Here is a 72089-nt window from a genome sequence, read left to right on the forward strand (position 1 = left end):
CTGGAAGAGTTTGAAACAGGACACAGTAGCTGATTCTACGACAGAGGCCGAGTATATTGCTGCATCAGAGGCAGCAAAGGAGGCAGTGTGGATTCGCAAGTTCATCACTGAACTTGGGGTGGTTCCTAGCATTGCTGACCCTATTGAGCTCTATTGTGACAACAATGGAGCTATAGCACAGGCGAAGGAACCTCGCTCACACCAGCGGACCAAACACATACTACGGCGCTTCCATCTCATTCGAGAAATCATCGAGAGAGGAGATGTGAAGATTTGCAGAGTACCTACAGAGGCTAACATCGCAGATCCCTTGACTAAGGCTTTGGCACAGAGGAAGCATGATGGTCACACTAGGTCATTTGAGCTTAGAGCCTATACTGATTGGTACTAGTGCTAGTGGGAGATTGTTAGCTAGAGCCCTAGAGCCAATTATTTGATGATTGTATTTTGGACTTGTTGTATCATATTCTATATAAATAAAGGCATTTAGTTTTTGGTTATTATACTTACTTGTATTGGTGCCAAATAAACTAAGTATAATAACGTCCTTGAGTAGAAGGTTCTTACCTATATCAATCGATTGGTTGAATCGATAGTGAGATGATATAGAGAACACTACTCTAAATCATTCCTAGTCGAGTATTAACATTCAGGGACAATGTTAATGCAATAAGACTAGCATGTAGGTCAACTCGATGACTTGATCTCACAAGTCATGGATATAGAGATATCAAGTTGACACATGGGTATACATTAGAGAATGTATACTGAATGACCCGCCATGAAAAAGTATCATGGATCGTTATATGAGTGTCATATACTTTCTCATGTGGCTATTAGTATGACTACTAGTCCTTAGACCTGAAGTCACCATGGTTCCCTACATATGAAGTTATGTACTTTGGTTTCGTCAAACATCACCCGTAACTGGGTGGACTATAAAGGCGATTACTGGGTATGTAACGAATTATGCAGAGGGATGTGAGTGATGTAGATGGGATCTATCCCTCCTATATGACGGGAGAGACATCGGTATTCTTGATAGAGTGAGACCACGAAGTGCATGACCATGCCCAAATGAGTCAATATAGGATATTGAGCTCATTTGATTTAGTGAGTCTACTTGGAGTTCAAGATTTAGATTGGTCAGAGGATGACACGGTCTATGCCTCACATTGATCAATCTAGATGTCTAGGATAGAAGGACACTTGTCATATATTGTGAGGAGTCACAATTAGTAGTCACAAGGTGATGTTGGATCTCAACATTTCTTGTAACTTGGGTAGCAATGATGTATTGCTAGATGTCACTCATTGCTTATGTTTTTAAAGGAGTTTAGAAACATTGCCAACGTTACAAGAACCTATTGGGTCACACACAAAGAACAAGTGGATGGAGATTAGGTTCATATGATGAACCAATTAGATTCGGATTGATTTAAATTAGACTTATTGAGTTAGACTCAATTAGATTCAATTGTTGAATAAGTTTAATTTAAATTTGATTCATTAAGTCAATTTATATTAATGAATTGAGATTCATTAGATTGAAATTGGCTTGAATCAAAGAATGAATTCAACTCAACATGGAAGAGATTTGGTTAATTTTGACTTGACCAAAATGGGAAGTTGAAACATCAAGTTTGACTTGATGAATTGTCACTTTATAGAGGATGACTCATCCTACATGGCAGCCACATCATCTCCACCTCATGAGGTGTGCCACCTCATGGAGGTTACACCTCCCATTCCATTTAATGTGGTCGGCCACATTAAATGGGGAGGTTACATGTGTGTGGTCGGCCACACTAATGGTGTAGGAGGTTTCATTTTGTGTCATTAAAGTGGTGTTGAATGCTTCTCCTTCCTCCTAGCTCTCTTCCTCCTTTCTCTTGCTGTTGTCGTGAGCTTTCATGGAAGGAGAAGGTGTATGAGTTGTGTTCCAAGAAAAGGGTGAAGTGAAGGTCACAAAGGAGGGTACCTAGAGGATTATATGAGATCCCTTTTCTTTCTCTCCTTTCTCTCCTTTTTAAATCCTACCCGAGAGCCCTAGAAAGTGCTAGCACACTTGGGTGCTCTCTTCTCCATCCTTGTGTGTTAGAGAACACACCTTGTTCGTGTGGATATCACTAGAGAGTTGTCTACGTTGACAACTTCGAGATCCGGCGTACCGTTGGACGAGCGGGATTTGCGAGGGCACGCTTTGAAGGTAAAATATTTTTCCTTTGAAGATCTACTGTAGATCGTAGTTTAAAACTCGTACTCGTGTTTTCGGAAAGTTTTCTTCGCACGAGATCAAATGGCTAGGGTGATTCGGGGTTTCCGCGATGCGAAAACGTGGTTTTCGCGGCCCGAAAAACCCAACATCGAGACCGTAGCATTAACAGAGAATTGCAGCGCTCTACTTATGGCAAATACTCTACCAAAACTTCAGGATCCAAGAAGTTTCTCCATACCATGCAAAATTGGTTCTGAACTCATACCGAGAGCTTTCTGCGACTTGAGGGGCCAACGTTAGCCTACTTCCGTACTCTTTATGTAAGAAGCTGGACCTCCAGAACATTAAACTGACTACTATGACACTCAAATTAGCTGACCATTCATGTAGATACCCAATGGGAATAGTGGGAGACGTGCCATTAGAAGTGAGTGGATGTATCATTCCCACATATTTCATTATCTTGGATATGGAGGAAGATCCCAAGATACCGATCATCCTTGGAAGACCATTCCTTACCACAGCTGGAGCCATCATTGATGTAAAAAGTCACAGGTTATCCTTGGAGATCGGCAAAGAAAAGATCGAATTTGATTTATCTAATTCCTCCATCTGCAATGCTTCTTCTCAGGGAAATTCTAGCAAGATCAACATGCACAAAGTCGAGGAGTACAGTTTCCATGAGAGTTCCACTCCAGCGAGCAATAAGAAATATATTTTTCCTGCACAAGCGAAACTAAAGGCACAAACTGGAGCATTAATCCTAGGAGGAGAGCCGTGCTTCCACAGGTTTAGTCCACATTAACTGAAACGGGGTCAAGCTAAAGACCTAAAACAAGCGCTTCTTGGGAGGCAACCCAAGGGTTTTTTCATTCTAGTTCGTTATTCTAGTTTTAGTAAGTTTAGTTGAGTATTTTCATTATTTCTTTATTTTTGGGTATTTGTTTTCAGGATGTGTAGAGCCTCCACGAGCTGGTCGTGAGCATTTCATGGGCGTGGAGGCGTCAGAGGAATCGAAAGAGCGAAAGGCGAGTCACCGTGAGCCTAAAGGAGTCGGTCGTGTGATTCCATATGGTCGTGCGAAACCAACAAAAGAATGAAGGCCACGGGCATGCAACTTTGCACGGTCGTGTGGCCTATGCAGAGAGAAGAAGGACATAAGCTGTGCCAATCGGCACGACCGTACGAGACTGCCAGAGGAGAAGGTGACTCAGGCTGTGCCAATTGGCATGGCCATGTGACATGACCAGAGAAGAGGGAGGATTGGGCTGTGCCAATTGGCACGGCCGTGCGACCTTGACCGAGGGGAGAAAAGAGGAGGTCGTGTCATTCGGCACGGTCGTGCACAGCCCCACCTAACCCGGCCATGTCTATAAGACACGGTCGTGCCCCTGCCCGTGTGCGCCACCCACTTCTCCACAAAACCCTATTTCCATCTCCTTCTCTCCCAAAAGCCTTCTCCTCCCTACTACACCTCATCAAACCCTAATTTCCCACCTCTAGAGCTCATTTTTGCTTAGATCTACATCTAGATCTAACACTTCATCAAGCCGCAAATCCAAAAAGAGAGAAGAAACTTCCCTATTTTTTCCTTCCTTCTCCTCCTCTTCCATCCTCAAGACCCATCTCCACAAGAAATTCCTTAAAACCTTACACCATGTTGCAGATCTTGAAGAGACTTCGTCGAGGAAGTGGTGGATCTGGTGAAGGAAATGCACCGGGAGGCGACAAAGACAAAGGGAAGGCTTCTTCTTCAAAAGGAAAAGGAAAAAGGGTGATACGCAACGAAGGTAACGAAAACGAGTTCAATATTATTTTTAGAAATCATGAAAGAAAAGCTAGATATGATATCCTTGTCGCTAGGAAAATTACATGCACTAAATATATGGATCTCATTACTATGGACATGCTAGGAATTGTTGGGTTCTTCGGGCCGCGAAAACCGCTTTTCCGCGTCGCGGAAACCCCGAAGGACCCAAAGTCGTAGATCCGTGCAAAGATTCGTATACAAAATTTGAAAAACTATTTCTTGTACGAGTTCACGAACTGATCTACTACTTAGATCTACGAGGAAAAATGTTTACCCTTATAGCGTGCCTTTCGCAATCCCGCAAGGTCCAAAATCGTCGGAACTCAAGATTGTCAACGTAGACAATCCTCTCTCGGTATCCACACGAACAAGGAGGGTTCTCTAACTCTCAAGGATGGAAGAGAGAGCACCACAAGTGTGCTAGCACTCTCTAGATGCTCTCGGATGGGATTGGAAAGAAGAGAAAACAAGAGAAAACAAGAAGAATCTCACCACTCCTCTAGTAGTCTTCTCCTTTGTGACATTCACACTCTCTTATTGTCTTGGACTTAACTCACACCTTCTCCTCACCATGATAGCCACGACCACAGCAACTCAAGAGGAGAGGGGAACCCAAGGAAGAAGAAGGAATAATGACACCACATCAATCCCCAAAACAAAAACCTCCACACCATCTAATGTGTGGCCGGCCACACCATAAAGCCCCTCATTAATGTGGCCGGCCACATTAAAACCAATTGGATGTGTAACCTCCAATGAGGTGGCATACCATTATGAGGTGGTGATGTGACTAATGATGTGGCTAGGTTGGTCATGCCAAGTAGGATGAGTCAACCTTCATGATGATGTGGCAAGACATCAAGTCAAACTTGATGTTTCAACTTCCATTTGGTCAAGTCAAACTTGACCAATTCTCTTCCTTGTTGAGTTAAATCCAACCTTTGATTCAAGTCAATTTTAATTTAATGAATCTAATTCATTAATATAAATTGACCCAATGAATCAAATTTAAATTAGACTCATTCAATATTTGAATCTAATTGAGTCTAACTCAATAAGTCTAATTTTGAATCCAATCTTTGGTGCATCATATGAACCTAATCCAATTGGTTCATCATATGAACCTAATCTCCATCCACATGTTCTTTGTGTGTGACCCAATAGGTTCTTGTAACGTTGGCAATGTTTCTAAACTCTTTTAGAAACATAAGCAATGAGCGGCATCTAGCAATACATCATTGCTACCCAAGTTACAAGAAATATTAAGATCCAACATCACCTTGTGACTACTAATTGTGACTCCTCACAATATGTGACATTGTCCTTCTATCCTAGACATCTAGATTGATCAATATGAGGCATAGACCGTGTCATCCTCTAATCAATCTAAATCTTGAACTCCAAGTAGACTCACTCGATCAAATGAGCTCAACATCTAATGTTGACTCATTTGGGCATGGCCATGCACTTAGTGGTCTCACTCTATCAAGAATAGCGATGTCGCTCCCGTCATATGGGAGGGATAGATCCCATCTACATCACTCACATCCCTCTGCATAATTCGTTATATACCCAGTAATCGCCTTTATAGTCCACCCAGTTACGGGTGACGTTTGACGAAACTAAAGTACATAACTCCTTATGTAGGGATCCATGGTGACTTCAGGTCTAAGGACTAATAGTCATACTAATAGCCACATGAGAAAGTATATGACACTCATATAACGATCCATGATACTTTCTCATGACGGGTCATTCAGTATACATTCTCCAATATATACCCATGTGTCAACTTGATATCTCCATATCCATGACTTGTGAGATCAAGTCATCGAGTTGACCTACATGCTAGTCTTATTGCATTAACATCGTCCCTGAATGTTAATACTCGACTAGGAATGATTAAGAGTAGTGTTCCCTATATCATCTCACTATCGATTCAACCAATCGATTGATATAGGTAAGAACGATCTACTCAAGGACGTTACTATACTTAGTTTATTTGGCACTAAAACAAATAAGCATAATAACCAAACTATTGCCTTTATTAATATAAGAATATGATATACATGAGTCCATACAATCATCAAATGATTGGCTCTAGGGCTCTAACTAACAATCTCCCACTAGCACTAGTGCCAATCAGTATAGCCTCTAAGGCCTAAAGACCTAGTGTGACCGTCATGCTTCCTCTGTGCCAAAGCCTTGGTCAAGGGTTCTGCAATGTTAGCCTCTGTAGGTACTCTGCAAATCTTCACTTCTCCTCTATCGATAATCTCTCGAATGAGATGGAAACGTTGTAGAGCTGTGAACTCACTTATAGCACTACCATTCGGGCAAAACACGAACCTCATTGCGATTTTAATCATCACGGTGAGTGCGGAAGCTAGCATCAAGTAACCCTTCTAGCTCATCATCGCCTCCATATATCAAGAAATATTCTTTAGTCCTTCTCAAGTACATAAGAATATTCTTGACCGCTATCCAGTGACTTTCACCTGGATCTGACTGGTATCTGCTCGTCATGCTCATAGCATACGAGACATCAGGTCGAGTACATAACATGGCATACATGATAGATCCTATGGCTGTGGAACTACAAAAACCCTCAGGTTGTGTCATGTACACATCCTCGAGTATGTTTCCATTCAGAAACGCGGTTTTTGATATCCATCCGCCATATCTCGGAATCTGGTCTCATCACAGCTTCCTGATAGGTGTTAGGCTCATCCTCTATGAGCACAACGTCATCATGGTCAGACACGAGAAATGAATATCTCTCAGGCTGAAGACGTACCCTATCAGACCTGCGAAGAGGTATGTCTACTTGAACTGGTTGTTGTTCCTCAACTCCTTGTGGAACAATATCATCCACAACACTTTGTGGTTCCAGTTCAACTTCCATCGAGGCTCCAGTGCTATCGTTCGCATCTTGAACTTCTTCAAGATCAAAGGTACTCCCACTAGTCTTTCTAGAAACAAAGTCCCTTTCTAGAAAGACCCCAGTCTTTGCCACAACTACCTTGTGCTGACTGGGAATGTAGAAGTAATATCCCTTAGTTTCCTTGGGATATCCAATGAAATAGCACTTGTCGGATTTGGGTCCTAACTTGTCTGAGACTTGACGTCGTACGTAAGCCTCACAACCCCAAATCCTCATGAAAGACACCTGGGCATCTCTCCCAGTCCATATCCTATATGGTGTCTTCATCACGGCCTTGGATGGAACTCGGTTGAGAATGAAAGCTGCCGTGTCTAGAGCATAACCCCAGAGGTATGTCGGAAGATCTGTGTGACTCATCATAGACCGTACCATATCTAATAGGGTACGATTCCTCCTTTCGGATACACCATTCCACTGTGGTGTTCCAGGAGGAGTGAGTTGGGATAGGATCCCACACTCAACTAGATAGTCACGAAACTCATGGCTTAAGTATTCACCACCTCGATCTGATCGAAGTATTTTAATACTCTTGCCAACCTGGTTTCTTCATTCTTGAATTCTTTGAACTTTTCAAAGGATTCAGATTTATGTGTCATCAGGTACACATAATTGTATCTACTGAAGTCATCAGTAAATGTGATGAAGTATCTATAACCACCTCTAGCAGCGACATTGAAAGGGCCACATACATCACTATGTATGAGTCCTAACAAATCAGTTGCTCTCTCACTAGGCCCACTAAAGGGGGTCTTGGTCATCTTGCCTCGTAGGCATGACTCGCATATCTCATATGATTCTAAATCAAATGAGTCCATCATACCATAAGCGCTTGTCATGACCTAAGCGACAGTGCCAGAGGTATGTTTGGTTCATGTCTTTTGACTTGAACCTCTTGGTATTAATGTTATAGATAGGGCTCTCAAGGTCTAGAATATAGAGTCCATTTATTAGTGGTGCACTACAATAGAACATATCTTTCAAATAAACAGAACAACATTTGTCTTTTATTATAAAAGAGTATCCTTTCTTGTCTAAACAAGAAACTGAAACTATGTTCTTAGTAAGAGCAGGCACATAACAACAATCGACTAACTCTAGTACAAGCTCAGAGGGCAGAGATAGAAAGTAAATCCCTACAGCAACAGCAGCAACCCGTGCTCCATTGCCTTCTCGTAGGTCCACCTCGCCCTTTGTCAATGCCCTGCTATTTCTCAGCGCCTGCACATCAATACAAATGTGAGAAGCACATCCAGTATCTAATACCCAAGATGTAGAAATAGATAGATTGACTTCTATAACATATATACCTGAAGTGGAAGTGTCACTTTGCTTCTTCTTAAGATTCTCCAAGTATACCTTGCAGTTCCTCTTCCAGTGCTCGGTTTGACCGCAGTGGAAGCAGGTAGCATCCTTGGCGACCCCTCCTCCAGGCTTCAGTGCCTTGCCTTTGCCCTTGGTTTGGGACTTTCCCTTACCTTTGGGCTTGCCCTTGCCCTTGTGCATCGAATGGGCTTAACCTTCTTAAGGTTGAGCTCAGCAGTTCTTAACATGCTAAGCAGCTCGGGCAGTGGCTTGTCAATTTCGTTCATGTTGTATTTTAGAACAAATTGACTATAGCTATCTGGCAAGGATTGCAAGATTAGGTCAGTGGCCAGCTCTTGGCCAAGCGGGAACCCCAACCTCTGTAGGTTTTCTATGTACCCAATCATTTTGAGTACATATGGGCCTACGGGAGCCCCATCTGACATCTTGCACTGAAATAGTGCCCTTGCGATCTCAAATCTCTCATGCCTCGCTTGTCCTTGATACAGTTGATGAAGATGTTCAACCATATCGTAAGCGCCCATCAACTCATGTTGCTTCTGAAGCTCAGAGTTCATGGTCGCGAGCATTAGACAGGACACACCTAATGCGTCATCTTGATGCTTCTTGTAAGTATCTGTGTCTACTCGCGTGGCATTGGCAGGAGGAGCCTCCGGAATGGGCTGCTCCAGAACGTACAGTTTATGTTCTTGGGTAAGAACTATTCTCAAGTTCTTGTACCAGTCCAGGAAATTTACTCCGTTGAGCTTGTCCTTCTCAAGGACAGAACACAGGGAGAAAGCGTTCGTATTCGACGTTATGGTTATCTACAACAGAAAAATGCAGAAAATAAATAAACATCATATTCTAGTAATCATTTAATTAGGCCTTTTAATTAAATGATGCTCCCACTGAATTCTATAATTAATGTGGGACAAGATCCACATCATACTAACCCTTGAGTTAGCTTTGGCTAATACGCCCAAGGCTATCGGTAGGTAACGATTACCAATTACATCTTTATGCAACTCTTGTTTATAGAATCAATATCTGCATTTATATTAAAACTCGAGTTAGCTTTGGCTGTCGAGAGTTAATATAGATGTGATTTTGACCTATCTTTTCAACCGTTGGAATAATGCCTATAGTTGACTCGATCCAACGAGTAACTAGGAATACTCAATCTAATTGAGTTTGTATTCACCCATGCGTTGATAAGCGGGACCAAGATTGTCCCTCCGTACCCTACCAAGATAATATGTATTGCTCGTTTGGCAGATTCAACAATACATGTGATCGAGGTAGTGATAGATATCATGACACGGTTAGGCATTTAGAGTTGGTTTGATCTAGATCTAATCTAATCGAGAAGGATGCATCTTGTGCATGACTTAGATCTAATCTAATCGCAAGGGTGCATCATGTGCACGACTTAGATCTAATCTAATCGTTAAGGCACTAATTAATTAATTAACTATTAAACATGCATCAGATACATAATAATTAATTAATTAATCTATTTGTGATTTAGTCATGGCCCTACTACGATCTTCTCAAGCCAATGAGAAGATCGAATGGTCAACCTAGGGTCAACAGCTTCTCCAAGCTCCTCCCTTTGACCACCTTGTGTTGCTCGTGCCCGCCTCGGAACTCCGTCTCGTGTGGACCCTCCACCGCTCCAATTTGTACATTACAATTTGAAACTCGAGTTACATTCGAGTCTAAATCTAATTTACAACAAGAACAAAAGACGAGGCACGACGCGCAGGTCGCGAATAATAAAATAAATACAACACGCGAAAACACATCACGGCACGCAGGCCGTATTATGAATTATAACACAACCAATCATATTGGGTTTTGGGCCATGACTATCACAAAATTAATATATAATTCAAAATTATATATTTTCTTATTTTCTGTAATTTTAAAAATAATTTTTTACAATTTTACAAGTAAAATTTCCCGGCGGTCCCGGTTAGCGGTTTCGGGCGCACTACCCGCGATCTAACCATCGCGAGGGTTCCTTTGCGATCCAACAGCGCCTAAACCCGCTGTCCCAAAACGATTTGGGTCGAGACATTGCCGTTTCGGAAAAATCTTCCCGGCGGGTTCGTTTTTAGCGATTTCGGGTGCGATCGCGGAGCAAATCCCCTTGCGGGGTTAGGGGCAGCGCCCCTACCCACGATCTAACCATCGTGAGTTGCTCCGTTGCGATCTAAAGGCACCCGAGTCCGCTGTCCCAAAAGATTTTGGGTCGAAACGAAGCCGTTTGGGAAAATTCTTCCCGATAGCCGAAGCCTACAAGTGCCGAGACACTTGTGCTTCGCCTATAAGGAAAAATTACCCATAAAAACATAAAAATTGAATTTTTACAGAAAATCACAGAAGCTTTTTGTTTTCCAAAAACCAAAAACTAACTCGTACAAGTCTTTGCACGTGGCTCTGATACCATTGTGTCGCGGAAACCCCGAAGGACCCAAAGCCGTAGATCCGTGCAAAGATTCGTATACAAAATTCAAAAAACTATTTCTTGTACGAGTTCACGAACTGATCTACTACTTAGATCTACGAGGAAAAATGTTTACCCTTGTAGCGTGCCTTTCGCAATCCCGCAAGGTCCAAAATCGTCGGAACTCAAGATTGTCAACGTAGACAATCCTCTCTCGGTATCCACATGAACAAGGAGGATTCTCTAACTCTCAAGGATGGAAGAGAGAGCACCACAAGTGTGCTAGCACTCTCTAGATGCTCTCGGATGGGATTGGAAAGAAGAGAAAAGAAGAGAAAACAAGAAGAATCTCACCACTCCTCTAGTAGTCTTCTCCTTTGTGACCTTCACACTCTCTTATTGTCTTGGACTTAACTCACACCTTCTCCTCACCATGATAGCCACGACCACAGCAACTCAAGAGGAGAGGGGAACCCAAGGAAGAAGAAGGAATAATGACACCACATCAATCCCCAAAACAAAAACCTCCACACCATCTAATGTGTGGCCGGCCACACCATAAAGCCCCTCATTAATGTGGCCGGCCACATTAAAACCAATTGGATGTGTAACCTCCAATGAGGTGGCATACCATTATGAGGTGGTGATATGGCTAATGATGTGGCTAGGTTGGTCATGCCAAGTAGGATGAGTCAACCTTCATGATGATGTGGCAAGACATCAAGTCAAACTTGATGTTTCAACTTCCATTTGGTCAAGTCAAACTTGACCAATTCTCTTCCTTGTTGAGTTAAATCCAATCTTTGATTCAAGTCAATTTTAATTTAATGAATCTAATTCATTAATATAAATTGACCCAATGAATCAAATTTAAATTAGACTCATTCAACATTTGAATCTAATTGAGTCTAACTCAATAAGTCTAATTTTGAATCCAATCTTTGGTGCATCATATGAACCTAATCCAATTGGTTCATCATATGAACCTAATCTCCATCCACATGTTCTTTGTGTGTGACCCAATAGGTTCTTGTAACGTTGGCAATGTTTCTAAACTCTTTTAGAAACATAAGCAATGAGCGGCATCTAGCAATACATCATTGCTACCCAAGTTACAAGAAATGTTAAGATCCAACATCACCTTGTGACTACTAATTGTGACTCCTCACAATATGTGACATTGCCCTTCTATCCTAGACATCTAGATTGATCAATATGAGGCATAGACCGTGTCATCCTCTAATCAATCTAAATCTTGAACTCCAAGTAGACGCACTCGATCAAATGAGCTCAACATCTAATGTTGACTCATTTGGGCATGGCCATGCACTTAGTGGTCTCACTCTATCAAGAATAGCGATGTCGCTCCCGTCATATGGGAGGGATAGATCCCATCTACATCACTCACATCCCTCTGCATAATTCGTTATAACCCAGTAATCGCCTTTATAGTCCATCCAGTTACGGGTGACGTTTGACGAAACCAAAGTACATAACTCCTTATGTAGGGATCCATGGTGACTTCAGGTCTAAGGACTAATAGTCATACTAATAGCCACATGAGAAAGTATATGACACTCATATAACGATCCATGATACTTTCTCATGGCGGGTCATTCAGTATACATTCTCCAATATATACCCATGTGTCAACTTGATATCTCCATATCCATGACTTGTGAGATCAAGTCATCGAGTTGACCTACATGCTAGTCTTATTGCATTAACATCGTCCCTGAATGTTAATACTCGACTAGGAATGATTAAGAGTAGTGTTCCCTATATCATCTCACTATCGATTCAACCAACCGATTGATATAGGTAAGAACGATCTACTCAAGGACGTTACTATACTTAGTTTATTTGGCACTAAAACAAATAAGCATAATAACCAAACTATTGCCTTTATTAATATAAGAATATGATATACATGAGTCCAAACAATCATCAAATGATTGGCTCTAGGGCTCTAACTAACAGGAATTAGGGATGATGTAGATTCCAACATGACAGTGGAAACTTCCATCGTACGATCTTCTGTCCGGTCTGGTCGCCGACCATGCTGTCTATCGACGGCGCATGTCTCGAGAAGGATATCGCCAGCTGTCTATTTTGTCCTCTTCTCTCTCATCTGTTACTAGGACGAGCGGGTGAGCCGCTCGGTCGCATACTCGGACGGGCATGCAGCCTTAGTCGTTTGGTAGTTCGGCCGAGCGGACTTGTCGGTCGGCGCATCGCCTCTTTTATACGAAATCCTCTAAGCATCGGAAACCCGACCTGTGATCGAGTTGTCTTCGCGCCAGCTTGGGCGCTATTAAGGCCGATCGGCGAGGTGACCTCCCCGCTCGGCCAAAACATGGGTCTGCCCATCTTGACTTTGACTTCCACGTGTCATTGACCACTGTACGGTTGGGCCCCCTCCTTCACCACCGGATCAATCACCATATATGTTGACTAGTGTAATGTGTGGATTCATGAATGTTTTGATCATGTTAAATTTGATAGACCTAGATAATTTATTTTTATTATCTTCGAGGTATTGCTAGGGAAGGTGTTAGGGAGATGATTTTTATTTTGTTTCTTAATTTTGTTTGCTTGCTTAGAACGTGCAAGAATAAGTGGGGGGAATTGATAACTATCATTTTGTCACGATATTTTACTCATATATGCATACTTTTTTTTATCTTCTTATGTATTAATTTCATGCTTATATCACATTTAATAACTTGCATTTATTTTTTGACTTAATTACAAATTATATTGTATTTGTGGTATTTGATGCTAAAATTCAAATGTATTCTTTGTAGGCATCAAAGAATAGAATCATGGATCTGATTTAGATAGGACCAAATTGAGCTCAAATCTGGATTTAAATGAGAAGATCAAGCTCTAGAACAATCTGGACCATCCATCCAAGATCTAAAGATATTTGAGTCATTCATTACACGCAAAAGTAGATCAGGACTCTTGATGAAGATTAATGTCTTTGGACCGGATTTAGAGTAACTTCCACCATTGGATCAGATCTAGAGAATGGAACATATTCAAAAGAAATGAGAAGCTACAGTGCCATCGATCACAATTTTGATAAAGGGAAGAGGCGTGTACAGAATAGAGGATTGTGCCTCCATCATCGGCCTCTAGAGCTCCATCCTTCTCATTAACCGAGGTCAAGAGGTTGTCCTACTTCGTCCATCTTCATTTCCGCATCCATTGAAGCTCTGGCCACCAACTTCACCATATGATCCACCGATGCCTCTAATCGCCAATCATCCACAATGCAAACCACCTTTAGGAATTAAGGGATTTTCCTTCTTCCTTTGATTCCATCAGTGATCCTCAGCCTTGATCTCCTCCGATCAGCCCAACTGAGTTTCCATCCGTCGTTATTCTTCCTCATACCAGATCCGATCCGGCACAAGCTTTGGGATGCCCTAGCTTGGATTGTAAGCATGAATTAGATCCGTAGATTCCTCCATTGTTGAACCATGATTTCATTTTCTCTAGATCTAGCTATTGGAAGATTGACAGGTTCATTTCCTTATGTTTAGAATTGAATTCCTATTGTTTTATGATTGTTGATCAATGATTTTAGTGGTTTCAATTCTTCTTTCATGTTGGATTTCTTTAATGTAGTAGAGTAGACAAGTCGTGGTTGTTCACTTAACAATTGCATGAATTGGGTTGTAATCGTAGAATAATTTCAATGATTTTCTAGTTGATGCATGTGAGTTAGCTTAGTATTTCTTTTATCGTTGTTAATTGCATACCTTTATGTTGTTTATTATTTCATTCATGTTCATAGTCTATAAAATTTTCAATTCTATCGATTGCGACTGTTTTTCTGTCCTTAAATTTAGCAATTAAAACCTAAACTCCATGTTCAAATAATTCAATCCTAAAATTAGAATTAACTATCTACATTTCTTGTGAAACACGATCCAAACCATTCCCTTTATTATTTTAGTACAGTAGGAATTTCAATACTTTATTATTTGATATTCATTTCACAACAAAATTAGATTTATCAAGCACCAAGCACCAAAAAAAGCAATGCAGTTTCTCAAGTTGATACATAATCCACCAATGTGCATATGCACATCTGTTGATGAGAAACATGAGAAACCAGCATCCATATCAGGAATACAAATCTCACTTGTTCAGACAATTATTTGTGATGGAAATGTAAGGTTTTATTAATCTCAAAAATAAATCCCCCTTTTTTGCAATAATACTTTTATTCTGGATAGATTCTTGGAAATTAATGTATATTTCGGTCATTCAGTGCAACAAAAAACAAGAACTGACTCGGAATATCAAGGCTAGAAAAGCTCTCAAATTCTACAATCGGGGCAGCTAGCAACCTTACAATTACTGGTTTGTGGAAAAAGACCTACCGTGTTAGGATCTCAGGATCCTCAACAATCTTTGCAAATGTTTGTAGGAAAGCTGCCAAATCAGCACCATAGATAATCCGATGATCAGCAGTTACATTTACCTGAAAAGTGAAAAGGAGATGAGCCTTTCTTTTAAATAATATAAGTTCATTCTGAAGAAACTAACCTAGAATTAACGACAATAACAAGATCATTGGTGCATGTTCAAAGATTAAAACTAAAATAATGATTTAGCAGTTTCATATTATCAGTGACCATCATTTTTTCCTTAAAAGTTGCTCTTTGCACAAGGTCAAGAATAAATTTTTATTTTAATTTGAAGCCTACCAATAACTAGACTCCAAATTGGAACAAAATTTTATAATTGAACTCTGGCAAATCCAACTTATAGAAAATTCGCTATGATTAAAATAGGTAAACAAGGTGCTTATCACATAAGTGCCCCTTTCGATTTTGAACCATAGTGATCATCACTCCAGTTGTGCACTACAATGAGCAACGTTCCCAACACAATAAAGCATGCATCGGCCACTTGCTCCTACCACTTGTGGTGAAGCGGAAGAGGTTAAAGAGAAAAAAGGAAAATAGACGAAGGAACCGATTATTAGGGCATTTCAATCTACTCTTCATTTCCTTCCAATTTTGAGAATATTAGTTTCAAATGAAGATGGGAATTTGATGTTCCCACCCCTCACCCTATCATCTCATCGTAAGCAATATTCCTGATGGGGTGAATGATTTGGTGAGAAGGTTCCTTCTAATCTCTGCAAATTTCTTTCTTCATAAACTTTATCTTTAAATAAATAGGATTCTTTTTAAGTCATCTCCGCTGCTTTCTCTTCTATTTTTCTGTCTCCCCATCATTCTCTCCAAGTAATCTCTCTTTCCTCCATCTTCCCTATCTTTCTATCCTAGTACATCAAGCCTAAGAGCCATTCTAGGTGTTCTTTTGCTGAAGTGATTATTGCCCGAGATGGAGTGACAGTTTGTGAAATTACCACCTAATGCTATGGTGGAAAACAAATAAGAATGTACAAGCCAATATTAATATATTACTTAGAAGCCTTTGCAGAAATAAATGATTGTTATCCAATAACCACAAAAAAATAAACAAAATACAGTAGAGTTTACATGAGCTCGGAAATTGTCAAAGCATGTAGGATCGTGATGGTGCTTAAATCAAATTGGGATTACACCTCATCTATGATGTAGAAACAACAGCATGACAAACTATTGTTCTCTCAGCCATAGTTTATGGAATCCACTTATTCCGATCTAGAAAACAAATTCATCCAAGTGACAGCAGTAGCAGTTTTACCAAGAAATTGAACCTGTACGAAAGGAGGTAGGGAGACTGAATGGCAAAAATGTGTAGATTGGAGGCACAGTCCAGCAGAAGCCCGAAGCAGATTAGGAAATACTTGCTTGTGACAAAGGAGAAGACATGATACACATGTATGAGTAGGCTTCTAACTAGAGCATCGGAGCTTGGTTATACAAGGAGCAATTCTAGGTGGTAAAGGTCATAAGACTTGAGAGGTTTATGATGAGTTAATTATATATACCAGCAATAAGAATAGTAGTGAACATACCCTACAAGGGGAAATAGGAGTAACAAGCCAATTAATTTACCTTTCTTTCCTAGCAATTACAAAGAAAGCCCAAGTCAAAGTCCTTGCATTAGTTATATAAAAAATTGAATATTACTAGTAGATGATTATTCATTAACCATTTAATTTGTAATTTGATACTACTAGTAGATAATGGCGTGATATGATGATTGTATATCAGAATTTGTTTATAGTTAAATATCAATAATTAAGTTATAGATTTTGATATTGTCAATAATTTATAGTCATATTATAATTGAGTTCTATGCAAAACTATTGTTAATGCAATAGATACCTAAGAGGCTTGCTTAAGGGGAAGATTGTTGAGTCACCTGTAGTTGAGTCTGGATTAATTTTTCATGTGCTTGGCAAAAGTATATGCAGAATATTTAACTTAAACATTTGGCAAATATTCAAATGCAAAAATGACAGGACGCAAACTGTAGTTGTGTGAAAATGTAAGTGGTCATTCGTAGATGAAGTCCTGAAGGTGAGTTCTTGGCTGAAAAAAAAAATCCTAGAAGAGTGAGCTCACGGAAGAATAAGGCATAGAATAGTAAACTTCGGGAGGATGAAAGTTCATGTGGATTTTAAGAGACAAGAAATCCCGGAGCACTGAATTTTTGGCAGACGAAAGTCCAACTGAATCTTGGCAAACAAGAAGTCCTAATAGAGTAGAGGAGTGAACTCCTGACAGATGGAAGTCCAAATGGATTTTAGCAAATGAGAAGTTCAGGAGGTGGAGCTCCTAGCAGGTCATCTATGTGTCTAAAGAGCTGCTAGCTCAAGTGACTTGGATCGAGTAGGACATTAAGGTAGTACAATTATTGAAATCCCAGAGTGGTTCGATGTGATTATGAGTTGTGATGTTTGGACAATGGATTTAAATTAGGCTTTACAGTATGGTTTGACTTGTGTCTAAGTTAGCAAGAACTTGAGTATAGGTACATAGAGTAGTCAATGGCTCAAGGTCTAAATTAGATTGGAAAAAGGTGGCACAAGACACCTGAGAGACCATAGGACAAGGAGCATTGAAGGTGATTCTGCCAGGAAGCAGTAGAGGCAAGCAATGTGATGGATGGCATGGGAAGGGAACAATGAGTTCAGTGCATTCAAGGAACAAAGAGCTTGGCGTAAGTGTACGTGGGCAAAACAAGAAGGATGACATGAAAAAAGAGTTGGAGGGTTGTGAGATGAAGGTTGAGTGAACATATAATCAGACATGAGTAGAACTCAACCTAGACGGACTCAATCATTAGATGGGTTGAAGTCAAATTACTAGTCAACTGAGTAGTTAACTATGGGTCAATCGACTAAGACAGTAGACTGAAACACTTACTATAAAGATTTGTAATGGATTAATGCATGAGTTATCCAATGAATTGCATAAAAAGGTCTCGAGCCATGAAAAACAATCAAGGCAGTCGACTCATGGTTGATGTCCACAACTAATGACATGAAGCAATTGTCGCAGGATTCAGTTGCATGCCAATAGAAATGGTGGTGTCAGACAATTGATGGACAAGCAGTCGACTCATGGTTGATGTCCACAACTAATGACATGAAGCAATTGTCGCAGGATTCAGTTGCATGCCAATAGAAATGGTGGTGTCAGACAATTGATGATGGACAAGCAGTTGACTAATGAGTTTCAGATAAAGAAATCATTACAAATATTGATTGCGAGCGGGAAAAACAGTCGTATCAATTGACTAATGGGTGCCATGTTAGGAATGTTGTGCGAGGAAAACACTTTGTAGAGATCTTTATAAGGGTTCAAAACATAGAAAGATCTTCCGTCTACAAAATACAAAAAGCCCCAAATTTATTCTTTATCAATGAGCCTTCGTGTTTTATCCTAACTCTTGTAAACCTCCTGTATTACATCCAAAGCTGATATTGTAAGGGGTTTTCCACCTTTGATATTTTACCAAAGAGGGGAAAAGTAGTGATTTCTAAGAGTGACTCTTTGCAAGCATCATAGGTTGTGAACGTAGCAACTCTTGGGAATCATGAACCACGTTAAATAATGTTTGTGTGGTATGTTTTTATTTTTATGTTATTTCCACTGCTAATGTTTTTGTATGCTTGCTAACATCATAGCAAGAGAGAGACTTTTAATTTGCAAACACACTATTCACTCTCTCACCCTCGACGATCCAAGACACTCACAAAGGACCAATAAATGATATCAGAGAAAGGATTGCCCAAAAGGACTAAGCACCAGCTGAGAAACTAAATTTGAGGAAGAAAGGAATCCAAATATAAATGGTCGGATCAAGCACTCACCCACTAAAATTCAAGACAAAATTTTCATAATGTAAGTGCCATACAGAGGTGTTTTTAGAATAAATTTTGAATTAATGCTAACCATGAAATATGATTTTCAGATATCTAAGGATGAAGATAGGGATGATATAGAAGATCATCGCGTTCTCCCCTAAACGAGATCAATCAGATAGGATTTTATAAATCCACCAAAGATTTGTGGTAGAGATTGGTGGGAGTTGCACGAAGGATTCTTAGAGTCAAAATTAGCAAAACGGGACCTACTTAAAAATCAAATCAATAACCTAAACTTTAAAATGGAAAATGGGTTGCCAAACTGTTAAAAGGTTAAAAGAGTTAATTAATAATTTGTTAAATATTAGTGAATCCATACCTAACAAAGATATGTTAGGGAGCACAATCAATGCATTCCCAAGATCACAAGAATGGATCTTTATGGTAAACTCGTGTTTTATATGTCAAAGGATATCAAGGTAAGTACACTAAATGAATTTTTTAGTGTTGTAGAATTACACAAGTCTAGACTTGCAGGTTTGAAAAACAAAGAAGGGAGCCATAGGGAAGACAACCTATCAACAAAATTGATAGTACAGAAGAAGGATGATTCAAACTAATAATTAGACACCTCTTCCATGGATAGCAATCAAAAAGCTTATTAAGTAATGGTAATGGTAATGTGGTAAGGAAAATAAAAAGAATTTTTAAAAATAATAATTTTGATAGGAAAAAAGCAAAGAAGTTGTTGAGAAGAAAACAGAAGGGAAGATGAGTGGTAGGTGCTTTCACTGCAATGAAGAAGGCTACACAAAGGACCATTGCACTAAACAGAAAAAGGAAGCGGGGAAAGATAAACTAAAACCAAAATTCAAGTGCAAAATTTAGAGGTGACTTGGGACAAAACTTTGTTATCGTCAAGAAGAATTAGGAGAACACCATAAGGCAGGAATTGCCTTCATAGTAATCCATGATGGAGTAATTGGTTAGATCTGAACATCATCCGACGAAAGCCAAGGGGGCATGGCAGAACTACACCTTACAATTCCAACAGCACAGTAAGTGAAGTACGTCTACCATTAGATAAATTATACAATGCTATTAAAATGTTATCAAAATCCTTATGTAAAATTAGAAGTATTTAGACTTAAAAAATTTGTACATATAGTTGGAAAAAAATTAGAAAATTTATAATCAAAATCCAATCTGTAAATTTGGAGGCTAAGATTATAAACTTAAGGAAACAAGTACAAACTCTAGAACTGACCTTAGTTAAATTTTCTAATGGTTCAAATATTATGAATTTATTGATAAAAATCAAAGAACAAGACTTAAAAGAGAAGAGAAAGTTTAGGATAGGAAAGAATGAACTAAAAACTGAGAAACACTAGGGGTGAAACAAATGTTAGAAAAGTGTGGAAAAGTTTGATTCCTAAAAGATAACTAGTAAATTATGTTGAAACTAACCTGGTTTAGATGCTAAAATTCAAAAATATATTTAAAATTTTTAGAAACACCCCAGGATGGTCAACCATAGGAAATAAAATTTAGAATTTATGTATGGTTGATTCAACTTCATGTTACATGCCAGATAGTTACATTTTTGAAAATTGATTTGCTTAGAAAATATTTTTCTGTGAAAGTATAACATGCAAATTATCCATGTGAAATTTTAAAATTTTATGAATTTTCTAGAAAATTTAATCCATTTTTTAACATCAAAATTGAAATTATAAGTCGACTAGCATAATAGCAGTCAACTACCACCAAGTAGCAATTGACTAAACCCTAGTTAACCATAATTAGTTTTGATCCACTATCTTGAAGTTGTCAAATGGGGGGAAGTAGGTTAATTTAGGGACTGAAATTTCCAAAGATGAGTGAATGTAAGGGTTTTTGACTAAGCAAGTGTTTAAATGTAGGAGAGAGTTCAAATGTAAGTGTTGGTGCAATATCCCTCAGGTCAAGGTTGACCTGGGTAACCAAGCTGAGTCTTGGTTTGGGTTTAGATGTTTGACAATAAGATATTGATTGAAAAAGAGTCAAGTAGGTCAAGGTTGACTGGATACTTGACTGGGAAGTCCTAACTGGGATGTTAGGCAAAATGAAAGTCCTGGTGAGTGAAGCCAGGTGAAAGTCCTAGTGAGTGAAGCTAGGCAGATGGAAAACCCTAGTGAGTGAAGCTAGGTGAAAACCCTAGTGAGTGAAGCTAGGTGAAAGCCCTGGTGAGTGAAGCCAGGTGAAAGTCCTAGTGAGTGAAGCTAGGCAGATGGAAAAACCCCGGTGGTGAAGCTAGGTGAAAGCCACGGTGAGTGAAGCCAGGCGAGGAAAATCAGATGGATCGAGGATGATCGGACATCCGGTGGGAAGTCAGTAGGTCAAGGATTGTTGGATACTTGGCAGGAAGGAAGTCGATGGGTCGAGGTTGACCCGGACATCGGTGGAAGTCAGTGGGTCGATGGGTGGCCGGATACTTGCACGACGAGTAAAAGTCAGTGGGTCGAAAGTTGGGGACGGTGGGAGTCTGGCGGTCGAGGGGTGACCGGATCACGGCATGATGTACCAACAGTCGAGGTTGACCGGATGTTGGTTAGGAGGTTGGAACTTGGTTTTGGGCAAAACCAAGTCTTGGATCGATCCGTGGATCGATGATCGATCGGTGGATCGATCTAGATTCTTCCCAGCGGACGCTTCGGATCGATCCGTGAATCGATCAGAGGTCCCGATCGATCGGCCGATCGATCGGGACGATGCTAGCCAAGAGCTGGATCGATCCGTGGATCGATCGGAGCGCATGACGGGGACTCTCCGGATCGATCCGTGGATCGATCGAAGCCTCGATCGGGAACATTCGAATCGATCGGGATCCGCGTCGGGTTTAAAGCGAACGTAGCGTGGTCTTGGTATCTCTTCGAGCTCTTCTCGATTCATTCCGGCTCCTCGCGACTCTGCACGTGATCGCGGTTCTTGAAGGTTCTTGGAGGCTTTCCAAGTCAAGAGGCGGATCGTGCAAGAGGAAGAAGTTAGGGTTAGGGTTCTTACGGCGTATCTTGTAAGCTTTTGCTTAACTTGTATTTCCCTTTCTTCTTCTTGTATTGAGAGTATTGTAGGGCTTCTCCGCCTTTGGTAGTTACCATAAAGGAGTGTTATTCATAGTGGAGGGTGTGTGCGTTGGTGTGGATCCTTGGATTAGTCACCTCTTGTGAGGTGGATACCAAGTAAAATCCTAGTGTTAGCGTGTTTGTGTTTGTTTACGTATTTTCCGCTGCGTAAGAAACAAGCGAGCAACGAGCCGACGAGCTATTCACTCTAGCTACTTTTGGTCCTATAGTGGTATCAGAGGCCGCTCTTGGCGGAATCATCGGGAAGGGTCAAGCATATCGAGAAAAGCTGAGGGTGAAGAAGTTGGGCAAATTCTTGAGTTCAAGACTTTATCAAGCTCGACTTGAGATCTGATTCCAAGATGGGCTTGGATTTGATGGTGGCTCCACACATACACTTACGAGTTTCGATTCTTGGAAATCAAGAATCGAAAATTCTTATGATGGAGATAGAGCGATGGTTTGCTCTAATGGAAGAGGCTCCAAGCGATTGAAAGGCAAAGTTTTAAAGAAAAGCAATGGAGCCGGGAGGCGAGTCCAAAGGTGCGAGGCAATGAGTGATGAGCTTTTGGTCAATTTATGACACCATCCTTCGCAAAATTGGAGTTTGAAGATCTGAAGGAGCTATGGAGCAATGGCGAAGCTTACGAAGAGATCCTCTCGAGATCTGAAGAATCCAGAGAGGGCGACTCTTTGGAGCAAGACGAGGAGGACTCGGGGTTGAGAGATGCCGACCTCAGAAGAGAAATCGAAGCTTCGTCCTCAGGGAATGCACTAACAAGGGAGCAGGAGGCGTACTCCTTGTTCGAGATGATGAAGCCTCCACCTCTGGGATTGAGGGGGAGCATCCTTGGTGACGCCGGATCAAGAAGAAGCTACATCCGGGTCAAGTGAAGAAGAAGATGGTGTCACCTCGAAATTCAAGAAATAGCGAATGGAGGAGCAAGTGTCATCCCTACGAGAAGGTATAAATGTTTCGATTAAAATAAAAATCGTATAATATGTTTTGAGTGTAGGAAAGTGGGCACTGAGCAAGTGTCCCGATTTGGCGAAGAAGGGTCAGTGGCAAGGAGAAGCCCAGGAGACCACGAAGAAGGCGAGGCATTGTGTGCTTCGTGTCAGCAACATTGCAGTCATGCCCCGAGGGAAGAAGATGGTCGAGGCTCAAGGAGGCACTAGTCAAGGGGGGGCCTCCAAGGTAAAAAGGAAGGTAACTTTCGTTGAGCCTATCTCCTTGCAAAATGGTAAAAGCATGCTAGGTCAAATTTTTATCATTTTAATGCGATTTACCGTAAGAATAGGAGCGTGGGGCTTTAAGGAAAGTGTGGCTCTACAAAACTACTATCCTTAAGGCTGGGATGTAAAACCTGGCAAGAACAGGATAATGAATCTGAGCGAAGAATAAAATGCACGTGGATCGAATGAAAACCAAAACTAAGGACTTAGTGATGAAAATCAAGTCTTGAGATTAAGGCTTGATAAATGGAAAAGACCCTAAAAGGATGGAAAATATCCTATTAGAGCAAAATGAGCATAACCTAGGTTTAGAAGTCCAAAGTCATGAATGGCCATGGGGTTTGGGGCCCTCTATCGTAGAGTTCCATATGGTTATGGAACAAACCCCAGGTCTAGTGGTCGAGCCAAGAATACTAGGAAGTCATCCCTAAGAGTATTTTTGCAATAAATGTGACTAAGACTTCTAAAAAGTCACAAACAAGGTCACAAGGAGGTTATCCCTAGAGTTGACCTAGAAAATGTGACCAAGGCTTCAGAGGCCCAACAAGGTCACTAGGAAGGTATCTAGGAGCATCCAAGGAGCACCAATAGGTGTTGGGTTCCTAGGAGCGTCTTCTCTACCCCATAGATGGGTTAGAGAGTGTCAACTCCGATTAGAAGGGTAGTTAACCCAACTTTGAGGAAATTGACACTCAAGGAGCATTTTCAAGGTTTTAGTTAACCTTTGAAAATGAAATGGAATTATTGATTACTCCTTGAAAGAGTAAATGTGCCAAATTGGAGAAGTATTGATTTTATCTTAAATGGCACATATTGGAAAATTAATAAGAACTATCAAGTTGGGTTTGTGGTATGTTCTTAGGCAATTTAAGGCAATCCGGGCCTTAAATTTAAAAGTGCTACTCTTGAGGAAAAATGGAATATGCCAACATTTGAGGACATGTTTATTTTAATTGGCATAAATTAATCAAGGGGATAAGAAATGCAAACTTAGGCTGTGGCATTCTCTTGAAGCACTTTAGGGCAATCTAGGGTTTAAGTTTTAGGATTAGCTAAGATTAATGATACTTAGATAGGTAATCTAGGTATATTTTATTTATGCTAAACCATGCCATGATTGTTTGCTCATAATATGCCATGACATCATATTTTATCTTATTTGGATTTTGCATTCATGACTTATCATGAAAAATACAAAAATACCATGTCATGCCATACATACATCATGTAGTTATAGAAATCTTTCTTTTGAAAGCTATTACATAATCATGCATTAAGTTTAATTCCTTGTGAGTAAGGACAAATGGCATTTAACGACACTTATTGACAAGTGACATCCTGGGTGGATGTCTAATATCTCTAAAATGCCTAGATAGATATGCATGATCCCTAGAATAGGGCAAAACCAAATTTTACATCTCACAAAGACCTCTAAGGTGACTTGTATGTGTTTTAGTGCATATTATATACAAGTGAGATGTTAGGATGATGAACAAAGCTCAAGATGTTGATTTAGTGCATTCCTTTGAGTTTTAAAATTCATCAAAACACATAGTTATGTGTTTTCCCATCATTGGGAAAGCTAATGTACAATGTGCATTATGCCCGAGGAACGTGATGGGATATTGGTTTTGAAAATGTTTTAAAATGTTTTTGGAAAACCTTGGTGAAGGCTATCTTTGATAGTAATCATCATTGAATAGTTAGACACAAACTTGAAGAAAAACACTAAAGTTTTGCAAGTTTTCAAGTTTGTGTCGATCTTTGAAAATATGATGTATTTTCATAGAAAGCTATGATTAAGTATGCCCTAAATAATGTCTACACGAAATTTCATATTTTTGGATTTTGTAGAATTTTCTAGGGGTTTTTGAACTGAAATGGAATTTCAGCAACTATCGAGCTCCATCGAGATCATCGAGGAGTTCTGAATCGATCCGTGGATCGATTGAGAGCTCCAATCGAGGCTAGTTTGGATCGATCGACCGATCGATCCAGGAGTCTGAATCGATCCGTGGATCGATTGAAAGGTTCAATCGATTGGAACCCAACTCCGATCGATCCAAGTTGCTGATTTTGGTTGGGAAGGCCTGATTTCAGCATCTTTGAACCTCTTTGAGTCTAGGTAACCATTCCAAACCCTTAAATACATTTGTATACATATAAAGGGTGTTTTCATGTTGAAAACAAGGATGGATTGGTTAACGAAGACTAAGTGAAGTTTCGGTTGAGGTTGTTTCAAATTTTGAATATTTGAACCTCAAAACTTCTAAATTTGGGTTTCCTAAAGGTTTAGGGATTCCAAGTCATTGTTGGAGCAATGACAGAAGTTACCACCATGTCTTTAGGGGGAGGGACTCTTTAAAGACATGAAAATTATTTTTCATGAACCTTGGAAGGTGGTTAACCTTCTGTTGTAAACTTGCTCAATGTTGAGCATTTAAACTTGAAATGGGAAAAATGGGGAGTGGATATCCTCATTATTTCAAGTGGACACTCAAGTGGTTGAAAATGCTCAAGGTTGGGTATTTGTCAACATTGAGGGAGAGGTTAAGGATAAATAAAGGGTATGGGACCTTCATTGTCGTGTTGATCACAACGAGTGATGTTGTGAACAACGATGAGCAACTCTTCAGGGGGAGAGTCTTCAACAAATGGATTTGTTGAAGTGTGTCCAGAATTGGAGCATAGGTTGATGTGTGTCCAACGATGGGTTGATGTGTGCCAATAGGGGGAGAATGTATGGTTAAGCTTAGTCCTTCATTACCTATGGGAAGCTCATAGGGGGAGAATGAAAGGACTCATGAAAGGGAGTAAGTTAGGCTTTCATTACCTAGAGGGAGTTTGCCCTCTTAGGGGGAGAATGAAGAGCTTAATTTATGCTTTCATTACCTAGTGGCATGAAGAAGGAGGCTATGGGATTAACTTAACTACGTATGGGATTGTAAGTGTTGTGGTATTGTCGAACATCGAGGGAGATTGTTGGTGCATCCCTCGGTCGAGTTGACCGGTAACCGTGAGTCTTGGTTTGGGTTTAGATGTTTGACGATAAGATATCGATTGAAGAAGAGTCAGTAGGTCGAGGTTGTTGGATACTGGTGGGAAGTCTAGCGGGATGTTAGGCAAATGAAAGTCCGGTGAGTGAAGCCGGGTGAAAGTCCTATGAGTGAAGCTAGGCGGATGGAAAACCCTGAGTGAAGCTGGGTGAAACCTAGTGGTGAAGCTGTGAAAGCCACAGTAAGTGAAGCCGGTGAAAGTCCAGTGGTGAAGCTAGGCGGATGGAAAACCCTAGTGAGTGAAGGGTGAGTGAAGCCAGGCGAGGGAAAATCCGGATGGATCGAGGATGATCGGACGTCCTGGGAAGTCCAGTAGGTCGAAGGATTGTTGGATGCTTGCGAGGAAGGAAGTCGGATGGGTCGAGGTTGACGGACATCGGTGGAAGTCAATAGGTCGATGGGTGGCCGGATGCTTGCACGAGTAAAAGTCAGTGGGTCAAAGAGATTGACCGGACACGGTGGGGAGTCTGGCGGTCGAGGGTGACCCGGCGTGATGTACCAACAGTCGAGGTCGGATGTTGGTTGGAGGTTGGAACTTGGTTTTGGGCAAACCTCTTTGGATCGATCCGTGGATCGATCCGGTGGATCGATCGGTGGATCGATCTAGAGGTCCCAATCGAGCTTCCGGATCGATCCGTGGATCGATCGATCGATCGGCCGATCGATCGGGACGATCTGCTTCGCGCGATAAGCGCTGGGATCGATGCTGCGTTCGCGCGATAAGCGCCGGATCGATCCGTGGATCGATCGAGCCTCGATTCGGAACATTCGAATCGATCGGGATCAGACCGTTGGCGTCGAAGCGAGCGTGGTCTTCGGTATCTCTTCACGAGCTCTTCTCAGATTCATTCCAGCTCCTCCACGGCTCTCTACAAGCACGTGATCGCCAGTTCTTGAAGGTTCTTTGAGGCTTTCCAAGGATCTATTGCAAGAGGAAGAAGTTAGGGTTAGGGTTCTTACGGCATATCTTGTAAGCTTTTGCTTAACTTGTATTTCCCTTTCTTCTTCTTGTATTGAGAGTATTGTAGGGCTTCTCCGCCTTTGGTAGTTACCATAAAGGAGTGTTATTCATAGTGGAGGGTGTGTGCGTTGGTGTGGATCCTTGGATTAGTCACCTCTTGTGAGGTGGATACCAAGTAAAATCCTAGTGTTAGCGTGTTTGTGTTTGTTTCTGTATTTTCCGCTGCACATCTTGAAGAAACAAGCAACACCGAGCAACGAGCACGCGACGAGCTATTCACCCCCCCTCTAGCTACTTTTGGTCCTAACAGTAAGGTCGCTGAGGACTAGATCTAGATTAGGCTTTGTATTATCTTTTTGTAGTTACTGCACATTTATTTGCATTTTATATATATTCAATTTTTTACTAACTTAAACGGTTTCCAAACATCAATAAGAGGGAGGAAGATTATTGGAACTTAAGTATCACCATCGATTTTGATGCTTGAGCAAAGGATTTAAATTAGACCGTGTTATAGTTTGACTTGTGTGTCTAAGTGTCATGCTTGGTGGGATGAGGAGCTTGCTTGATATAAGCGTATGCAGGTGAAACAAGAAGGATGACACGAGAAGAAAATCGGAGAGCTAAGTGCATCCAAGGGATGAGAAACTTAACACAAAATTATTAAACATGGCGGAAGTCAAGTGTTGTGAGATGAAGGCAAAGTGAACATGGATTCGAGCAAGGGTAGAACTCAATATAGGCAAACTCAAACATTAGATGGATTGGAGTCAAATTACCAATTGATTGTGTAGTTGTGGCGACTGAGATAACCAACTGAAAAACTTAATGTTAAGTGTGAAATTTTTAAGTGGTGCAGTCAACTGATAGCTTATAAGAACTTGACGGGTGATCCAATCGATTGAAAGTTTATAATCAATTGACTAATTCAAGAGTAATCCGATGAATTGCATGAAAAGGTTTCAAGCCATGAGAAATAGTCAAGGAAGCTAACTCATGATTGATGTCTAGTCGACTGATGACCTTAGATGAAGCAATCATCATAGAATTCGATTGCAAGCCAAGAGAAACAATGATGGACAAAAAGTCGACTAATGGGTTTTAGATGAAGAAATCATTAAACTGATAGCATGCGAGAGTAACAATGATGATATTTCACTGATCAATTAATGTGTGGCATGTCAGTAAAGTCATGCTAGCAAAGCACTTCATGGAGGTCTTTATAAGGGTTAAGAGGCTCGAAACACAAAATTCTTCCATCTATACAATACAAAAAACCCTAACTTTATTCTTTGTCATTGAGCCTTATTGCTTTATCCCACCTCTTGTAAACCTTATGTACAACATCCAAAGCTAATATTGCCAAAAAGGAGATAAGTAGTGGTTTCTAGGAGTGACACTCTAAAAGGGTTATAGTCTATGGATGTAACAATTTTTGGAGAATAGTGAACCATGTTAAATAATGTGCCTTCAATATGTTTCTATTTGTCTTTATGCTATTTCAACCGCTAATGTTTGTGTCGTTGCTGAGATCACAACAATAGAAAAAGGCTTTAATTTGCTACATGCCCCCCCAGCAATCTAACACGTCCACAAGGACCAACAACAAGGGGAGGAGGCTTGTCAGAGAAGAATGCTTTAATTTGCTACATGTTAACCCCCTAGCAATCTAACACACCCACAAGGGGCCAACACCAAGAGAAGGCGGCCTATTAGGGAAGTCTCATAACATGAAGTCACATGAGATGAAAGAAACAAGAGACATATAATTTCAAGTATTTGGGGTAGAAGTTTTCTACATAGGTATGTACTTGACTAGGGAAAAAATGTTCTAGGTCAAAGTTGACGAGATAGTTTAGTGTCAATGACTTTGTCTGTGTGGATATGATTCATGGCAAAGGATATGAGTTGACTAAAGGCACTTGTAGTCAACTAGAACCTCATCACTGGTGAAAAGGTTGATCAATTAGTAGTCTCAAAGGTCAATTGATGCTCAAGTTATCTAATGGAGTCAACCAAAGACCGTCGTAACAAGACTAGGTCAAAGGCTTATCTAGTATAGTCAACTGGAAGGCATTTGAATCGAATAATGGCATAACAATCACTATAGATAGGGTTCCAATAATGATGGCATAATTAATTGATCAACGGATAGCGGATAGCAGATAGAGGATAATCTATAGATTCGCTCTATAAATAGCAAGCAAAGCTACTTTGAATAGAGACATCTAGTCATGACAAGTACTAATTCTTGTGTGTTCATCATTGTTGTTGTACTATTATGAAGTATTGCAATCATCCTTAACAAAGAGTTACTTCAATTACGTTTAATTTACTTTTACTTTGTAATTTCTATCTTGCAGTTTAGTCTAAATCTTGTAAAAGAAAACTAATTGTGTATGAGTTTCTCCACCTTTGGAAGGGAGGAAGCATTTCAATTAGTGGTTTCAAGTAGTAACTTATCTAACGACTCTTAGGCAATAGAGTAAGAGCATGGGGTTTGAATCACATAATATAGCTGTGTTAGAGGTGCTTTTTTATTTTATTAGAGGTGTTTTTCCATTGTGCATGGCTTTAAATGAGATGCACAATGGAAAAGCCGTTGGACCAGATGATATTCCGATAGAGGTATGGAAGTGCTTAGGGAAACAAGATATTGAATGGCTTACAAAATTATTTAACATGATATTGAAAACGAAAAGAATGTCTAATCAATGGAGGTTAAGTACTCTAGTTCCCTTATATAAGAACAAGGGAGACATACAAAATTGTGCAAACTATAGGGGTATTAAACTAATGAGTCATACTATGAAACTTTGGAAAAAAAGTAATAGAAAAAAGATTAAGGAGACCACAGTGACAGAAAATCAATTTGGGTTCATGCCTGGAAGGTCGACAATAGAAGCTATACATCTTCTTAGACAACTAATTGAAAAATATCGGGGTATTCATTGACTTAAAAAAAGCTTATGATAAAGTCCCAAGAGAACTTATATGGAGAATTTTAGAAAATAGAGGTGTTAGCGCAACATATATTGAACTAATTAAGGATATGTATGAGGATGTAACGACCAGAGTAAAGACTTTAGGCGGAGTAACTGAAGCATTTCCAATAAAGATAGGGTTACATCAAGGATCAACCCTAAGTTCCTATCTTTTTACACTAATTATGGACGAACTCACTGCGCACATTCAAGATACAGTACCGTGGTGCATGTTGTTTGCAGATGATATTATTTTGGTAGATGAGACACGTGAAGGAGTAAATACTAAGCAAGAATTTTGGAGGGAAACACTAGAAGGGAAAGGTTTTAAGCTTAGTAGATTAAAGACAGAACATATGGAATTTAAGTTTAGTAATATTAGAAGTAATGAAACAATTGTTAAGATAGGAGAGGACGAGTTGCCTGAAACCGAGAGATTTAAATATTTAGGATCATTTTTACAAAATGATGGAGGGATTGAGAGAGATGTCTTACATAGAATACAAGCAGGATGGGTGAAATGGAGGGGAGCGTCCGGTGTTTTATGTGACCGTAAAGTACCTTTTAAACTTAAAAGTAAGTTTTATAAAACCGCAATTAGACCTGCTATGTTATATGGAGCTGAATGTTGGGCTATGACTCGAGCACATGAGCAGAAGATGAGAGTTGCAGAGATGAGGATGTTAAGGTGGATGTGTGGACATACGAAGATGAACAAAATAAGAAATGAGAGCATTAGAGAGAAAGTCAGAGTTGCATCTATTGAAGACAAACTCCGAGAGACACGTTTAAGATGGTACGAATATGTACTTAGACGACCAATAAATGCTTCAGTTAAGTCATATGAAACTATGATAAACATGCATATCAAACGAGGAAGACCAAAAAAGACTTGGTTGGCAACAATAAAACAAGATAAAATTTATTTAAATATAGATGATGATATAATAGGAGATAGAGCCCAATGGCGTAAAAAGATTCATACAGCCGACCCCACCTAGTGGGAAAAGACTTGGTTATTGTTGTTGTTGTTGTTGTTCGTTGCATTATCTCTAACCAGATTTTATTAAACCTTGCATTTGCAAGAGCGTGAAAAAGAATTTAAATTTACAAGTTGTGTCAATTCAACCCCTTCTAGACCCACGAGAATCCTAAGAACAATATCATTAATAATATTCCAGCTAATCATATTATTCTTTTTTATAATCAATAGCTAGCATTTTCTTTTACCTCTGATGGCTACCTACACCTTAACATTAAAATTATTTAACTTTTCTATCTATTTAATATATTCATTAAATTTTGAATATGTTTATACCATCCAACACATATTTTCTCATTTTATTATCTGTTGGAATTTCATCTACTCACTCCATATTCTTTTTTTGTATCATTTCTAGTGACCTAATACATCCATCTCAGCACCTTCATTAATACTACATTAATTTTTGTACACGTATCTTAAGCAACTAATGTTCTGATTCATAAGGGTGAGTTGTAGCATAATCTTATTTCTTGTAGCCTAGGCACACAACAATCATGCAGTATTCTTATAGCTCCTCTCCATTTCAATCATTTGTTTTTTGTCCTATTAATAACATTTTCATCAACAATCCTATATGATACTGTTATAGCAAAGTAGCTCTAACACAAATTATTACATTATCATGCATAGTCTTTATCACAACAATATACTTGTTTGATTATTTTTCTTGTTTAAAAAGTTTAGGGACTCTATCACAAACTTTTCTGCCAATTAAACTTTTTGTTGTCAATAATAAACCTTAACATAACACATATGTCAATAATAAACCTTAACATAACACATATGTCAATAATAAGCCTTAACATAACACATATGTCAATAATAAGCTTCAGTTGTCGTAATAATGATTAATTAATCTTAATAAAGATCTACAAACTATTAAAAATGAGTATCAAACAGGTCCTGGGATAAAAAAATAAAAAATATATATACAAAACCTATTTCAAATGAGAATGACATCTTAAAACAGATCTTGTACCACATTTTGGAACAAAAACCACTGTATGTTATGTACTCTCTTACTTTTAGATGATTTTTGTCATATCTAAACTCTCAATAATTTGTTCCCTAAGCTCCAATGTCCTATCCAAAGTTTTTTTTTTATTAAACAAGAATAAAATGAAAACAGTTGAATTTCGAAGTCTCAATGCTTGTGAGTTCTCTCATATATGAAAACAAGAATTGAACTTTGAACTGAAATTTGGTTTTGTAAGTAATATATCTTTACTATTCTAGAATTTGAATATGAGTTTTGGAACAATCCTAGTGTTTGAACTTTCAAAAGAAAATTTTAATCAACCAATTCAGTTGGCATAACTGTGAAAACATCCACAGGGAGGATGCAAAAGTATTGAAGGACCTTAACTTACCAGCATCTTACTCTTAACTGAGAAGAAGCCATCAGCATCAGCAACAACAGTCGGCTTTGAAGCTCCCACAGCCATAATAGCCCCCTAGACACAATTAATCTAATAAATCAAGATATTACCATGCCTAAAGACTGAAGCTCTACATTAAAAATCATGCTTTTGTATACCATACCTGACCAGGTGGAAGAATGGCATCAAATCTGTCTACCCCAAACATACCCAGATTTGATACAGTAAATGTTCCTAAGAAAAATTGACATAATACTTATAAGTGAAAAGAAATAAAAGAACCATATTCAAAACTATAGAAAACTTATCACATAGATTATTTACCTGAGCTATATTCATTGGGCTGAAGTTGCTTTCCACGAGCCTTCTTTAGCAGTTCTTTCCACCTTTCGCAAAGCAAATAAATATCCAACTAAAAAATCAAAATTAATGATGAGTAAAACAAGGAGAAAATATTGCTTATTTATCAATATTATTTTACAACCTTGTCTGCATCTTGAAGAACAGGGGTTATCAATCCACCATCAATTGCCACAGCAACCGCAATGTTGATGTTCTCATTATAGGTAAAACTCTTCCCATCTTTGCAGGTAGCATTCACAACTGGATGCTTCACGAGTGCCATAGCTGCAGCCTTAGCCAATAGCACAGTCATAGTGACACCCTTGGGCTTAAGCTGAAAACATAACAAAAATAGGTGATTAGAGAATGGGAAGCAAGTAATTTAACATAGAATAGCATATATGTTAGCTCAATAGGATAGGTTGCCTGTTCTGAACTTATCCAGTGTCAAAGGAGCTAAAGGAAATGAATTCTCAAAAACAACTGTAAGTATGTCATTAAAGAGTTGCTTTGATATAATGAATATCAGATTAGACGATGATGATTCAATATCCAATGATGGTACCAGTTCAAAAGATACAGCAAACGCATCATAACTGATGAGACAAAAATGAGCATCTCCAAGAAGCCAAGAACACAAAAATATGCATATACCTTTTCATAGAGGGAATCAAGTGCATTGGTTGTCACAGGATAGCCAACACGGAAAGTGGGTACAGAGAGACTTTCAACCATGTTCTTTGACACAGCAACCTGCATCGTAGTGAAGGGAACAACAGTGGAGCCAGGAATAGGAGGAAGAACTGCTGTAGGAGCTTTCGGAGTGGCACCAGCACTAGGAGATGGAACTTGAGGAACTGGAAGTGCTGCAGGAGAACTTGCAGGCTTCTTTGGTTGGATTCCAGCTGCAGTCTCAATGTCGGAAGGGGTAATCCTTCCATACGGCCCTGTCCCAGTAACAGATCCTATGTCCACCTTGTACTGCTTGGCAATCTTCTTCGCATAGGGCGTAGCCACAGTCTTCCTAGGCACCTCCGAAACAGCTAATGGAGTAGTAACAGCAGCAGAGGCTGGTGGCGAAGGAGGAGAAACAGGGAGAGGCGAGTGGGCTTGGGGCTGTGGTTGAGATTGGGACTGGGAGTGGGCCTGCGCCTTCGCGAGGGCGACTTCTTCCTCACTCTCGGCGAGGAGGCCAATAGGGGCACCGACGGGGGCGGACTCGCCAGCAGGGACGACAATGGCAGCCAGGATTCCATCGTAAAAGGTTTCGACGTCCATGTCGGCCTTATCAGATTCGACGACAACAACGCTCTCTCCCTTGGAGAGGCGATCGCCCTCCGACTTGATCCAGGACACGATTTTGCCTTCGGTCATGGTGGAGCTTAGCGCCGGCATGAAGATCTCCCGGATCTTGGCGCTGATGGGGGCTATGCGGGCGGCTTGGCGACCGCTGCGTGCGCGAGGGAGAAGGAGGATCTGAGGGCGGGAGACGGTGGAGGAGGAGAGTAGGGAGCGAGAGACGAAGGGTGTGGAGATCGACGGAGAAGCGGCCATTGGGGTCGGGGTTGGTGGTCTCGTTGTGGCCGACTCGATGCGAAGAAGGAAATGTGGAAGGTATAAGTAGCGTAGTGAAAGAAAAGTGCGGCGGAGAAGTCGAGGTGCGGGAGAAGGAGGTGTCCGACTTGATTGGTTAGCGTTAAGCAGAGGGCGTTTATTTTAGCTTTAAACATTTCGGGCTATCTCTGGTCATATCGCCGCGCTGGCGAGCGCCAGCGGTGCAACGAGGGGGAGGGATTTCTTTTGTTTTTTAGTAAAAGTAAATTTAAATTAATCAAAAAATGAAATATACTTCCTGTGAAATTAATTCAGATATAAATAAAATCATATACACCCATATTTTTTTTTGTCAGTAAATATAAAGTCGATAAGACTCTATACTATAAGAACCCGAATCATCCCGGCTAAAAATCACATGTCTAAAGTGGTACTCAAATTATTTGCTTGCCAACTACTCATTATTCATATAACACTTGAATTTATGATACAAATAAAATTTTATATACTACACTTTAATCATGTGAATGATGCAATCTCGAGCAAACCACACCTTTAAATACCCATTTGTTTCGAGCATTTAAGAGTTATGCATGCAAAAGATACAGTAATTAAAAAATAAATATTATTAGAAAAATAATCTTATAAAATTTTTAAAATTTTTTTAGGATTTAATCAGAATGTATAATACATGTAAGAGGATAAATTTATTAGACTTAGAAAAAATCTATTTGGAATATCAATTAAGATAGAAGTTGATTGATTTAATTAGGATAAGATTGTGACTAATTAACCTAAGTATTTATATAAATACCTAGTTTTTATTTTCCGCATCCAGTATCTCTTTTGTTCCCTATTCTCCCGATTTCCACTGCTATTTCTCCTCCTTGTGCCATCGCCACCTAAACACCAGCGCCACCCGACCAACGATGCCACAACCGTTGTTGTCGCGAGGGGTTGAAGGTGTCAACCCTCCCATCGCGCTTCCCATCTCTCCTATCTCCCTCTCTATCGCCTCACTCTAGCGGATGAGGTTTGTTAGGCAACGCCGAGGATCCACCTCCCTTTGACTGCCCCCTTATTTGTCGCCGCCTTCCCCCCTTGTCCGGCCACCGTAACCACCACCGTGGCTAGATGCGGCTAGCCCATGGCCATCACCTTTTCTCCATTGCCCAATTCATCGGCTCGGCCACTGCCTAACGTCGTCGCCCGATCATGTTGGTGTCACTCAGTCGTCGCCGGCCTCCTCTACCCCAGCTTGGCACTGTCTGGCCTTCCTCTTTCCGATTCATCACTGTTATCTCCCCTCATTGCCGGGTCACAAGAATGATAGGCACCACTCCCTGAACGCCTAACTGTCAAGCGGAGGTATGTGCTCTATTTAGATTCCGAGAGGAGGAAATTATAAGAGACACCATCTCCTTTTTAGATACGAAGAGGAGAGCTCCAACTCCTCACGACTACGTCTAAGATATTCATTGTGCAGTTATGGATATGAGTGGAGAGTTCCATTTCATCATAGCTGTATTTTATTCCTTCATCGAGTTACTGTCGATCTGGTCTTGGTAAGATGTTCTCAGTATCATATTGGTAGATAATTGATTTCATTCCTATATTGAATTAGTTTTTAGTTACATACAGCTCTATAAGAGGGGATGAGTTAGGTTTCATTGAATTGGAAACATTTGTTAACAGTAAGGCTAAGATTGGTTTATTCATTTCCCTATCATAGTTAGTAGTTGATACAATAGATTGAATGATAGGTTAATTGATTATAGAAGTTGATTAATTTGTATTAGATTGATTAATGGATGGATTCGGTGAATATATGGATAATCCATTATTAATTGGATTTATTAGGTTGTTAGATCATGTCTTGATTTTGATGAAAACATGATCATTATTAGGATTATTAAAATGGTTATCAAATTTAGATGAGTTTTAGAAATGATTCATGTTTAAATCTAATCTAATTAGGTTGTGAAATAGTCAGGGTTAATTGAAGAATTAAATCTAATCAAATAAAGATGATGGATTGATTAAGACTAAACTGGCTTAACTCTAGTTTAAGTGGTGAATTGTATTAGGAATATCTAAATATTGATTAGGGGTTAATCAAAGATCCTGTTAAATTATAGTTACCTTAATTAGTTTGAGGATTTTATTTAGCTATTTAATTCAGATAAAATTAACTAAATAAAATATATTGATGCATCACTTTGATTCAAGACGAGCGTTTTGATATGGGATTGTTTAGCATGATTGAAAGATAAAGGTCGGTATTTCTTCTTTGACCTCTATAGTTTTTTTAACTTAGTGTATGGTTATTTTTAATTGATGGATTGGATCATTTTACTTTAAATCTACTCATATTTATCCTTGTTTAATACTTACATGTTTGATCTTAGAGATGATCTACTTATTTCTTATACATTCTTGGCTTTAGATATCTATACTCTTGTAACGCCCAAAAATTCTCAAATTAATTTTTAGAAATACTCTATTATTTTTCTGGAATTTTAGGATATTTTTATGGAATTTTTAGAATAGCCGAAGTAGTAAAATTAAATAAAAACAAAAAATAGCTTAAGCGGGGATTGAACCCGCGACCTATGGACTCAATGACATATAGGGCAACTTAGTAACCAGGGGGCCCCAGCAGGGGTGTGCTGAAAGAAGAGGAGAGAAATTATATTTAAGATTTAGTTGGGTCACATTAACCACTTAATATAAATAGGGGATTTAAGTGGAGAGTTATTATTTTTGAACGACAACTCTCTTTTCCCTCACCCTCACCCGACGCCCCCCCCCCCCCCCCCCCCCCTCTCTCCCTCACCTCTCGGTGCCAAGCCCAAGAGACCTAGGGTTCCATCCCTAGGGTCGTAGGAGCACCCTCCGGTGACAACTCCGGCATTAGGACGCTCCCCTCCGCGAGAAGGAAGCGTAGACGTAAGAGGATCGTCGAAACGATCTTCTTCTCCGGAAACCTAGCGATCGGATTGTAAGAAAATTTAGCGCAGGAAGTAAGTAACCCCTCACCTGCAGTATAAGTAGTTAATCGTGCATTTTTATGCTTTTAGCTCAGTCTTATGCAGATTATTCAATTAAGGAGACTTAGAGCACACCAGGTGTTCGATAGAATTACTAGTACAGTTAAATGCCACAGTAGGCATTCTAATAGCTTAGTTAAATGCCATAAATGCATTTAAATAGCATGCTTAATCTTGCCTCAGTTTATAGAGGACTACGATCCAATGGGTGGGCTCCCATAGTCGCCTCTAGATTCATATAACCTAGCTCTAGGTTCAGATAACCTAGTAAAAGCAAGATAAGATAAAACAGTTTATAAACAGTATTTTACTTTTATCAGTGGCACTGTACTGGACTCTCAGTTGTCCTTGGGTTGGGCTCCCATAGTCGTCCCTAGGTTTAGATAACCTAGTAACCCTACTAGATTCGGGACTTGCTACCTCGGGCCTAGTTAGGGGTGCGCGCATAGCAAGTACGGTTGCCGGGCCCATCAGCAGCATGATTACTATTTTTATCTATTTATATAAATAGTTTTCAAACTTCACAAACTAGATATATGAATACAACTCAGCTTCAGTTTAGTTTTCTTATTGATATAGCAAGTAGGTTCATGTTCAGTTTTGATTGCTATGACTTGTATGTCCATATGCCATGTTTTTAGCATGTTCAGCATGATCATCAGCATGTATTTCAAAAAGCATTCCTTGAAAGCATGTTTCCTTCAAATGCATGTTTTGTGAGGTAGATGGTTTCTTACTAAGCTCCCAAGCTTATAGTTTCCTTTTTCCTTATACTGCAGATAAAGGTAAAGGGAAGATGGATTAGTGGAGGCTGGAGGGCAATGCAAAAGATGTGTGTGAGAAGGACTTGGAATAAAGACCCTTGGGAAATTAGCCCATCTGAAGATTTAGAATTTCTTATCTTGTTACTTTTCTGCACTTTTAAGATGCTAAGTATCATGAATTGTGAACGTATGCACCATATCATGCTTAGACCACTAGATGTCTTGATGTTAGTTAAATAACTAGGAATGATGCAAGTAATGACATGTCTAGTAAGTTAGTAATGCTTTAAGTTGATACAATTGTGTTGTATGTGGATTGTGGTGAAATGCAGCAGAAACTGCAGAAATCAGAGCTCCAATCGATCAGTCGATCGATTGGAGGGTCCCCAATCGATCAACCAATCGATTGGGAGGTGATCTGGTGTGTACAAAAAGCTGATGAATCGATCAGCTGATCGATTGGCCATGGATTGATTAGCCGATCGATCGGGAAATGATCGGTCGTGTACAGAGAGCTGTTGAATCGATCATTGGATCGATTGGATAGACTGGATCGATCATCCGATCGATCCAGAATTAACTTCCGTGCACAGTAGCACGTTGAATCGATCAGTGGATCGATCAAATAACTTCAAACGATCAGCCGATCGATTGGAAAGCCTGATTTCACTAGAAGTGTCTGATTTTAGCTTTTTGACCAAAGGAAAAGTTTAGGTTCCCTTCTTTAGTATATGTACGACAATGAAAAAGGTATTTAGAACACAAGTTACATATTTTATTGGTCATTAGCAGAGTGAGAATTTGTTTAGTACAACTTTCCGCACTTTATAGTTCAGTTTAGCATAATGATTGTAACCCCCGACCTTACAACCTACTCAGTAGAAGGCGGGTCGTTATAGAGTGGTATCAGAGCAAGTTTCATACTTCCTCCACACACACATCAGCATTGAACCTGCAGCTTCCAAGTAAGAATATCTCCCACTTTACTTATGTTTCTTGCTTCCATGTTTATAGATAAACTAAAGCATGTTTATGTATGATAGCATCTAACATGATAATAGAAGTTATGTACCTATGATTGTATTAGTTATGTATGTCCTTTACTTATGTCTCTGATCACCGAGCACTACCAAAATAGTATCAAGCAGCAGAAGCAAGCCTTTTCAGAGTCCAAAGGCCAAGGAGGCTCAGGTACTCAGAAACACCAGGGCCACAACTCTAACTGGAAAGGGAACTCCAGTAGTAAACGTAAACTAGGGAGTTACCCAAAAGGAGGACCAGCTAGTAAACAGCCTAGCTATCCCAAGTGTTCTACTTGTGGGAAATTCCACCCCGGAGTTTGTCGCAAGTGCACACGAGGATGTTTCGAATGTGGCCAGGAAGGGCATATGGCTAAGCAATGCCCGAAGAAGACCAGTTTTCCCCACCGCAGCTGGTTCAGTATGGAGACAAACCAACCCAGTTGCACCAGATGCAGGCTGCTTTAGATGGTCCACACATCAGCCAGGGCAGACTGGAAGCCCCCTCAGCCACGACAAATGCGAGGATCTACTCACTCACCAGAGAGGATGTAGCAAATGCCTCGACAATTGTTACAGGTCAGATCAGTATTTTACAGCAAAGTGCAACTGTCTTATTCGATACTGGGGCAACCCATTCTTATATATCCAGGGCATTTGCCGAAAAGTTAGCAAGACCTCCAGATGCACTTAGTGGTCAGTTTCAAACAACACTACCTTCAGGAGAAATCATGGCATCCACGCACTGGCTTCGAGCAGTGCCAGTCATTATAGCAGACAGAGAGCTTTTTGGTGATCTGATAGTGCTAGATATGATTGATTATGATGTCATCTTGGGAATGGACTTTCTAATCAAGTACGGCGCCTCCATAGAGTGCCGTAAATAGAAAGTTGTATTCCAACCTGAAGCAGGAGTGCAGTTTGGGTACATCGGAGAACCAAAGAGAAATGCCAAGAAGTTTCTCTCAGCTTTGAAAGCACAGAAACTATTGGATTCAGGATGTACGGGGTTCTTAGCACATGTAGTTAATATCAGTCAGGACAAGGACCAAAAGATAGAAGAGGTCCGAGTTGTATGTGACTACCCTACAGTTTTCCCTGAAGAGTTACCAGGCCTAACACCAGACAGGGAGATTGAATTTGAGATAGAACTTGTTCCCGGTACAAATCCCATCTCCAAAGCACCCTACCGCATGACTCTAGTAGAACTAAAGGAACTTCAGGAGCAACTACATGAGCTGCTTGACAAGAGCTTCATATGCTCTAGTCACTCACCATGGGGAGCACCTGTATTGTTCGTGAAGAAGAAGGACGGGAGCATGCGCCTGTGTATAAACTACCGGGCACTAAACCAAGTCACGATTAAGAACAGGTATCCTCTTCCTAGGATAGATGACCTCTTTGATCAGCTAAAGGGAGCAGCAGTGTTCTCTAAAATAGACCTCAGATCGGGATACCACCAAGTGAGAGTTAAAGAGGGTGATATACCCAAGACAACTTTCAGGATCAGATACGGACATTATGAGTTTGTAGTCATGCCCTTTGGCGTGACGAATGCTCCAACTACCTTCATGGATCTCATGAACAGAGTATTCAGAGAATACTTAGATAAGTTTGTTATCGTGTTCATTGACGATATCCTTATCTATTCCATAACTCAGGAAGAACACGCAGAGCACCTGAAGATAGTACTGCGACCCTTCAGCAGAACCAGTTGTGTGCCAAGTTCACGAAATGTGAATTCTGGCTCGATTAGGTATCCTTTCTAGGTCACATCATCTCCAGAGATAGTATCATGGTAGACCCCAATAAGATAGAGGCTGTGAGTAACTAGAAAAGACCTAAGAACGCCAGTGAAATCAGAAGTTTTCTTGGACTAGCAGGCTATTACAGAAAATTCGTAGAGGATTTCTCCAGGATAGCCTCCCCACTAACAGCTCTCACCAGGAAGAACAGAAAATTTAAGTGGACAGAGGACTGTAAGAATAGTTTCATGGAGCTCAAAAGAAGATTAACCAGTGCTCCCATTCTGACTCTGCCAGAAAACGCAGACAGCTTTGATATTTACAGTGACGCCTCTAAATTGGGACTAGGAGCAGTACTGATGCAAAATGGCAAGGTGATCACCTACGCCTCCAGACAACTCAAGGACTATGAGAGGAACTACCCTACTCATGACCTTGAGCTTGCAGCAGTTGTCTTCGCCCTCAAAATTTAGAGACACTACTTGTATGGAGCTCAGTGTAGAGTGTATACAGATCATCAGAGTCTGAAGTATTTCTTCACTCAGAAGGATCTGAATATGCGACAGCGCAGATGGCTTGAGCTGGTCAAAGACTACGACATAAACATCCTCTACCATCCAAGAAAGGCCAATAAAGTGGCAGACGCACTTAGCAGGAAGTCCAATGTGTTTGATCGAAAGCGCTAGAGGGGGGGGGGGGTGAATAGCGCTCGTGACTTTCACTTTTTCAGAATCGTAAAACTGTTTGAGTAAATGCAGCGAAAATAAAAACAATCACACAAAGAGGCAAACTATTTACTTCGTTCGGAGCCTAGATCGACTCCTACTCGAAGGCCCGCGATCCTTGATCGCTTTCGGTGGGCAACAACTATAAGCATGATAATTTGTACAATTATAGGAATTTATAGCTCATAAACTTTATACCGACAACTAAATATGGAGAAGCATAGTTCCGGGTCGTTGGTGTCGCGTCGCAGCACTTTTGGGTCGTCAGGTTCGCAGCACGAAGCAAGAGATTATTCAGAGAGCGTTGTTCTGGAAGAGATGCTCGAACACTGCTTATAAACGGTGTTGGAGGCGCCTCCAAGGCTGTCCGAGGTGCCTCCAAGCCCCGGGTCGCACGCGTCAATAAGCGCTGATCAAGTCGCGCATTATCCCTCTGAAGGCGCCTTCATGCGCCTTCAAGGCGCCTCCATGCTGCGGTCCAAGGCGCCTTCATTGCCCTTTAAGGCGCCTCCAACTCCAGCGCACTGCCAGCTCACCTTCGCACCCGAGGCGCCTCCAAGCTCCATGGAGGCGCCTCGGACACTGTTCATCCGAGTTCTTCTTTGTGTTTTTGGTACTTGCAAGTATGTTAATCCAAAAATACCTGCACCACAAAGTTAATACAAAATAGTATGAATATGAAGTAATGACAGTCTTCGGACTGTCCGAGTCTGACTTCGGGTTTCCGTCCGGAAACCCTAGGTCGACCCGACGCCTACTGTTCCCTTTACGGGGAACGCGTCCTCACCTACTTCACTCAGGAGATTTACCTGTTGCCAGTGCAATCCTCCAAATCGACTGGACTTTTGCTCAGCATTCGACGCTTCCAGACTTTCTGCTGGACATCCGCTTCCCGGCTAGTCCAGTCTTCCACCTGGTTTGCAACACCAGGACTTTCCACCTAGGGTTACCACCCCCTAGGACTTTTGCCTGAAGCCATCGACCTGCCAAGACTTTCCGCATAGGGTTACCACCTCCTATGACCTAGGGTTACCACCCCCTAGGGTTTTCCCTTTGCCTAACCGCAACTAGGACTTTCCTGAAACACTCAACAAAGCTGTCAGATCACAAAATACCTTAACTCTGAATCCTTTGCCATTATCAAAACCTCGGGTTCGATCGTCGGATGCTTCCCGCACCAACAATCCTCCTTTTTTATTATGGCAACAAGAAATTCAAAGTTAAGAAAAAAACATGCAATACCAAATAGATGCATAAAGTTTTAACCAAGCTCAAGTAAATAAACTTTAAATGTTCAAGCATAGTTAAGCTGGAAACTTTTAATTTTGTAATACTAGACTCCCCCTTAATAAAAGTCGTCTTTTGTTCTTTGAATTTTTCCTACTCTCTTTTGTTCTTTGAATTTTTCCTACTCTCCCCCTTTGCCATTTATCAAAAATATACCAACTCGAAATAAGGCTGAGCTTTTCAGAAATATAGACAAGGTTAAAAAAAAACATTTTTGTTGAAAACTTTACTTAGTTCATTTTAAATTTTGTAAAAAATTTAATTCACTAAAAAACAACTTTAACTAAGTTTGAAAGTATTTGCTAAACTATAGAAATTATTTAGTTAAACCTTTTGCAAATACTTTAGTTGAATCCTGAAGAGGTCTTAAAGGATGATTTTGAAAAGATGTAAGGGTTTGAAAATATAGCTAAAGTTTTAAAGTATTTAGGGTAATAATATTCTCAAATTTGAAAAATATTTAGTTTAAGAGTTTTGTTAGCAAGGAGGGAGTAGCCAAATGTTTAGTTGAGTTAGATTCAGTTTGTCCTTAAGTCCAAGCATAAGTTAAGTTAAGGAGTTTTTGAATTATCCAATTAGATATCAGAGTCCTAATTTGATTTGATCAGGTATCAGAGCCTCAACGTATAAGTATGCTTAAACATAAAATTTTCAATCTCTTTACCAACTGTCTAACCTTTAGCTACTTGCTGATTGCTTAGAGGGCAACAGCTTTCACTTGGTTAGTCAAGTTAAGTCAATTGATCCAGTTAGATTTGACTAAGGCTGGATGACTTAACATGATTAATGTCTATTGCTTGTTTAACGCCTAAACTCATATTGATGCACAGATATAAGCATTCTTGAGTCCAGGCTGAACCCTATGCATCTCACGCCGTTCTATGTTTTTCAAGCACAAGCAAGGTAAGCCTAGGTGTTTGTGAGATGCTCTGGCTGATTCCTAGGGGAACATGATTTCTAGGGGAAAACTTAGGCTAATTCCGAATTTTTGAAAAAAATCTAATTAAATTGGAATTTTGAAATTTTATTTTTCCTAGAATTTGAAAAATGATAAGTAAAACAAGATAACAAAATGAGACACCTACTCTACCCAACACATTCCTATTTGCCTTCTAAGTGAACTGAACTCAAGTTCAGGTAAGGGTTTTGTAAAGATGTCAGCTAGATTTGATTTGGACTCAACATGGTTGAGTGCAATTTCACCTTTAGCTACATGATCTCTTACAAAGTGGTGTTTTACCTCTATGTGTTTAGTCCTAGAATGGTGAATAGGATTTTTGGTCAGATTAATTGAGCTGATATTATCAATAAAGATTTTTGTATTTTTATATTCTAGTTGATAGTCTTTTAACGTGTGCATCATCCACAATAGTTGAGATGCACATTCTCCTAGAGCTATGTATTCAGCTTCTGTAGTGGATAGAGCAACACAATGTTGCTTTCTGCTTGACCAACTTACTAGGCACTGACCTAGAATCTGGCAGCTACCACTTGCACTTTTTCTATCTAATTTGCACCCGGCATAGTCCGAATCAGAATAGCCATAAAGATCAAAGGTGCAAGTTCTTGGGTACCAAAGTCCTACATTTAGAGTCCCTTTAATATACCTAAGTATTCTTTTAACATATGTTAGGTGTGACTCTTTTGCACAGGATTGGTACCTGGTGCACATACCTACTGCAAACAATATGTCGGGTCGGCTTGCAGTTAGGTAAAGTAAGCTACCTATGACACTCCTATAGTATTTAGGATCTACTGGTTTTCCTTCAGGGTCAGAGTCAATGTTAATGTTGGTTGTCATTGGAGTATTTATAATTTTTGAGTTTTCCATGCAGAATTTTTTGATTAACTCCTTAGCATATTTAGTTTGATAAATGTAGATTCCATCTTTGTTTGTTTTATTTGTAAACCTAAGAAAAAGTTAAGTTCCCCAACCATACTCATTTCGAATTCATTTTCCATTAATTTAACAAATTCTTTTAAAAACTTAGAGTTAGTTGAGCCAAAAATTATGTCGTCAACATAGATTTGGGCTATAAAGATGTCTTTTTCTATAGTTTTTACAAATAAGGTCGGATCTATTTGTCCTTGGTTAAAAGCCTTTGGATATTAAGTAATTAGATAATCTTTCATACCATGCCCTAGGGGCTTGTTTTAGTCCATATAACGCCTTTTTTAGTTTGAATACATGGTTTGGGTAGTCTAAGTCTTCAAACCCTAGAGGTTGGCTTACGTAGACCTCTTCCTTGATAAACCCATTTAAGAAGGCTGATTTAACATCCATTTGGTACAACTTAAACCCTTTATTTGCTGCATAGGCTAATAACATCCTAATGGATTCGAGTCTAGCTACTGGAGCATAGGTTTCATCATAGTCTAAGCCTTCGACTTGACTAAATCCTTTAGCTACTAGCCTAGCTTTGTTTCTTATTATATCACCGTGATCATCCAACTTGTTCCTATAAACCTATTTGGTGTCTATTATTGATTTATCTAAGGAATTAGGTACCAGGTCCCAGACCTGATTTCTCTCAAATTGTGCTAATTCTTCCTGCATTGCAATGATCCAATCTGGGTCAGGTAGGGCTTCTTCTATAGTCTTAGGTTCAATCTTAGAAATAAGGGCAATCTGACTTAGGTTTCTATAGGATGATCTAGTTCTGACTCCTAGGTTTGGGTCACCCAAAATTTGGTCAGGTGGGTGAGAGGTACTTACCCTAATTGGTCTCGTCTGTGGGTCAGAAACTGGTTCTTCTAACTCATTAAGGTTAGGTTGAATTTCATCATCTTCTATAGCTCTTGGGGCGATGTCAATATTTTCATTTATATTGGATAGGTTGTTTTCTTCATCAAATATTACATTCGTTGTTTCTTCAACTTTCAAGGTATTTTGATTATATACTCTAAAGGCCCTACTGGTAGAGGAGTATCCTAAGAATATTCCTTGGTTAGACTTGGGTGTAAATTTTTCTAAGTAATCTTTAGTGTTTAAAATGTGAACTTTACACCCAAATACTTTTAGATAGTTTAGATTGGGAATTTTATGGTAGTAAAGTTCATAAGGTGTTTTATTGTGAAGTTTGTTAATTAAAATTCTGTTTTGAATATAATTTGCAGTATTTATTGCTTCTGCCCAAAATTGATGATTTAAATTATATTCGTTTAGCATAGTCCTAGCGGCTTCTTGTAGTGTTCTATTTTTACGTTCTACTAGACCATTTTGTTTGGGGGGGTTCTAGGACATGAAAATTCATGTTGGTATCCATTTATTTTACAAAATTGGGTAAACCTATGATTTTCAAATCCCCCCCCCCCCGTGATCACTTCTTATTCTTCTTATTTTAGTATCTTTTTCATTTTCCGTTAATTTGTAAAAATTACTAAATATTTCATAGGTTTCATCTTTTGTTTTTAGGAATTTTACCCATGTGTACCTAGAGTAGTCATCAATTATTACTAAGCAATATTGGTTCTTGCTTAGTGATTTGGCTCCATGTGAATCAAATAGATCAAGGTGAAGGAGCTCAAGTACGGTGTTAGTTCTTTCTTGGTTGGTTGACTTATGGGTTGACTTGGTTTGTTTTCCTTTTTGACACGCATCACAGATTGAGTTTTCAATAAATTTTAATTTGGGCAAACCTCTAACTAGACCATTTTGACTCATTTTTGAAATGAGTCTAGTGTGCGTGTGACCCAGTCTTCCGTGCCACAGTTGGGTTTCCTCTTGTTGTGTCAAGAGACACTTTATTGAGGATATTGATAGGTCAATTGTATAGATGTTATTTTTCCTAAATCCCTTAAGTCTAATCTCAGGGTTTTCGATGTTTTTGACTAGATATCCAGATTTATCAAAATTGACTAGATATCCGCTGTCACATAATTGACTTATACTTAGTAAATTAAAGTTAAAATTTTCAACCAATAAAGCATTTCGAATAATGAAATTGGAATTAAGTTCAATATTACCTTTTCTGATTACTTTAAGTTTACCGTCGTTGCCGAATGCAACTGACCCTAAATTCTTGTACTTGAGTTTGGTAAACTTCAACTTATCTCCAGTCATATGTCTGGAGCATCCACTATCCAACATCCATTGATCAAATTCCTACACATGAAGTAGTTGAATTGATTTCTTTTTAATGGATTTAGAGATAGCTTAATTGAAGTAGACTCCTTAGATTTTCTATCTTACCCAATCTAAGCAAGCAATTAACCATATGGTTGTTTAAAAAGATTTTAAGATTTAATTAATTTGAAAAATTTTAAAGTAATTTTGAAATTTAGGTTTAAAAATAATTTTGAAATTTAAGTTTAATTAATTTTGAAATTTAGGTTTAAAATAATTTTGAAATTTAGGTTTAATTAATTTTAAAATTTAAGTTTAAAATAATTTTGAAATTTAAGTTTAATTAATTTTGAAATTTAAGTTTAAAATAATTTTGAAATTTAAGTTTAATTAATTTTGAAATTTAAGTTTAATTAATTTTGAAATTTAGGTTTAAAATAATTTTGGTTTTGTTAATCAAAGATAATTTAATTGTTGATTAACTTGATTTAAGTTTAACTCAATTTTCATAGTTTAATTTCTTAGTCATCTCACCCGATCTAAATTGTCAATCAGGGAATCCTATTATTGTTGTGAGATGAATTATTGTTGAATTTAAGGGGCTGGTTTAACTTTGTGTTAGATTCAGATTTAGCTTTGGGTTCAACAAGTAAGCATTCTTTGGATAAACTTCTGGGCTATGATGAGTCACAAGGAGCTCATTAAAGTAACCATACCTTCGAGGTTTCCCAAATATTCCTACTCATTGAACTTAATACTAATCCTTGGTCTAACTAGTTAGGATCCATTTAAGGGTAGCTTCGGTCAGTTCCACTTGGCTAAATGCACTAGGTCGAAGCCATATCTTCCTAGACATGCGATACCCAAGCTTCCCTAACGTACTATTATCCAAAAACTTCACCAGTACTGTGGGTCAAGTTAAACCTAGCCCGTCTTAATTTAACCTTAATTACCCTGCCGGGTAATCTACTCTTATTTTACCCATTTCGGGTAGTTCAGTTGGGGGTGCCAACTAGTCTGGATCCTCCATCTATCTTTGATTTTGATTTTATAACTTAATTTTGATTTTGAATTTATAATTTAATTTTGAATTTTTAATTTGATTTTGAATTTTGAATTTTGAATTTATAATTTAATTCGAATTTTTAATTTTACTTTTGAATTTTGAATTTTGAATTTATAATTTAATTCGAATTTTTTAATTTGATTTTAAATTTTGAATTTTGAATTTATAATTTAATTCAAATTTTTTAATTTGATTTTAAATTTTGAATTTATAATTTTGAATTTTTAATTTGATTTTGAATTTTGAATTTTGAATTTTGAATTTATAATTTAATTCAAATTTTTAATTTTATTTTGAATTTTTAATTTTGAATTTATAATTTAATTCGAATTTTTAATTTTATTTTGAATTTTGAATTTTGAATTTATAATTTCAAATTTTTAATTTGATTTTGAATTTTGAATTTTGAATTTATAATTTAATTTGAATTTTTAATTTTGAATTTATAATTTAATTCGAATTTTTAATTTTATTTTGAATTTTTAATTTTGGAATAATTTTAATTTCGAATTTTTAAGACCGTTTTTCTTCTTGCTCCCCCTGGATCATGACCTCAATATGGTCTATTGAGGTAGTGTATTTGATCCTTCGGAACCTAGTATTGGCCAAGTCCAACTTGATTGATCAATTTGGACTTGGGGACCTATGTTTGGACTGATTTACTACTTTGTTTGTTTATTAAGGATAAATAAGATCTATATTTCTTTTTACTTTTATATCCTAGCCCAGTTCTGTTGTAGAAGGCTCTTTGTGTCCCAAAAATTAGGTCCAAATTCTTGGAGCCCAGAGAAAACCGTTCTAAGGTATTTTTTAAATCTTTTACCTGATTTTTCAACCTAGAATTTTCTTCCTCAAGTTTTTGAACTTGAGTTGAATTTCTAGGCTGAACTTGATCAGGTAAGGAATTAGTGTTAGTCACTTCTTTAAGGACAGCTACTTCCTTTAGAAGTGATTTAATCCTAATGTTTGACTTAGCTAACTTGCGTAATAAGTAATTAACTAAATTATTGAGCCTTAGAATACTTATAGTGGAGTCTGGCCCTTCGGAAACGGATGCGGATCCGTGGCTCTGCTCGGAGTCGGCCTCAGACTCGCTCTCACTCTCGATAATCTGGTCCTGGGCCATTAGTGCGAGTAAACCATCTGATCGAGTTCGTCGTCGTCGTCCTCCGAAGAAGATTCGTCCCACGTTGCCTTTAGGGACTTCTTTCTTCTTTGTTTTTTGGTTTCCTTTTGGTTGGGGTAGTTGGCTTTGATATGTCCTTTCTGGTTGCACCCGTAGCAGGTGACTTCAAACTTCACTTTCGAGCTTGGTTGGGCCTCCTTGGATTGAACTGCCTTCTTCAGATCTTTCTTGTTGAAGCCCTTCTTCTTTTTGTAGAGCTTCTTCACGAGATTCACTAGTTCGCTAGTCAGTTCATCTTCTGAATCTTCTGAGTCGGGTTCATCTTCTGATTCTGGTTCAATTTTTCATCTGGATCTTGGTTCACATGTTCGACTAGTACCTGCAACCAAGGCAATACCCTTCTCGGTTGGCTGTGCATTAGTTTGTTCATGAAGTTCAAATTCAGAAAATAACTCGTCTAACTTTAAAGAAGATAAATCTTTGGAGACCTTGTGGCATCTACCATTGATGCCCACAATGTACTCCTTGGAAACGAATTCAATGCGTACCTTATGACGTCCCGATTTTCGACTCTCTGTCCAATTGCATGAAGATAGTTGAGAATGTCCTGGATGCGCGCGTGAAGCTTGCTCGCCGTCTCACCTTCCTGCATTTTTAAATTATACAATCTATTAAATAATAAATCTCTTTTACTTGCTTTTGTGTCGGTAGTGCCCTCGTGGAGTTCGATCAGCTTTTCCCAGAGTTCCTTTGCGGTTGAAAAGGGACCGACTCTATTGAGCTCCTCCTTGGTAAGACCGCATTGGAGAATGCAAGTAGCTCTGGCATCAGCTTCCACCTTCTTGATTAAAGCTGGTTCCCAGTCTCGTAGGATGTAGTCTTGCCGTCACTGTCAGTTGGTAGTTGTAGTCTAGTCTTGACGACCATCCATGTTTCGAACTGGGTTTTCATAAATGTCTCCATCCGTCCCTTCCAGTATCCGAAATCTTCTCTGGTGAATAGCGGGGGACGGACGGTACTATAACCCTCTTGTTGAGCCATTTGTAATCCTACACGACAAAAAAATAAACGAATTTTGTTCCAAGACTAAGTCTTGGATTAGTAGTGCGGGAGAAAGGAAAAGAATGACGAGCTTGAGTGGTATTGTACCAACTTCGAGCAAGAACCGATTCGATAAAAATAATTAGAATTTAGCTATCGAGCTAATTCTAATTTGACTCCGAAAAAAAATCGAAAAACACCACGGAAAAAATTATTTTGAATGGTGGTTGCACCAATTCAAAATGACCCCGCTCTGATACCAATTGTTGGATCGAAAGCGCTAGAGGGGGGGGGGGGTGAATAGCGCTCGTGGCTTTCACTTTTTCGGAATCGTAAAACTGTTCGAGTAAATGCAGCGGAAATAAAAACAATCAAACAAAGAGGCAAACTATTTACTTCGTTCGGAGCCTAGATCGACTCCTACTCGAAGGCCTGCGATCCTTGATCGCTTTCGGTGGACAACAACTATAAGCACGATAATTTGTACAATTATAGGAATTTACAGCTCATAACTTTATACCGACAACTAAAGATGGAGAAGCGTAGTTCCGGGTCGTTGGTGTCGCGTCGCAGCACTTTTGGGTCGTCAGGTTCGCATCACGTAGTAAGAGATTATTCAGAGAGCGTTGTTCTGGAAGAGGTGCTCGAACACTGCTTATAAAGGGTGCTGGAGGCGCCTCCAAGGCTGTCCGAGGCGCCTCCAAGCCCCGGGTCGCACGCGTCGATAAGCGATGATCAAGTCACGCATTATCCCTCTGAAGGCGCCTTCATGCGCCTTCAAGTCGCCTCCATGCTGCGGTCCAAGGCGCCTTCACTGCCCTTTAAGGCGTCTCCAACTCCAGCGCACAGCCAGCTCACCTTCGCACCCGAGGCGCCTCCAAGCTCCATGGAGGCGCCTCGGATACTGTTCATGTAAAATACCGAAAATAGGCGAATAATCGTAAGGGAATTTTCCAGAATTTTTAGAAATTTTTCGAGAATTTTTCGGAGCTCGTACGGACAAGTTAATGGGGATAAAACGGGACCCGGGGAAAGCCTGTTTAGGCTACCCATTTAAGTGAGGAGAAGTTTGAATTTTCTTTTATTCTTTCCTTTCCTTTTATTTATTTTTCTTTTCTCCTCCGTTTTTCCTTCCCTTGCGCACCCAAGCCGCACCCCCTTCCTTGCCCGACGCCATCTCCTCCGATCCCTAACCGCCGGAGCCCTAACCGTCGGCCACAGTGGTTTTTCTTCCTCCCCTTCCACTTCTTCTTCTTCTCCTCTGCCCGAGCCGAACCCTCCTTCCCTCATCTCTCGCGACGCCGGTCTTCTCCACACCGACGCCTCTGCCCTAATCTATTTGCGCCGATCGCCTCTTCCCCTGCCGGAGTAGTGCCGATCCGGCGACGCCGTCTCTGTGCACTAGCCGCCGTTGCTGACACCCGAGCAGGAGCGATTCCTCCCTTCTTCCGGCCTCCACCTCACCCGACGCTTGTGCCAGCCGTGCCCTAGATCCGTCCCGAGCCACCACTCACAGAGTCGACAACGAGCAGTGCTGGTTTTCCCTCCTCTGTTTCCCGATTTTCCTTCCTTCCTCTGTGCCGAACCCCAGTGCCAACGCCACCTTGCCTGCCGAGTTTGATCTCTGCCCTAGTTCCGAGTCTTGGCTCTTCCTCACTGATTTGTGGTGATCGGCTCTTGGGACCAGAGGTCCTCCCTCCCGCGGCTTAGCTTCCACTGTCGTTCGGTCATTCTTCTTTCCCCGCTCACAGGTAAGTGAGGTGAGCAACGTACCCTTGCTATTTCTTCTTATCAGTAGTATTCTTTTGATCTGCGTTTGGATTACAGATCCAAGTAGTAACACTAGAACTTATTGGTTTCTTGGTCAGCAACCATTTATTTGGGGCGTTTGATTTGGAAGACAACAGGTCTACAATCTCGACCACAAATCTTGATCCAGCAGCAACTATATCTTGGCATTGGATCAGTGATCACGACTGTGATTTTGAGGTAAGGTGTAATAATTTGGAATTTCTTAATGTGATTAGGAATTCAGATACGTATTGAGATGATGTGGTCTATGGATTTAAGCATTTGCTTAGTTGTAGATCATAAGGGATTGGATTTATGCTGTTGATCATGTATAGGTTGATTAGGATCTTATCCTATTGGTCGTTGAGATTTTATTTAGCTATTCTTTGAGTTCTAGCTAAATAAATGTACGTATATTGGTGACACAGGATTTTGACGCGAGACGAGTATCTCGAAGTCGGAATTGGACCTTTCTTTTGTCGGAGGCGGGTACTTTTGACTTATTGTCTTTGATATGCTTAGTAATGAAATTAACAATTTGCATTAATTGTGTTTTCTTATTTGTTCGGTTAATCACTGCCCGATACATGTTGCCTGCTTGATTGATTGTTTGTTTGCATCTCGTCTTGATACCTATCTGATTTCACATGCTCATGGGTAGTGATATAACCATGTTTTACCATGTCAGGACCTAGGTTTGATACCTTATTTGATCAGTATACCTTGATATGATTTATTCACTATGGTGCCCATTGTTATATGCCCAGAGGTTGGTTTAGTATATTACCATGCTTAGTGACATGCACCATTTGCATGATCGCATGCTGTGCGATAGATTGCTCCATTATTGTCGAGCACTTTGCCATTTTTCATCACTGTTCGGTGCTCCGTTGTGACGCTCATGGGTAGCGTGACCGCCGTGGTATACGTCGGTTTGACTCTTCCGGTGCTCCGTTGATCCGCTCATGGGTAGTGTGATGTAGCATGGTAGCACGTTAGAGATTCCTTCGGGAGATGAGAGCATTGCGCTCCCCCATTTATGATTTAGGGTAGGAGTACGTATGTACTCCGACAGCATCCCGTCCACTCGATCACTCATCAGGAGTAGTGTTGCTGAGTGCACGGTTGTCACGGCCCTACCCACTTGGTCCCACTTTTGTTGTGAGTTGGCTGACTGGCGTCAGGGGTGACCATGACATTGGCATCATATGCATGATGCATTTATTGTTTGTGATTTTGTTTGCTGCATTTATATGCTGCATATTTTTTGGATACCTATGTTTGGCATGGATACAGGTCTTCTATACCTTTCGGACTGTTTGTCCTTATACTGGGTCCTGGTTAGTACAGATTCTCTCCTGTCTACTTCGGTTTGCATTTATCTTTATTTTTATCAGGAGACTGTACGCATGATTAGTGCTAGGTGTTATTTCTTTACTTTGCATATCAATTGTACCTGTTGAGTGTTGGACTCACCCCGCCTCCATTGTTGATATTTTCAGGTTGATGCTGTCCGGAGGGAGTTCCAGTCGCTAGTCCTCACTGCACGTAGTGCTGTCCCTGCAGACCTCGAGGATTGATTGACTTTTGAGTTTTCTTCTCGTTTGTCTATGTTTAGACTTGATTTGTTTGATACTTGGACGTTGTATTTATTATTGTGATGTCGATGGATTTTATTTGGTCTTATTCTACTACATGCCTGCCGGGTCGGCATAAGAGGTGAGTTTCGTCGGATTTGAGTTTTACGAGTGTAGTTGAGTAGGGTGGTTTTCGAGTCAGAGTATTATTGCTTTGTTTGATTATATATAACTGCGTGGATGTTTGTGTGGTTGTGTTATATTTATTGTTATTATTCCAGCCGCATGTGGCTGAGGTATGGAGATATGTAGAAAGTTTCAGATTGTCCGCCGTACAGGGGAGATGCTGCCGAAATTTCTTCGGACGGGGACTCCTTTGGGGCATGACAATTTAGTGGTATCAGAGCACAGGTATACGATCTTTTGTTTTCGTATTTTTGATGTTTGGGATAATCTGATACCAATTTATTTACTTGGTATTAGAGCGCCAGAGTTCGGCGACGTTTGTTGGATTTCCGTGTTTTGGATTTTCGAGATTTATCGGATACCAATTTATTGGTATCAGAGCATGGATACCTGCTTTTGGTGTTCTGGATTTTTGGATGTCTATTTCGGTTTGTACGGATTTTCGATATGGTTATGTTTCGGATTTTCGTTTCGGATTTATATGGATTTCCGGTGATTTTCTCGTTCGAAATTTTGAGGTTAGAAGTTGGAGACTGGACAGCGATGGAACATCTCCAGACGGCAAATATGTATGATGTTTATTTTATGGTAGTTATGACATCTATTAGCACTTTATCTTTATTACCTGTCTGGTTGTTGTAGCCATATTACATGTGATGGGTTAGCCACTGATCATGGTCGACCCTAATAGAGATCAAGAATTATAGTCTCTGGTGATTTTTCATATCATACCACCAGTAGTTTTAGTTTCTGTTACTACTAGTAGGAGTTGGAGGCACATACCAGCCTCTGCTATTGTTAGCTGGGTAATGGATGATACCTATATATTTCTGTGGACTTAGCCAGTAGAGTTTTTATACTCGTATCTTTTGGATATTAGGGTATCCGATATGATGAAAATTGGTCATTGGAGAGTTATCATGTTTGATCATTGTTGAGAATGATTTGAGGTTGCAGGATATTGTGAGATCAGATATTGTGATATGTTGATTTCAAATGATTTATGAGAGTAAATGTTATGTGGTTGTTTGATGATCTATTAGTGGATAACTATTTTGATGATCTATTATTTGGGTTGTTGTTGATGGTGACATAGTGAGTGTCATGTATGATATTCACAGGTTTGATGTTTATAGTTGGTGATCAGATTATAAATCGGGTGCTAGAGAGTTTATGGTTTAGAGTGCCTATGAGATTTTAATAAATCTGGTTAGTTGTGGTTAGTTAACAGGATGATAAAATTGATGTTACTTCCTCTGATATTGGACTATGTTGATAAATAATGATTTGATGTTTTGAATGTTAACTCGTTCTCATGGGGAGTAGAGACTTATTCATTTGATATTATGTGGGCTGATATTTTTGAGGATAAAAAAAAAATGAGAGTATCTTGATGTTCTTTGAATTCTGACTTTATCTTTTGGGTCGTATACTTTGATACATATGATTATTGTGAGTTTCTAGTAGATTATACCCGAGTGGTTAGACATACATGTCTGATTGTTTATTGGAGGTATTTGTAAATTAAAAACTATGTTGTGGAATGTGCACATATGTTTGAGTGTTTTATTAGATGTATCTTATCGATCTAATCTGAGTTGTGATATGTGCAGATGTGTTGGGTGTAATATTTGAGGTATCTTGTTCATTATATGATTGTTTTGAGAGTATACTTGTGTCGATTATGATTTGTTGGAAGTATTATGTTGATTATACTCTTGGCATAGGTGTATATAGGTCATGTGAGATGTTTGAGACACACGGTCACCAATAGGAGTATACCGTGGTTCCACAGGAGATCGAGGTTGTTACCGTTGGAAGTAGGCGGAGTCTATAGAAGAGGCTCGCAACTTCCTTTGTTTGGCTCGATATTTCCGGAGATACGCTGAGGGTTTCTCTCGGATAGCTATGTCACTGACACGCTTGACCTGGAAAGGCGTGAAGTTCACTTGGACTGAGGATGACAAGACCAGTTTCTAGGAGCTGAAGCGGAGACTAGTGTCGGCTCTGATTTTTTTGGTTTTTGCCTTTTGAAGAGGACGGATTCGAGCTCTATACCGACGCATCTCTACAGGGTTTGTGCGCTGTTTTGATGCAGCACGGCAGGGTAGTCTCCTACTTCTCGGCAGTTGAAGGAGCATAAGGAGAACTACCCAGTACATGACTTGTGGCTGGCTGCCATTATTTTGCCTTGAAGATTTGGCAGCAGCATCTGTTCGGTATTACATTTGAGATTCTCACTGATCATAAGAGTCTCAAATATATATTTTCACTCAGAAGGAGCTTAATCTCCGACAGAGGAGATGGATGGAGTTCCTGAAGGATTACGATTGTACCATTAGCTACCAACCGGGTAAAGCTAATGTGGTTGCCGATGCACTCAGCAGGAAGTCCAGAGGGACTTTGGCTTGCCATCGGACTTCAGTCACGGACTTGATTCAGGGTTTCTCTGAGTTAGATCTTGAGGAGCAGGGACCGACAGAGCAAGGTATTCTGGTTACCATGGTTGCTCAGTCGTCGATCAGGACTAGGATCCGAGAGGCCCAGGCTGGTGATCAGCATTTGCAGTTCATTAGCAGTCAGATAACGTCTGGGCCGCAGATGGAGTTTACGCGAGATGAGGAGGGTATTATATACTTCCGAGGCAGATTATGCGTACCTCAGTCTCATCCGGTCTTACAGGAGCTACTTCAGGAGGCACACCGCTCTCGATTTACAATCCATCCAGGTGGGACCCGTATATATCGAGACTTGAGGCGTTCCTACTGGTGGAACGGTATGAAGAAAGACATCGCGGATTTGGTAGCTAGATGTCTTGTCTGTCAGCAGGTGAAGGTTGAACAGCAGAGACCTGCAGGATTACTTCAGCGGATTCCTATTCCTGAGTGGAAGTGGGATCACATTACCATGGACTTTATGGTAGGGTTGCCGAGGACACGACGAGGTCATGACGCGATTTGGGTAATCGTTGATCGATTAACCAAATCAGCACTCTTTAGCGATCGGAGGACCGATTCCCTGGATCGATTGGCGATCTGTATTAGAGATCATCGAGACTACATGGTGTTCCGTTGAGTATCATTTCGGATAGAGATCCACGGTTTACGTCTCGGTTACGGCGATGCGGCAGGCCTTGGGTACAGGCTCGTTTGACAACTTTCCATCCCGCAGACGGATGGGCGGTCGGGCGGACCATTCAGACGTTAGAGGACCTGCTGAGGTCATGTGTTATGGATTTCGGAGGCAGCTGGGAGGACCATCTGTCGTTGGTAGAGTTTGCCTACAACAATAGCTTTCATTCGGCTATCCAGATGGCACCGTTTGAGGCGTTGTACGGTAGACCTTGTCGGACACCCGTCCTCTGGGATGAGGTTGGAGAGGCCCAGCTGTTGGGACCTCATAGAGTTCAGCAGGATGCAGAGTTGGTCCGTACTATCAGATGGAGGATGTCAGAGGCGCAGGACCGCCAGAAGAGTTACGCTGATCGGAGACGCAGACCACTAGAGTTCTCTGTTGGCGACCATGTATTTTTGCGAGTTTCACCCACGAAAGGGGTGAAGAGATTTGGCCTCAGAGGTAAGCTAGCTCCGCGGTACATTGGCCCTTTCGAGATCTTGGAGAGGATCGGAGCAGTAGCTTACCGACTGGCACTACCACCGTCCCTGTCAGGCGTTCATAATGTATTTCACGTATCGATGCTGAGGAGATACGTACCTGATCCGACACATGTGCTGGCAGATATTCCGGTTCCAGTTCAGCCTGACATGCATATGAGGAGGTTCCGGTACGGATTCTTGACCGGAAAGAGCGTCAGTTGCGGAACAAGACTATCCGGCTGGTTAAAGTCGGATGGCAGCATCATTCGGACGAGGAGGCTACCTGGGAGCTCGAGGATACGATCCGAGCTCAATATCCCCATCATTTCACTTGAGGTATGTGATTTATTTACCGTTCAGCATTTATACTCTATATCTGCTGTTAGTACTTGCTGATGGTAGATAACGAAATTTGGGGACCAAATTTTTATTAGTGGGGGAGAATGTAAAATACCGAAAATAGGCGAATAATCGTAAGGGAATTTTCCGGAATTTTTAGAAATTTTTCGAAAATTTTTCGGAACTCGTACGACCAAGTTAATGGGGATAAAACGGGACCCGGGGAAAGCCTGTTTAGGCTACCCATTAAAGTGAGGAGAAGTTTGAATTTTCTTTTATTCTTTCCTTTTCTTTTATTTATTTTTCTTTTCTCCTCCGTTTTTCCTTCCCTTGCGCACCCGAGCCGCACCCCCTTCCTTGCCTGACGCCATCTCCTCCGATCCCTAACCGCCGGAGCCCTAACCGTCGGCCACAGTGGTTTTTCTTCCTCCCCTTCCACTTCTTCTTCTTCTCCTCTGCCCGAGCCGAACCCTCCTTCCCTCATCTCTCGCGACGCCGGTCTTCTCCACACCGACGCCTCTGCCCTAATCTATTTGTGCCGATCGCCTCTTCCCCTGCCGGAGTAGTACCGATCCGGCGACGCCGTCTCTGTGCCCTAGCCGCCGTTGCTGACACCCGAGCAGGAGCCGAGCGATTCCTTGCCCTAGGTGCCGACGCCGCACCTCTCTGACCTAGCGCCGGCTCGCCGCCGAGCCCTAGTTCTCCGGCCGACTCCTCCTCCTTCCTTAGCCACACCGTGCCCTAGATCCGTCGCCGGCCGCCACTCACAGAGCCGACAACGAGCAGTGCTGGTTTTCCCTCCTCTGTTTCCCGATTTTTCCTTCCTTCCTCTGTGCCGAACCCCAGTGCCAACGCCACCTTGCCTGCCGAGTTTGATCTCTGCCCTAGTTCCGAGTCTTGGCTCTTCCTCACTGATTTGTGGTGATCGGCTCTTGGGACCAGAGGTCCTCCCTCCCGCGGCTTAGCTTCCACTGTCGTTCGGTCATTCTTCTTTCCCCGCTCACAGGTAAGTGAGGTGAGCAACGTACCCTTGCTATTTCTTCTTATCAGTAGTATTCTTTTGATCTGCGTTTGGATTACAGATCCAAGTAGTAACACTAGAACTTATTGGTTTCTTGGTCAGCAACCATTTATTTGGGGCGTTTGATTTGGAAGACAACAGGTCTACAATCTCGACCACAAATCTTGATCCAGCAGCAACTATATCTTGGCATTGGATCAGTGATCACGACTGTGATTTTGAGGTAAGGTGTAATAATTTGGAATTTCTTAATGTGATTAGGAATTCAGATACGTATTGAGATGATGTGGTCTATGGATTTAAGCATTTGCTTAGTTGTAGATCATAAGGGATTGGATTTATGCTGTTGATCATGTATAGGTTGATTAGGATCTTATCCTATTGGTCGTTGAGATTTTATTTAGCTATTCTTTGAGTTCTAGCTAAATAAATGTACGTATATTGGTGACACAGGATTTTGACGCGAGACGAGTATTTTGGAGTCGGAATTGGACCTTTCTTTTGTCGGAGGCGGGTACTTTTGACTTATTGTCTTTGATATGCTTAGTAATGAAATTAACAATTTGCATTAATTGTGTTTTCTTATTTGTTCGGTTAATCATTGCCCGATACATGTTGCCTGCTTGATTGATTGTTTGTTTGCATCTCGTCTTGATACCTATCTGATTTCACATGCTCATGGGTAGTGATATAACCATGTTTTACCATGTCAGGACCTAGGTTTGATACCTTATTTGATCAGTATACCTTGATATGATTTATTCACTATGGTGCCCATTGTTATATGCCCAGAGGTTGGTTTAGTATATTACCATGCTTAGTGACATGCACCATTTGCATGATCGCATGCTGTGCGATAGATTGCTCCATTATTGTCGAGCACTTTGCCATTTTTCATCACTGTTCGGTGCTCCGTTGTGACGCTCATGGGTAGCGTGACACAGCGTGGTAGCACGTCAGTTTGACTCTTCCGGTGCTCCGTTGATCCGCTCATGGGTAGTGTGACGCAGCGTGTAGCACGTTACCTCCTCATTGTCTTAGGGAGATGAGAGCATTGCGCTCCCCCATTTATGATTTGGGGTAGGAGTACGTATGTACTCCGACAGCATCCCGTCCACTCGATCACTCATCAGGAGTAGTGTTGCTGAGTGCACGGTTGTCACAGCCCTACCTACTTGGTCCCACTTTTGTTGTGAGTTGGCTGACTGGCGTCAGGGGTGACCATGACATTGGCATCATATGCATGATGCATTTATTGTTTGTGATTGTGTTTGGTGCATGTATATGCTGCATATTGTTTGGATACCTATGTTTGATATGCATACAGGTCTTCTATACCTTTCGGACTGTTTGTCCTTATACTGGGTCCTGGTTAGTACAGATTCTCTCCTGTCTACTTCGGTTTGCATTTATCTTTATTTTTATCAGGAGACTGTACGCATGATTAGTGCTAGGTGTTATTTCTTTACTTTGCATATCAATTGTACCTGCTGAGTGTTGGACTCACCCCGCCTTCATTGTTGATATTTTTAGGTTGATGCTGTCCGGAGGGAGTTCCAGTCGCTAGTCCTCACTGCACGTAGTGCTGTCCCTGCAGACCTCGAGGATTGATTGACTTTTGAGTTTTCTTCTCGTTTGTCTATGTTTAGACTTGATTTGTTTAATACTTGTATGTTGTATTTATTATTGTGATGTCGATGGATTTTATTTGGTCTTATTCTACTACATGCCTGCCGGGTCGGCATAAGAGGTGAGTTTCGTCGGATTTGAGTTTTACGAGTGTAGTTGAGTAGGGTGGTTTTCGAGTCAGAGTATTACTGCTTTGTTTGATTATATATAACTGCGTGGATGTTTGTGTGGTTGTGTTATATTTATTGTTATTATTCCAGCCGCATGTGGCTGAGGTATGGAGATATGTAGAAAGTTTCAGATTGTCCGCCGTACAGGGGAGATGCTGCCGAAATTTCTTCGGACGGGGACTCCTCTGGGGAGTGACAGTTCATCCGAGTTGTTCTTTGTGTTTTTGGTACATGCAAGTATGTTAATCCAAAAATACATGCACCACAAAGTTAATACAAAATAGTATGAATATGAAGTAATGACAGTCGTCGGAATGTCCGAGTCTGACTTCGAGTTTTCGTCCGGAAACTCTAGGTCGACCCGACGCCTACTGTTCCCTCTACAGGGAACGCGTCCTCACCTACTCCACTCAGGAGATTTACCTGTTGCCAGTGCGATCCTCCAGATCGACTGGACTTTTGCTCAGCAATCGACGCTTCCGGACTTTCTGCTGGACATCCGCTTCCCGGCTAGTCCAGTCTTCCACCTGGTTCGCGACACCAGGACTTTCCACCTAGGGTTACCACCCCCTAGGACTTTTGCCTGAAGCCATCGACCTGCCAAGACTTTCCGCATAGGGTTACCACCCCCTATGACCTAGGGTTATCACCCCCTAGGGTTTTCCCTTTGCCTAATCGCAGCTAGGACTTTCCTGAAACACTCAACAAAGCTGTCAGATCACAAAATACCTTAACTCTGAATCCTTTGCCATTATCAAAACCTCGGGTTCGATCGTCGGATGCTTCCCACACCAACACAATGCTACCTTACTATCCCTAGCAGCCATGTCACCACCCCTACAAAAGGAGATTACATATTTCGATCTCGAGGTTATAGTTGGGCAACTCTCTACTATGACCTTAGCATCTACCCTGCTTGGTGACATCCAGACAGCTCAGGATCAGGACCTTGAAATTCAAAAAAATCAAGCAAGGGTTAGCAGAATCAGAAGGTGGAGAGTTAAGAGTATCTGATAGTGGGGTATTGTATTTTGGTGACACACTATGTGTTCCAGATCAGGAGGAACTATGGAAGAAGATCCTAGACGAGGCTCACAGGACTCCTTATGCGATGCATCCTGACTCCACCAAGATGTACCAAGACCTAAAGAGACGTTTTTGGTGGCCTGGGATGAAAAAGATATCGCTAGATATGTCAATATCTGTCTGACCTGTCAGAGAGTCAAATAAGAACATCAGAGACCAGGAGGAGTTCTGCAGCCTATTCAGATTCCAGAATGGAAGTGGGAGAATATTTCCATGGATTTCATAGTGGGGCTACCCAAAACCACGAATGGTTTTGATGCCATCTGGGTAATAGTCGACAGATTGACTAAGTCAGCCCACTTCTTAGCTATCAGGATATCCTACTCCATGGAGCTGCTAGCTCAGTTGTATCTTCAGGAGATTATCAGACTGCATGGAGTTCCACGGACCATCATTTCAGACAGAGACAGTAGATTCACGTCACACTTCTAGGAGTGTGTACAGTCAGCATTGGGCACCAGGTTAAAGTTAGCATAGCTTTCTATCCTCAGACAGATGGTCCGACGGAGCGAGTAAATCAAGTATTCGAAGATATGCTCCGAGCATGTGCCCTAGACTTCAAGGGAAGTTGGTGCAAATATCTGTGTCTAACATAATTTGCATACAACAACAGCTATCAGGCCGCTATCGGTATGGCACCCTACGAGACTCTCTACGGGCGGAGGTGTAGATCTCCAATTTGCTGGTATGAAAGTGGTGAACAGAAAGAACTAGAACTCCAGACAGATCTAGTAGCAGATACCACAGCAGCTATACAGCAGATCCGCCAGAGGATAGAAACAGCTCAGAGCCGCCAGAAAAGCTATGCTGATACACAACGTTGACCCTTAGAGTTTGTAGTTGGGAATACAGTATTCCTCCTAGTGGCTCCCATGAAGGGAGTAATGCGTTTTGGGAAGAAGGGCAAATTAAGTCCCAGATATGTGGGACCCTATCTTATTACTAGAAGAGTTGACAAGGTAGCATATGAGCTAGAGCTACCCCAGGAGATGTCAGCTATTCATAACGTATTTCACGTCTCTATGCTGAAGAAGCATATCCCAGATGCCACCCAGGTGATTGAGCCCCAGTCGGTACAAGTCCGCGAAGACCTTAGCTATGACAGTCGGCCTATTCAGATAATATACCGAGCAGTTAAGAAATTACAGAATAAGAAGGTACCATTAGTAAAAGTTATTTGGCAAAATCACACAACAGAAGAGGCAACTTGGGAGACAGAAGCCAGTATGAGGCAGAAGTACTCAGAGTTATTCTAAGTTCGAGGATGAACTTTTTAAAAGGTATGAGGGATTGTAACGCCCGAAAATTCTCAAATTAATTTTTAGAAATACTCTATTATTTTTCTGGAATTTTAAGATATTTTTATGAAATTTTTAGAATAGCCGAAGTAGCAAAATTAAATAAAAACGAAAAATAGCCTAAGCAGGGATTGAACCCGCGACCTATGGACTCTATGACATATAGGGCGATTTAGTAACCAGGGGGCCCCAGCAGGGGTGTGCTGAAAGAAGAGGAGAGAAATTATATTTAAGATTTAGTTGGGTTGCATTAACCACTTAATATAAATAGGGGATTTTAGTGGGGAGTTATTATTTTTGAACGATAACTCTCTTTTTTCCCTCACCCTCACCCGACGCTGCCCCCCCCCTCTCTCCCTCACCTCTCGGCGCCAAGCCCAAGAGACTTAGGGTTCCATCCCTAGGGTCGTAGGAGCACCCTCCTGCGACAACTCTGGCACGAGGACGCTCCCCTCCGCGAGAAGGAAGCGTAGACGTAAGAGGATCATCGAAACGATCTTCTTCTCCGGAAACCTAGCGATCGGATTGTAAGAAAATTTAGCGCAGGAAGTAAGTAACCCCTCACCTGCAGTATAAGTAGTTAATCATGCATTTTTATGCTTTTAGTTCAGTCTTATGCATGATTATTCAATTAAGGAGACTTAGAGCACACCAGGTGTTCGATAGAATTACTAGTACAGTTAAATGCCATGGTAGACATTCTAATAGCTTAGTTAAATGTCATAGATGCATTTAAATAGCATGCTTAATCTTGCCTCAGTTTATATGGGACTACGGTCCAATGGGTGGGCTCCCACAGTCGCCTCTATGTTCAGATAACCTAGTTCTAGGTTCAGATAACCTAGTAAAAGTAAGATAAGATAAATCAGTTTATAAACAGTATTTTACTTTTATCAGTGGCATTGTACTGGACTCTCAGTTGTCCTTGGGTTGGGCTCCCATAGTCGTCCCTAGGTTTAGATAACCTAGTAACCCTACTAGGTTCGGGACTTGCTACCTCGTGCCTAGTTAGGGGTGCGCGCATAGCAAGTACGGTTGCCGGGCCCATCAGCAGCATGATTACTATTTTTATCTATTTATATAAATAGTTTTCAAACTTCACAAACTAGATATATGAATACAACTCAGCTTCAGTTTAGTTTTCTTATTGATATAGCAAGTAGGTTCATGTTCAGTTTTGATTGCTATGACTTGTATGTCCATATGCCATGTTTTTAGCATGTTCAGCATGATCATCAACATGTATTTCAAAAAGCATTCCTTGAAAGCATGTTTCCTTCGAATGCATGTTTTGTGAGGTAGATGGTTTATTACCAAGCTCCCAAGCTTATAGTTTCCTTTTTCCTTATACTGCAGATAAAGGTAAAGGGAAGATGGATTAGCGGAGGCTGGAGGGCAATGCGAAAGATGTGTATGAGAAGGACTTGGAATAAAGACCCTTGGGAAATTAGCCCATCTGAAGATTTAGAATTTCTGATCTTGTTACTTTTCTGCACTTTTAAGATGCTAAGTATCATGAATTGTGAATGTATGCACCATATCATGCTTAGACCACTAGATGTCTTGATGTTAGTTAAATAACTAGGAATAATGCAAGTAATGACATGTCTAGTAAGTTAGTAATGCTTTAAGTTGATACAATTGTGTTGTATGTGGATTGTGGTGAAATGCAGCAGAAACTGCAGAAATCAGAGCTCCAATCGATCAGTCGATCGATTGGAGGGTCCCCAATCGATCAGCCGATCGATTGGGAGGTGATCTGGTGCGTACAGAAAGCTGATGAATCGATCAGCTGATCGATTGGCCATGGATCGATCAGCCGATCGATCGGGAAATGATCGGTCGTGTACAGAGAGCTGTTGAATTGATCATTGGATCGATTGGACAGACTCGATCGATCATCCGATCGATCCAGAATTAACCTCCGTGCACAATAGCACGTTGAATCGATCAGTGGATCGATCAAATAACTCCAATCGATCAGCCGATCGATTGGAAAGCCTGATTTCACTAGAAGTGTCTGATTTCAGCTTTTTGACCAATGGAAAAGTTTAGGTTCCCTTCTTTAGTATATGTACGACAATGAAAAAGGTATTTAGAACACAAGTTATAGATTTTATTATTCATTAGCAGAGTGAGATTTTTTTAGTATAGCTTCCCGCACTTTATAGTTCAGTTTAGCATAATGATTGTAACCCCCGACCTTACAGCCTAGGTAGTAGAAGGCGGGTCGTTACAACTCTATAGAGTATACACATATAGAGTATGTACTGTAGGAGATACTTTATTGATTGAGTTAAACATGTTGATTTTGCATATGATGTTGAGTGTACATTGTTGGTTCAGTTGACACCAATAATCAAACCTAAGTTTTGATAAATGACAAATGAATTAAAGTTAGATGTTATGTGATCTAACCTTTCTACCAAGTGTGCAGGACTTGATGGGTCTAATACCAGGCTAAAATCCAGTTAGATTTAAAGGACCTAATAGTTGGTGTAGAAGTCTAGAGGGGTTAAGGAGTGACCCAATATCTGGCAGAAAGTCTAACTCGGTGTGTGGGACCTGACAACTAGCTAAAATCTAATTGGGTCTGATTACCTGACAACTGGTGGGAAGATCTAGTGAAAAGAAGTAGAGTCAAGCGATTCTATATAGTAAGGTAAGTCACTAGAGGAGAGTGTTCTAGCGAGAATGAGTCTAAATTAGGGACTTTAGGTTCAGATCCAGCTTAGATCGATTTTGAAAACTTAAACTGAGACCATGACTAGATCCTAGTCTCAAGAAGACATGATTTAATTAATAATTCTTATAAATTGTGCTAATATTGTTTGGTAGGTTAAATATTTTTTATTAGCCTAATATATTTTTACAGGAGGAAAAACCAAGTTAAGACTCGAATGAACAGTGTCTGAGGTGCCTCGAAGGATCTTAGAGGTGCCTCGAAGTGGGGGGTAGACACCCTGTGTTGGTGCGGGAAGCATCCGACGATAGAACCCAAGTTTTGATAATGGCAAAGAGATTCAAAGTTAAGTTGTTTTGTTATCTAACATGTGTGAATGAGGTTTTTCAGGAAAGTCCTAACTGCGGTTAGGCAGGTGGAAAAGCCTAGGGGGTGGTAACCCTAGGTCCTAGGGGGTGGTAACCCTAGGTGGAGGAAAACCCTAAGGGGCGGCAACCTTATATCCTAGGGGGTGGTAACCCTAGGTGGTGGAAATCCTAAGGAGGGGGGGGTAACCTTAGGTCCTAGGAGGTGGTAACTCTAGGTGGCGAAAAACCCTAGGGGGTGGTAACCCTAGGTCCTAGGGGGTGGTAGCCCTAGGCAAAAAGTCCAGTCGGTCTGGAGGACCAGATTGACATCAGGTATGCTCTCCTGAGTGGAGTAGGTGAGGACGCGTTCCCCGCGGAGGGAACAGTAGGCGTCGGTTCGACCTAGGATTTTCGGTCAGAAATCCGAAGTCAAAACCGGACAGTCCGGAGACTGTCAAAATATTTCTGTTGCTATATTTATTATGTGCTAACTTTGTTTTGTAGGATATATTATTGTCTTGTGGACTAACCTATCTTGCAGGGACAAAATAACACTTTATGCCTCAGATGAACAGTACCCAAGGCGCCCTCATGGAGCTTGGAGGTGCCTCGGGTGCAAAGGTTGGAGTGTGCGTGCTGCGGAGCTAGAGGCGCCCTCATGGAGGCTTGAGGCGCCTCGGATAGCCTTGAAGGCACCCTCAAGGAGAATGGAGGTGCCTTCAAGTGGATGAGCGACGACGGGGTCTGGCCTTATCCGCGCGGCTGACTCGGCTGTGATGGAAGCACCCTCAAGGGGCTTTGAGGTGCCTTCAACAACCCTTTTATAGAAGTTTTGACCAACAGCTTGATAGATCAGATTCCGAGTGATTCATCCTTCATTTGTTGCTTAAGGTATGACTCGGCTAAGCTACGACAAGTCCCCGACAACCCAAAGCTTCAAAATCTTCAATTCTTATTGTCGGTATAGATATTTTTACTGTTAAATTGTAACAATCCTTAAAGAAGTGACTAACTCCGAATCCTTGACTGGAACCTCAACTCAAGTCCAAAAGCTTGAGGAAGAGAATTCCAGCCTGAAAAGTCAAGTCAAAGATTTGAACTTTACATTGGAACGGTTTACACTGGGTTCCAAGAATCTTGACTTGATTCTTGGAAAACAGAAAGCCGTATACAATCGATCCAGACTAGGATTTAGAACTAAAAGGAAATATCGGTCTTATTTATCGCTTGTTAACCGAATAGAAAGATAGTTTAAGCATGAGTACCTAAGTCCAACTTGGTCAATCAAGTTGGACTTGATCAATATTGGGTCCCCAAGGATCAAGTATATTATCTTGATAGATCATATCGAGGCTATGATTCAGGGGGAGCCAATAGAAAAACTATCTTAATAAATAGATAAAATTGCTTGATGCTTGTTTATTTTCTTTTCTTTGTAATATGCATGTTTAGATTAGGTTAGATCAAGGACCTAAACGTAATTTACACTTACTTAGTTAAATCTAGAGGTTTCAAAAGGGAAATTAAATAGATATTTTCTTTGAAAGGCTCTGTCTAGAAGTGGTGGATGATCCCATATCAAAGAAAACCCAGTGTCTCACCACAACCTGGGAGCCAATCTTTGAAATATATATTTAATTAACCAATTAGAAAACCTAAGTTTAACTCAAATGTAAATTAATCCTTAGAAATCATCTAAATTAAGATAACGATCTCACAAAACTACTCAAGGTTCCCTGATTGGTAACTTAGAATCGGGTGAGATAGATCTAGGTTGAACTTAGTCCAATTTAACTAAATCTAATTTAATCTAATTACTTCAACAATTTAACCTACTTAATTAACTTAATAATTTCTAATTAATCAATTTAATAATTTAATTAACTTAAATCAAATTATTTAACTTAACTAACTAATCGACTTAACTAATAAATTAACTTAATAAACTTAATAAATTAAAAACAAATTAACTTAATAATTTCTAATTAATAAATTTAATAATTTAATAATTAACTAAAATCAAATTAATTAACTTAACTAACTAATCGACTTAACTTAATCAACTTAATAAACTAAAATAAATTAACTTAAACCAATCAACTTAATAAACTATCTCACAAACACCCATAGGAATACCATGGTTGATCATCTAGACTGGGTGAGATGGAACACTAAGTTAATTTCAGTCAAACTATCTTCTAAATCCATTAAATTAACCAAAATCAAATACTTTATGTAGAAACATAAAGATTTGGATCAATGGATGCTAGATAGTGGATGCTCCAGGCACATGACTAGAGACAGACTAAAATTCACTAAACTGAAACTCAAGAACCTAGGGGATGTCGCGTTCGGCAACAACGAAACTCTTAAGGTAATCGGAATAGGTAATATCCAATTAATTTTTGATTTTTATATTCGAAAAGTATTATTGGTTGAACAATTTATTTTCAATTTACTTAGTATTAGCCAGTTATGTGACTCAGGATACTTAGTCACTTTTTTAAAAACTGAATGCATAATTAAGAATATTAATAATCCTAAAATCACATTTAAGGGAATTAGGAAAAAGAACATTTATACAATAGACCTACCTACCTCCTCACTAGAGTGTCTACTGACACAACAAGAGGAAACTGAGTTGTGGCACAGGAGACTGGGTCACACTCATACTAGACTCATTTAAAAAATGAGTCAAAATGGTTTAGTTAGAGGCTTGCCTAAATTAAAATTTATTGAAAATTCAACATGTGATGCTTGTCAACAAGGTAAACAAACCAAGTCAAACCATAAGTTAACCAACCTAAACAAAACAACTTCTATACTTGAGCTCCTTCACCTAGACTTGTTTGATTCACACGAAGCCAAGTCACTAAGCAAAAACCAATATTGCTTAGTAATAATCGATGACTACTCAAGATTTACTTGGGTAAAATTCATAAAAACTAAAAATGAAACCTTTGAAGTTTTTAAAATCTTTTGCAAATTAATAGAAAATGAAAAAGACACTCAAATAAAAAGAATTAGAAGTGACCATGAGGGAGAATTTGAAAACTATAAATTTATTGAATTTTATGAAATTAATGGCTATAAACACGAATACTCATGCCCTAGGTGTTAGAGTGTATATTAAAAGCCAAGCTTTTGTAAACATTTATTTTTGAAATAGAAGAATCACATTGGTCAAATGTCTACATTTTATTTATTAAGTGTAGTTGTTCAATTAATTTATATTGTAAATAACATGGTATGTGGTGTCACTCACAGAAGATCATGTTATCAGTTATTTATAAATTATAAACAGTTGCTCATGACTAAGATGGAAAGGAACAAACCATTGGAATAGTCGTAGTGTAATTAGGTATTAGTTTATCTTGACTAATAAATTACACTAGTACATACACTCTAAGTGTATTGAGTAGGACAATTTTAGGTAAGTTCTTTTTATACTGACTTAATAAAAAAACTAGACCTTAGTTATTATGGAAGTGTGTGCTCTTAATCTTAATATAATAACAAACACATATATTTAGTATTTATTTCTTTAACTTATCAAAGGGTGAGATTTAGCTCGATAAATCAATAGGCCCGATAAGTTGGGAAATGATATTACTTATAGTGTGTGTCGTTGATTATAGAAGGAAACAGTGTCCTAGTTATCTAGGTTGAGAATGTCCCCAAAAGGAGCTCATAAGGATTGTCATGTTAAACCCTGCAGGTGGACTTAGTCCAACATGACAATGAAGTTAAGTGGTACTACTCTTGGAGCTAGATATTAATTAAGTGAAGTTGTCAGTGACTTACTTAATTAGTGGACATTCGTTATCTTAAACACAGGGAGACTAACACACTCATATATGAAGGAGCCCATAATGTAATTTGGGATTGGTGCGGTAGTGCAATAATAACTCTCTAGTGGAATGAGTTATTATTGATGAACTTGAGTTGTGTGTTCGGGGCGAACACGGGATACTCAAGCTCATCGGAAGGCCAAAACCAATTTCTCCTCTAGTTCCCTGTCGTAGCCTCATTAAAGACTCAAGTCCACCCATATAAAGCCCTTCTTGGTGTCCAAGAAGAGGCCGGCCCATGGCTTGGTGACCAAGCCAAAGGGGCCGACCAATCTCCTTCACAAAGGGGCCGACCCTTTACTTGGTGTCCAAGCAAAGAGGGGCGGCCATAATATGTTCAATAAGGAGGGGTGTTTTGAATTTTTAAAATCTTCTCTTTGTAGAAAACTACAAGTTTTAAAAGAGAGTTTTTAAAATATAAAACTTTCCTTATTTGAATTAGGCCACATGGTTTAATAGAAAGTTTAAAAGTTTTAAAACTTTTTTTTTAACCATCCTCATGGTTTTTAGAAAAAAGGAAGAGAAGTTTTAAAATTAAATTTTTCTATTTTTGTAACCATGTTGAAAAAGGAAATTTTAGAAGAGAAGTTTTAAATTTTAAAACTTGGTTTTAACTTTTAAAACTTTCCTTTTTTAACATCCATATTGGGAAATTTAAAAGAGAGCTTGTAAAATTTTATAAGAGATTTTCTTCTTTGCTTATAAAATTTTTACAAAAGTATTTCCTTCCTTTTTAAGTGGCCGGCCACCCTTGCTTTGTGCCCAAGCAAGGGGCCGACCAATCAACGATCATCCAATCATTGATTTGGTGATTGATTCAATCAAGAGGAATGAAAATGAAAAATAAAAAGGGAAAAGGAAAAATAAGAGGAAGATTTTAATTTTTGTAAAAAGTCTTTCTTTATTCGACTTGGGCAAGTAATATAAAAGAAGGGGAGGAGAGGCCTCATGATATAATAATTCTTATTCTCTTGTTGGTGCTCCTCTTGTGGCCGACCCTCTCCCCTCTTCCTTTCCCTTTGCTCTCTTGTTCCCTTAAGGTGGTGGTGGGCGAAACATAGAGAAGGAGAAGAAAGCTTTTGGGTGGTGTTCATCTTGGAGGATCGTCGCCCACACGACGTTCAAGGCGAGGCGAGGAATATGGCAGAAGATCTCGAGGTCATTAGCCTACAAAGAGAAGGTATAACTAGTAATTTTTTTCTGCATCATGCTAGTTATTTTTCTTTGTATGAATTCCAAACACAAGAGACATTAGATTCTAGTTTTTCAGATTTGTATCGAAGTTGTGTTTTTTTTTTTTTTCAAATTTGTGATTCGATTATTCTTTTTGGTAAAACCTAGAGTTATATAAGGAAATTAAATATTAGCTTTCCTTAAAAGGCTTTGTCTAGGAAGTGGTGGTTGCTCCCATATCCAAGAAGGCCAAGTGCCTCACCATGTTTAACCTGGAAGCCAATTTTGGAAATTAATATTTAATTGAATTTATAACATAGGTGGATTTGGATCAATAATGTTAAGTTCCGCTTGCGATCCAAGACTAAACCATTAAGAACTGATAAGTTAAATTTGGAATCAATAATGTTAAGTTTCATTTGCGATTCCTAATTTAACTTCTAAAGAACACAATAGGTTATTTAGGAAAGGTTCAACACTTGTACTAAATTTTTGTACAGTGGAACCAGTACGATCTTCCTAGGACTAACCAACAATTGGTATCAAAGCTATGGTTTGCCTCTGTGTGTTTTGGTTTTCAAATTAATTATGCACATGTCATACATATTTTAGGCAGGATAATTATAGGATGTGCTAACTTTGTAGTTGCAGGCTCCAACTATTATGACATTTAGATATTATGCGTGATTGGATCCTTGGACATGTCAAGGGCATTATTTTGTGTATGCATGATTGTTTGTATCAAATACAGTAGGAGCTGTATTAGTTTTAGAATTTTA

The 72089-nt window shown here is 40.1% G+C and overlaps 1 protein-coding gene across 1 annotated transcript; it reads right to left on the reverse strand.

Moving 5' to 3' along the window:
• Positions 1–14894: 14894 nt before the first annotated feature.
• On the reverse strand, positions 14895–34823 carry LOC122029874 (dihydrolipoyllysine-residue acetyltransferase component 4 of pyruvate dehydrogenase complex, chloroplastic-like). Its single transcript, XM_042589016.1, has 6 exons — positions 33775–34823; positions 33263–33454; positions 33103–33190; positions 32942–33012; positions 32770–32853; positions 14895–15224 (listed from the first exon to the last, which is right to left on the reverse strand). The coding sequence occupies exons 1-6, from the start codon at positions 34672–34674 to the stop codon at positions 15120–15122; spliced, it is 1440 nt and encodes a 479-aa protein (XP_042444950.1). The 5' UTR covers positions 34675–34823; the 3' UTR covers positions 14895–15119.
• Between the last annotated feature and the right edge of the window lie 37266 nt (positions 34824–72089).

Source organism: Zingiber officinale, chromosome 10B (genome assembly GCF_018446385.1).
Source record: "Zingiber officinale cultivar Zhangliang chromosome 10B, Zo_v1.1, whole genome shotgun sequence".
Classification (NCBI taxonomy): domain Eukaryota; kingdom Viridiplantae; phylum Streptophyta; class Magnoliopsida; order Zingiberales; family Zingiberaceae; genus Zingiber; species Zingiber officinale.

Excerpts from the sequence above, each read along its gene's own strand:
- LOC122029874 (XM_042589016.1), bottom strand. The coding sequence starts at position 34,674 with ATGGCCGCTTCTCCGTCGATCTCCACACCCTTCGTCTCTCGCTCCCTA. Across the intron at positions 33,455-33,774 it reads TTGATTCCCTCTATGAAAAG|CTTAAGCCCAAGGGTGTCAC; the intron begins GTATATGCATAT and ends TTATGTTTTCAG. Across the intron at positions 15,225-32,769 it reads CAGTTAAGAGTAAGATGCTG|GTAAATGTAACTGCTGATCA; the intron begins GTAAGTTAAGGT and ends TTCACTTTTCAG.